The sequence below is a fragment of the Capsella rubella genome, unplaced genomic scaffold (genome assembly GCF_000375325.1).
Source record: "Capsella rubella cultivar Monte Gargano unplaced genomic scaffold, Caprub1_0 scaffold_1, whole genome shotgun sequence".
NCBI lineage: Eukaryota > Viridiplantae > Streptophyta > Magnoliopsida > Brassicales > Brassicaceae > Capsella > Capsella rubella.
In genome coordinates, this window is record NW_006238923.1 from 14,430,887 (window position 1) to 14,495,491 (window position 64,605).

Genomic DNA, 64,605 nt, shown 5'->3' on the forward strand with positions numbered 1-64,605 from the left:
AGTAGTTCTGGTTCGGTTTCTGGCATGTAGCTGCGATTTCGAGTTCTTGGTAAAGAGGGTAGAAGACATTGACGAACAAGATTTACCAAGATTTAGCGGACAATATAGAGCAAAGATAGACAGTTATCGTCCATTACAGTTTGTTGGTTGAGCATTTATTGTTGTTGAGCATTTATTGTTGTTCTTGCTGTGTGTGAGAAGGGAAGAACTCACATGTGTGTGATAAAACGACGTGTAGGTGGAAGACATGGACACGACCGTCTGTGTCATTGGGGGTAAATGGACATATTCGGACGAAGGATTTTAGAGATTCAAACTTACTAGTGGACAAATGGGAAAATGCATGTCTATCGGGTGGGGGACGAAGTTTTCCGGGTTGACTGACCGTGTTGCAAATGTTTTGGGTGTTGACCTTGGTGGACAACAACTCGATTTGAGCTTCAAGTACCCAGGCGAAACAGCAGCTTTCACGCAGGGGAGGATGCCACCAATCACGATCACCAGCGATGCCGCGTTTGAGCAGTTTAAAGTGAAGGATGCAGAGTACGGCGGTTTGTATTTGTACGCAACTGCGACAGACTGCGTAGGTGATAGGGTTTTGTCTACCGATAGGTCAAACGGCATCGAGGTGGACATAGACAATACAGACTTGTCTGCCAAAAACGTGGACAACACCGTGTTGACTTCCAAAGACGTGGACAATACAGTGTCGGCGAAAGAGAAACAAAAAAATCCAGATAGAAGCAAAGGAGAATCTGAGCCCGACGACTGTGTGGTAGGTGACGATATAGCTACATTGGAAGACGAGGTGATGTTAGAGTATTTTGTGGCCATTGAGGGTACAGAGACAGATCATACCGGACCCAGCGAAACGGAAAAGAGGTGTTACATGTGGTGGACATGTTTTTAAGGACAACTAGGTGAACAGCACAGACTTGGTATCCGGCGAGGACGATGACGACCAAGAAGCAGTGGGCACTATGGGGAGATTTTTCGATGAAGCGAATGGACAACCAATGGGTACTTGTGAGGCTTCGAAGGACTATGATTTTGATGAGTAGACAAAACTTATTGAGAAAGAGTACCCGCCTGGCTGGGATCCATTCCGAGATGTGGCATTTCATCCAGGGGACGAGGTAGAGAGTGCGGGGCTGCCACAGAAAGTGATGGAGGTCGGCGAGGCATCTAGTTTTCCGATGGACAACGACGAAGGCAGTCGCAATGTTGGATATGAAGTCGATATACCTAATACTACACAGGGTATGCGCAGTTTTGTTTCAGAGGATCTCCGTAACCATGCGGTGATTAGAGAAGATGATTCATTGTTGTTGGAAGATGCACCGCCTGAGTGTGACAACCTTAGGGGGCGCCAAGATAGGAGAAGAACATGAATTTGAAGCGGTCCTCTGATGGACTATATGTTGGTCGTATCTTTGCAAACAAAGAAGATATGTGTGATACCCTTTCGGTTTATGCGATGAAGAGGTTGTTCAACTATAGGATTAAGAAGTTTGGCAAAGGGAGAGTGTTTGCAAACTGCGTGGACAAGAACAGTGGTTAGCGAATTTATGCGACTACACATAAAGGCTCTGAGAATCTAGAAATTAGAACGGTCGAGTTGAATCATACTTGCGATGTTGCTGCTAGGTCAAATTATGGCGAGAAGGCGACCGCAAAGATCCTGGCGGAGTTGCTGAAAACAAAATTTGCAAACGGTACGACAGTGCCAAGAGCGTGCGAGTTGCCAGACATGGTGCTATCCGAGTTAAATGTGAGAATATCTTACACCAAGGCATGGAACGCAAAAGAACTAGCTATGGCCGCAGCAAGAGGTAATGAAGAGGATAACTACAGGTTCTTGGCAACATACCTGCACCTGCTAAAGACAAGTAATATGGGGACGATAACTGCAATGCATACCGCAATGGACAAAGACAAAAAGAATACGATGTTTAAATATATGTTCTTTCCTTTCTGGGAGTCTATCTCTGTTTATAAGTATTTAAGGAAGGTTATAGTGATTGATGAGACAGCCATGAAGGGGAAATACAAAGGTTGCTTGGTTGCTGCTAGTGGACATGATGGAAATATGCAAATCTATCCGCTAACATTTGCGGTTGTTGATGAGGTGGTTTTATTGTCGGAGGACAAAAGCAGGAAAAGCTAAGACCAGATGTACACCAGAAATTGAGGCCTTGTTGATAGACCATTTGGAGTAGGTCTGGGCATTCGGTTTTGGTTCGGTTGTGTTCGGTTTTGGTTAGTATGGATATAGTAATATAATAACCATTCGGATATTTTAGATATTTCGGTTCGGTTAGTTTTCGGTTCGGTTCGGTTGTTAACCGAATTAACCGATAATTCCTGTGAATTCAAACTCATCTTGCTAACGTTAAAAGTCTAAAATTAAAACACCAAGTGAGTAAAAGGGAAAGAAATGAAACATACAAGTCTAATTACGAACTAAGTTGAGATAAGAGAAGAAGGACATAGTTCTAAGTTTTAAAAACAAAACAAAAGAAAATCTAAGTTTAAGTCGAGATAAGAGTGAGAGAAGAAGTAAAACAAAGTAGATCGGACCAAAGCTTTGCCATTCCCATGAAGTAAAGATTGTTGAGTCCTATTGTGTCCTCCAAAGCAACCAAGTAACCAACAACTTCAAATTCAATATGTGACATACATCTATTCAATTGAACATATAAGGTAAACATATAATCATATATCATATGTATAGATTCGGTTTTGTCGGGTTTATTTCGGTTATCGGTTAGTAACTGAAACCGAACCGAACCCAAATTTTGAGACATATAATAACCAATCGGTTATTTGAAGAATATCGAAACCGAACCGATTCGGTTAATCGGTTATTGGTTATTTTGGCCAGGCCTAATTTGGAGGAAGCAGTTAAATGCACGGTCTTGTCAGTTAGCGATTGGGTGTATCAGGTAAACGATGTTGCAGGGTGCGTTTTCACGGTTGATCTTAAGAACAAAACTTGCAGCTGTCGCGTGTTCGATGTATTGAAAGTATCGTGCTGTTATGCATTAGCTGCGAGGGGTGTTCGGGGGGTGGACATATATAGTCTTGTAGATGATTCATAATTTGTTGAGCCATGGCAAAAGAAGTACAAGGCGCTCATAATGCCTGTGCCGGATGAGAGGGATACCGACATCCCAGCGGTTGTACAAGAAGTTTCAGTGAACCCACCAAAGGAAAAAAGAGGTGGGGGGGGGGAGGCCACGGAAGAAGAGGATCCCCTCGCAAGGGGAAAAGCGTAGTGTAAGTTTGAAAACCATTTACGTATTCATTAGGATATTGGTCGTGATGTATAACTATTCTGAACTGACTGTTTGCAGGTTAAGAAGCGGGTGAAACCAATCAGATGTGGGAGGTGTAACGGGACTGGTCATAACCGAAAGACATGTTCCAACCTTATATGAAGTAGAAAATTTGTCTGCGGGCCCAGAGCTGTGGTGGTAGACAAGTTATCTAGTTTAGAGGGGTTTTTTGGATATTTAATATTTTTTGGTAAAAGGAAACATTCGGAGGTGTAGTATTCAGCTGACAATTACTTGCATAGTAATTGGTCTGTGTTTTGGTCCACGGTTGCTGACACATTCTGCTGACAATTACTTACATAGTAATTTGGTCTGTGGACCAAAATGGTCTGTGTTTTGGTCCACATTTTTCTGACACATTATGCTGACGATTACTTACTTAGTAATCTGTTCTGTGGACCAAACTGGGATGTTGTTTGGTCCCCATTTTTCTGATAGACAACTGTATGTTTTCTTATTTGTGTAATTCCTATCATATGTCTCATATCATATCATATTGGTTGTGATGCATCAAAAACACAAACGATAATTTAGTTGTCCACTAAACTGTTAAACTGATGTCCATCGTGATAACATATGAGAGTGAGCCATACTAATACAAGCCATTGCGTTAGATACTTATAACATTGCACAATTAAGATGCTTACACTTAAAACATGTAGAGAAAGTCGAGGGATCGCCAGTACGCCAGGCACTCTATGCATCCGGCCTCATGAGTGCATTTGAACCCTACGTCGGCTTCGCCATTCAAGTTATTGGCGCAAAATGGTGTTTTCCTATACCTCCATGACCCACGGTAGCACATTTTCGATATTGGAACTGGACCAATCTCCCGAATAAATTTCATAAACAACGCATCGATGATCTTGGCTCTCTCGTATGAACCAACTTTGTTCTTAAACGAGTCATACACGTCCATAGCTTTGTAATAATGTCCAATGGAAATTAATAATATTGAAAGAACCCAATCCACCTGTAAAGCCATCTCCCAAGACACTGGGTTGATGTTATTCAAAAGGTAAATGCCTTCCGCCATAAGCCCATCTCTTGAAGTTGAATGTAAGCTTTCAAGGTAACAAGCTGTTGGATTTGAGGCCTTGATGCAACGGACAAAGAATAAGATATTTTGTGATGTTTGTTTGCGAGGTCGAGCTGTTGGTAAAACGTTGTCAGCGATGTTTCCTCCAGAACCTCTTCGCCAAAGACAATGTCCATCAGGTACCTGTTAGTAGCAATCAGTGGACCAAGAAACTCAAAACTATCACGGGCTATGTGAAGAACGATTTTGATAAGAAGAGGTTTGGGTATAGAAAAAAGGAAATCAGTTCTGTGTTTCATTTTGTTTGGGGGGCTTTTAGGGTGGGATGGAAATGGATATTGTACGTGTATTGGATAGTTGTGGTGTTGACACTTAAAGAGATGATAGTTGGTTGGGAAGGGGAGAGTATAGTTAATGAGCTTCATTAATGGTGTTAGATGAGAGTTGTTTGGAGATGAGATTTAATGAGGCTGCAGAAACATATGTTGTATCACTTGCATCTAATGAGGGTTTGTGCTTTTAACACATGTCCATTGATTGCTCCTTTGGCACGAGTCCAGATGAAGCCTTGTCTATACCCCATAATGATATCGGAGGTTGTCAATACCCTAAAGATTTACGATTGTTCATACCCTGCTGATGTTCGACAATTGCGATATGTTGCTGATCAATAAATGACAGACAACGTATTTTGTCTACCGAAAGCAAAAATGAGAAGAATTATACATAGGGAAATCAAAAGAGAGCATCGGTTACATAAGTGTCAAATTAAATGGGCTTACTCGTTACATAGCCTAGTCCATACACAAACATGACGCCCAAAAAAAGGAAAGAATGACGCAAACATGTCCGCCGTGGACAAAATTAACCTAATTTAGAGATGGACCAAGTAAGGACCAAGTAACAGTGTGGTATTTGATATTTTTTGGTTAAGAGCCACGTTCGGAGGTGTAGTATTCAGCTGACAAGTACTTACACAGTAATTGGTTCTGTAGACCAAAATGGTATGTGTTTTTGTCCACATTTTTCTGACACATTCTGCCGACGATTACTTCCTTAGTAATTGGTTCTATGGACCAGACTGGGATGTTTTTTGGTCCATATTTTTCTGATTCTGCTGACGATTACTTACTTAGTAATCGGATCTGTGGACCAGACTAGGATATTGTTTGGTCCGCATTTTTTAGATAGACAAATGTATGTTTCCTTATTTGTATCATTGATACCATATGTCTCATATCATATCATATTGGTTGTGGTGCATCTAAAACAAAACGAAAATTTAGTTGTCCACTAAATCTGTTAACTGTTGTCCATCGTAAAACATAAATATGCTTACACTTAAGATGCTTAGGCGAGATGCGCATTACACTTAAAACATGCAGAGAAAGTCGATGGATCGCCAGTACGTCAGACACTCTATGCATCCAGCCTCGTCAGTGCAATTGAAACCTACGTCGGCTTCGCCGTTCGTGTAAAACGCGCAAAACGGTGTTTTCCTGTAACTCCATGAACCACGGTACCACAGTTTCGATATTGGAACTGCCCAATCTCCCGAATAAATTGCAGAAACAGCGCAGCGATGCTCTTGGCTCTCTCGTATGAACCAACATTGTTCTTAAACGCCTCATACACGTCCATAGCTTCGTAATAATGTCCACTGGCAATTAATAATATTGAAAGAGCCCAATCCACCTATAAAGTCATCTCCCAAGACACTGGCTTGATGTTCTTCAAAAAGTAAATGCCTTCCGCCATAAGCCCATCTTTTGAAGTTGTCCGTAAGCTTTCTAGGTAACAAGCTGTTGGATTTGAGGCCTTGACGCAACTGACAAAGAAATGATGATATTTGTGATGTTTGTTTGTGAGGTCGGGCTGTTGATAAAACGTTGTCAGCGATGTTTCCTCCAGAACCTCTTCGTCAAAGACAATGTCCATTAGGTACCTGTTAGTAGCAATCAGTGGACCAAGAAACTCAAAACTATCATGGGTTACGTGAAGAACGATTTTGATAAGAAAAGGTTTGGGTATAGAAAAAAGGAAATCAGTATGGTGTTTCATTTGGTTTTGAGGACTGTTAAGGTGGAAAAAGCGAATGGATGTTGTTTGTGTTTGTATTGGATAGTTGTTCACTTAAAGAGATGATAGTTGGTTAGGAAGCGGAATGCGAAGTTAATTAGCTTCATTAATGGTGTTAGGTGGGGGTTGTTTGAACATGAGATTTAATGAGGGAGTACAAAATTATTGTTGTATATTTTAAACACTTCATCTTGTAGGGGGTTGTGCTTGTAGCGCTTGTCCATTACTTGGTTTTTAACAAATGTCCCAATGAAGCCTTGTCTATACCCCAAAATAATATTTGGGGCTTGTCCATACCCTAAGCTAGACCCAAATTGTTGGGGATGGTGTCCTTCGTAATATGTCATTATGCAAATTGTGTCCTTCGTAAGACGACAAATTTTGTCTATCGAATCAAATTGTTGGGTATTGGTGTCCTTGGTCAAATTGTTGGGGATTGGTGCCCTTCGTAAATTGTCTAGACAACAAATTTTGTCTATGGAACCAATGAATGACAAATAATTATGTCTACGTACCCATTATGATACATCACGAAAAATAAACATCCGATTACAATAGACACATATCCGAAATTAAAAAGGTACTTCCACGTTACATATGCTATTGGGATATTCCATACACAGACATGTTGGCCAAAAAAAGGGAAGAAGGACGCAATCAGTGTTAACATAACCGATGGACAAAAGACCTGAGATCCGTGCATACATACCTCTTTGTTCTCGCATTCATAGAAGAGGCGTCCTATGTTGGGGCCTTCTGTCCTGGGTACAATCCTCAGAGCAGATCCGCAATGGAACAAATCGGGTATCCTTGACACAGACATGTTGGTAGGTCGATAGGTTGATGCCGGTGTCGACGAATAAGACGATGGCTGAGGGTAGGAGTATTGTCCCATTGGGAAGCGGTGGACAAGAATAGAAGGGGAATTAGACCTGGTTGTGTGAAAAAATGAGCCCAAAGCCTACTAACTCTTCTAACCCTTCTAATTTGAAAAATAATTATCGTCCTATCGGAAGTGACGAGGCCATGGTGTTTGCTTTTAGGCTCTTAGTCCTGTCAGGTTCTTAGCCTTTTGTAGGCTGACACATGCTTTTTACAAAACAACAGCTGTAAACAACTTGTAAAAAAATATTAATATCATATTTAAACGTTTTTTGCTGGGGGACGTTGACCCCGGTGGTGGACGTATCTATGTGATGGACGACATGGGCAGAAGCTAAAAAATATGATGGACTAAATTAATGTCCGTAAGTTAGATAATAGACATAATTTATGTGATGGATTTCCAATACAATTTTGGGACAGTTTGGGACGAGACATTGACCTGGTGGTGGACATGAACCGGTGGACATATATTATGTGGATGACATAGTTAATGTGTTGTACTTTCAGTAGGTTTTATGTCCAATAGGTGGATGAGTCATTCGCAGAATGTGATGGACATATTAAATTTGAGTGTTTGTCGTTAACATGGTGGACTTCCTATAACCCATTAATATGTATTGGACAGTATGGGATTGTTTCAACTGTGATGGACATAATAAGTATGCACAACAAATTACTAACTGTTAAAAAGAAGAAATTAGTAAGTAGAGTTTGTAATTCCGGAAATACGGTATCAGAATACATTTTAAAGTTTTAGGAAGGGAAACATTTTAGGAAGGGAAAGAAACCACACAGTATCAGAAAACATTTTAAAGTTTTAGGCGGTCAAAGAAACCACACAGTCTTCAAAGATGTCAACCGCGAATCTCCTCCTTATCAAATCAACAGTGTCCTCGTTTATGGCGTGGTCTGGTTTCTATCCATGAGTGTGTATCTCAATGATGCAGCGAGATATTTGAAATATTTCCAAATATCCCAAATATCTTTAGTTATTATCTTTAGCTAATTATTTATTATTATTCTAGAATATTCTAAGTATTAGGGTTTTGAGGTTTATTATAAATAGAGACTTTTAGGAAAGTTTGTAATTCAGTTTATGATTGATATTGATTTTGATTAATAAATTTGAGAGGTTTCTCCTTTATAAACGAGCTTTCGAGCACGGGGAAAAGTATTCCCAAATTTATCCTTTTTATCGCTTCCACCTCTCTATCATTTGGTATCAGAGCTAAAACGATTCTTTTCATGATGCCTCCAAAGAATTTACAAGGCCAACAAAGCGGACTACCTGATGCTTTACGACAAGCATTACTGGATTTTACACAGAATCTTGGTAGAGCCCTTGAGGTACACTTTCAATCTCAACTTCAATTGATTGATCGACTGCAACAACAACAAGTTTTGCCTCGTGATAACCATCGATTCGATGAAGATGTTGAACCCGGTGTTGAAGACGATGTTGATGATGACGTTGTTGAAGGCGATAACGAAGATGGTGCTGTTGTTGATGATGGAAACGATGGTGATGAAGATGACACAATGGTTTTGGAGTTCGTCTGTGCAAATTTCGGGCAAGATACGGTTCGTGCGAATTTCGGGTCAAATCGAATTCGTGCAAAATTTGTGCAAAATCAAAAGTTGGTGATAAAAATGGATCTGCGAAGATTTTCCTTGCTGAATACCCTGCTGAAGATTCGAGGGCGAATCTTTCTTTGTCGGTGGGAGCTGATGCAGCGTAGATACAAGATTCGAGGACGAACCTTTTCTTGGCCGGCGAGACCTGATGCAGCGAGATATTTAAAATATTTCCAAATATCCCAAATATCTTTAGTTATTATCTTTAACGAACTATTTATTATTATTCTAGAATATTCTAAGTGTTAGGGTTTTGAGGTTTATTATAAATAGAGACTTTTAGGAAAGTTTGTAATTCAGTTTATGATTGATATTGATTTTGATTAATAAAGTTGAGAGGTTTCTCCTTTATAAACGAGCTTTCAAGCACGGGGAAGAGTATTCCCAAATTTATCCTTTTTATCGCTTCCACCTCTCTATCACTCGATAAATTTCACGGCGAGAGGTCCAAAGTCCCCGGTTCTGCCGTTCTGATACACTTTACATAGCCTCTTGAATTGGAAGACAGTTGGAAAAGGCCAATCAATGTCTTTTTTTACGACCAGGTCTTGGAGGATGTGTGGTAGCAGCTCAACCATGGGCTTCATAAGGCTTTTCACCTTAGTGTCGTCGCTGTCAACAATTAGCGAGTCAAGTATAAAGATGACACCGTCCCTAAGATGAAGGGCCAATGCGACCCAATGCGATTTACCCCAATTCATTGGCATGTATATTGTGTCATCATCAGCGAACCAAGCAAGGTTGGACGGACGATTGTCTACAATGCCCCGGACGTAGTTCCTGATAATGTTGTTCCACCGAAATTGTTGACCATTCTTTTTCGCCCTCTACAAGCGCGGAAATTCATCGCAGATCATGTTAGGGAACCATGTGTCCAGCACAGCAGTCCTTCTCTCCCAGAAATGTTCGCCATATCGCCTCCACACCGCGTTGAGCATTGCTTCCATATGCTGCAAAAATAAAGACCTTGACTGTGATACTGGTCACCGAGAGACTTGTCTATAAGAACATGCCTATCAACAAAAGTGTCTGCATAAACTTGTCTACTTAAACAGAAACGTTTATTGAGAATTTGTGTTCCAACTTACAGGAGTCCCGACCCACTTTGATGGGGTGTATAATTCTTCAAAAAAGGAAGGTGGCCATCTATGATGTAATCCCTGTTTTTCAGCCAACTCTTGGTTATCACGCCATGTCAGGTTGTCATGTATTTTGAACTCGTCTACCAAAATTAAAGCTGTTCATTTACTTACTTTTTATTGTGTCCAGCCAGAAACTTATCCCACAACTGTGGTTTAACACCTATTAAAGGGTTGTACAACCCATCGTCAGAGGAGTCAGCTACTACATCCGTCACCTTCTTCTTCTGTGAAGACTGACCATACCTTTTTGGCCCCCTCCTCCGTCTCTTAGGTGGCAGGGGGTTAAGACTTGGTCTACAATTGGGTTTTTCCTTTTTTTTAGAGACCTTTCTCCTCTCTTGAAGTGCTGCGTCCTGTGGACAAAATAAAAAATGATTAAGCGAGGGGACAATATTTTATTCCAGGGGGCCGGGTGGACAATTAAGTTACCTTGGGGTCAGTTAGGTCCACCTCTACTACAACGTCGTCTAGCTCCTCCTCGACGTCCTGTTCATCCCCTGAATTGTCTGAAGAATCTTCGGTAGTAGAGTGCGTGAACTAAAAATAGGGAAAACGTCATTCTTATATGTTGTCCATAAGTTAAATATTGGATTACCGCAGAAACTATACATCGTCTTCAGTGGTCGGGTTGCGTTGTGAACAGTTGACCATATTTTCCTCCCCGCCCTCCTTGGAGTCTTCTTCCGCAACAGACACCTTTCGCAACAGACACCTCGCGAAGAGTTAGTACCTGTTTTATTGTTCAATACAGAAAAAAATTGTGGACAAGAAAGTTGGATTCACCTAAACTAGGCCTTCTCCACTTTGATTTAGGGATGCAAAGCTGTGGACAGAACTGTCGTTCACTAGGTTTCCATCTGAGACAAGTTTTACATTCCTTTCCTCCTTCGATTGTGGACTACCGGCCAAATCGTCGTCTCCCTATAAAAGGTAAAAAACATCGATAAAAGCACCACTCGTTTTTAGGAAAAAAGGACTACCGAAAAGGAAAATGGGACGACCTTCTCAGCTTCTACATTTATGCCCCGGAGAATATCTACAATATCATGACCATACCCTGGCCATGATGATTTGTCCATTTCATGCAGAACATCTGCATGCGTCTTAGGGGGGCTGTATTGGCCGGTCCTTTCCCAGCCAACTCCCTGATAAGATCATCGACAATCTCTTTTTTAAGCGACTTTCTATCCGCAGCCAACAATCGCTCGATTTTGTCTGTATGCTCATTGTTCCTTCGATCTACTTCATCCAGTATCTCCTAAGCCGTGAGAATTTGACCGGGAACACTGTTTGGTGGTTCCTGGTCCACATCTTGGGGGGGCCTTACCCTCTTAGTCTTTCGTTTGGTAACAATAGCTGCAGGCTTCTTGGGATTGGGAACAGTGGTTGCAGTAGGCTCTTCCTTAGACTTGACCATAGACGGGAGATTAGAGAATCCTCCATACCAGTCGTCAACCTTGAAGATGTGGCCGTATTGGATAGCGTCACAAATAATATCCACTCGGTAATCCTCTTCCTCGTCGGCCCATGTAATGGTACCTAGGTCAAGTGTGTCATCCATTCTCAATATGCATTCAACTTGTAGCTGGAAAAAAAAGATAGAGATATCAATGTTGATATGTCAAATATAGACAAAATATATAATTTGTTGTCTACCACGACCAGGTTAAGTCTACTGGACAATATCCAACATCGGGTCTACGTTGTCTATTGTCGTGTCTACATTGTCTATCCTGATAGTAATGGACCACCACAAACAAATACAGTTAAATGACCACTGAAACATACAAAAAAAATACAAGATGCACAACTAACCTTTTCGTCCATCTCCGTCTCAAGGATGTTTGAATTGTGGAACGTCATACACATAGTGAGTTGGTGAACATACCGGAATGCGAATGTTTGAGCATCGTCAGGACCTAGGAGATATGTCTAGAGAAGAGGGACAGCTCTCAGTATAAGCAATTGGATGGCTAGTGTGAAGCCATGGGTAGCAGTGTGGGATTGCATAAGTTTTAAAGCAAGAACAACGGCTGATTCGTTGACTGAACCCAAAGATACAATCGCGATCGTCCTCTCGAAGGATAAACGTCCCCACGGGAAACTGTCGAATGAATGAATGTCCCTAAGCATCTCAGCGACTTTCCTAGTTGCTCTGACGTTGGAGGAATCGCAGACAAGGATACCCTCGACTATGACAATTATCGCAAGGCGTAATCTCTTCTCACCATTTATTCCTTTCGACTTAGGGAGTCGTTTATCGCGCTTCAACCAGACAACAATGTCCCGAATATTCATAGAGCTACAAGGACCAAACAGTTTTGTCCAATATGGATCAGAGTTGCCCCGTGGCGTTTGCATCTTCTTAATCTGCTCTTCCGGCGGGTATGGGTTGCAATTTAGCCCTGTTAGAATTGCAAACTCCCTCAGGGAAAACCGTATGAGATGTCCTCCATATACAAACCACATCTCGTGGCGTTTGTCGGTGATCAACGAGCGACAAAGAACTTGATGTACTAGCTTTCCAGAGAGGGAGCTTCTCCAAATAGGTAGTTGCAAAAGACCGCCAAAAGAGGACTACTTCAGCCACTCAAACTCCGGAGACCTATCCAAAACGTCGACAATGTCAAGTAGATATTCCGGGCTCGAATATGAATTGATACGACCTCTGCAGGATACCGATGGGTTGCAAATAGACGGGGTGGATGAATGGACTCCTCAGACGAGTCGTCTGTTTCTCTATCGATGTCTACGCCTTGAGTATTGTCCACGGGGGGGGGGGGTCTTATTTACCAAAGGGATTGATGTTAACAAAAAAACAAAAAAACAAAAAAAACGACTGAGGAGTCCATCAAGGTAGACACAGTTATATCTGTAAAAACTACCTTGAACGTTTGGAGATGTCCACTGGCCTGGATGCGTTAGGTCGCGGCGCCGCTTTGAGTCCAAGGACAATTTCTCTTGCGTTTTATCTACCACTGGAAAGGACATAAATGACTAGTTAGTACCATAGACGGAAGCAGTGTTCGAAAGTCCATCGATATGTAACGTACCATTGTCTATTGGGATGGACAACAGCCGGAATTCTGTTTGGTGAAACGGACCGAAGAGAAGATCTGCAATGGTTCAAAAATAGGGGACCAAATTTAGCAACAATGGCTACAGACAATAAATAATCGGCCCAAAAAATTGACCGTGTTTTTTTGAAAACCTTCTTCCGGTAGAAGCTCCAACGTTGCCGCCGGTGATAATTTGGGAGATGTCTCTTGGTGGCCGCCGTCTACACCGGCGGGGTCTAGGATTTCGGAAGATTCGCGAGGTCTCTCCTGTACCGCCTCGTCGGTCTCGACGGGGTCGCCGACGCCTCTCTCGTTGGCCTCGCCGGAGTCACCGAGGCCTCTCTCGTTGGCCTTGTCGGAGTCGCCGACCCCTGTATCGTTGGTCTCGCCGGAGTCGTTGACGCTTGTCTCGTTGGCATTGACTGACTCGGCGAGGCCTCTCTCGTTGGCCTCGCCGGAGTCGCCTTCGGCTTGAGGGCTGTTCAATCTAGCCTCTTCGCGCGCGTCTGGTGGTTCGAGAGTCTCGCATGCCTCGCCAGTGCCTCTCCCCTTGGCTGGGATACTGTCTTCTACAACGGTCTGTGGGATTACGGCCTGCTGGACCAACGCATCGGCGTTGGCGGTGGTTTCTCTGTCATTATCGGCGGGGACTGTTGTAACCGGAGAGTCGTCAGTAGCCATTGGAACAGGTCCGGTTTCAGAAGGTGCCCTAGGGTTTCTGGATTTCCTAGGGAAAAAATTAGAAAGCGTTAATTGTTTGTCCATCGGGTTTTGATTTGTTTGAAAACTGGGGAAAAAAATTCTAGCAGCATAGAAGGCGCAGCGAACCGGCGTCTAGGGAAGTGAAGCACCTTTCTTTCCAATCGCCGAACAGTTGCGAGACTTCGTTTCCATTTCGTCAGAGAGGGCGTTTGGTCTTTTTACATGTCCCTTGTGGCAGGCGGGAGAAAAAGTTTTCGTAAATGGCATTCTTAAAGAGATTTTACACTGTACATGGCATAAACAACAATTTTCTCATTGCATAAATTTAAATCTACAGTATAGTTGAAGGCAGAAAAGGAGAGCAACATTTACGGAACTGTTGCATTTGTTGCTTTTGACCAATTCTAAATAGTAAAGGGTCCTAAACACACATTATTTTTGAATAAACTGTCGAAACCGTATATTATGCCAAATTTAAACTAGCTAAAGCTTTCTTTTTTTAATATATAACAATTGACATGTAACTGTCTACTAAACTATATGTCCATCACATTAACTTTCAAGAATTTATTATTATCAAGATGACGAATTGAATTGACATGTAGCCTTTTTTGGTTACAAATTTTTTTAATATATAGTTAACATGTAGCCTTTTTTTTGGCTTTTTCATTATGAGAAATTGGAATCAATAGACCTTTCTAGTAGCTGTTTTTAGTTTCGGTTAAAAACGGAGGCGTGGCGTTGGAATGATAAGATCTTGTGAGTGATGACCATCATTACTTTGAGTGGGTCGTTGAATGCTTGGTTTATTTAAAACTGTACATGTCTATGTGTTTAACACTTTCTCCTTTTTTAGCACTGGTGTGTGTTTTGGCATCTGTTAGTACAATTTATAAAGGGGCTTCGTATTAAAGAAAAATAAGTACTAGACCTAAAAAAAACAAACAAAAAACTTAACATCTAAAAGATCTTGAATTGGGACAGTCTACTACACAAGCTACGACCATGACAAATAATGTCTATTTTATCGTGACACTATCTCTAAGTGTTCCCACGTAGTAAAAGAGGACAAAGCAACCGAGATGGTATGAGACCTTGTGGGTGATGACCGAAGACTTTAACTATGATATTAGAGTTCACACTTCGTCAGTTTACACCTCCAAACCCAAACCATGTTAGTCATTTTCAAATATAAGTATTATTTCATCTCCAATAGGGGAAGACCGAGAGAGTAACAAAAAATGAAAATCATGAAACACACTATGAATTATGTAAGGATACTCTTTTCTTTAGTCGTGGATCACCACAAAATACCGTACAAAAACTATCATCCAATAAAATCTTCGACTAATTTGTCTAGTGGTAATATATGATATGGACGTGTTCGCGACGGACCATTTAATGTTTACTAATTTCTATTTAGATTTTGGTTTCAGTTTTTTTAAATATCTAATTTGTTGTCATTCAAGATTTTCACAAAATTGGTTTTCCTAAAAATTAGGGAACCTATTTTTTCAAAAAAAAAATCCCATTTTCAAAGAAAAACCAAAAACCCGTTTTAATGGTTTCTCTCAACGTAAGTGTATTTTTTTCATTTTTCAAATTTTTTTCTTTTTAACTTTGTTAGCAAAAACAAAAAAAAACCAAGTATTTAGAAACTAAAAACTAAAATCTAAAAACTAAAACCTAAAATCCAGTTTAAAAACTCATTTAATTCATAGCTTAGTCATCCGTTGAAGTTTGTATATAATCTTGCTTGGATCAATATGGCATATATCACAAAGTAATGGATGATTATCATTAATCTTGCTTGTTTCGGAGATCGTTCGAACATTTTTAGAGAAAAAAAACATAGAATTTTGTTTGGTTTATATAGTTTTGTAGGATCTTGATTTTCTTGATTCGTCGTTTAGCACTTCCATATAAATCAAGAATGGTCCTAGCTGTAGTTATTACATAAATTGAATGAGAAAACAAAAACTCAATAAGTTTGGTTCTCGGCATCAACTAGAGATGGATGGTATGTGCTAGAAGTTCGAACAAAGTTGACGTAGCAAAAATATTGCAATAAGTGTTGGAAATGACCACCAACAACAATCTTTATCTTGTATTGAATTAGACAATAAATACTTAAATGCTAGTTAATGCTCACAGATCCAATTTGTAGTTTTTTGGTTAGTTTTGGGAATAATATAATGCATATTTTCAGTTTAAATGTGACTTAAATGGTTGTCGTAACGTTGCATAATCGTATATTGGCATAAGTTGCATAATAAAAATGTGTAGAAAGAAAGCTTATAGAATGATAATTGGCATAATAATAAATATGTTGATTGACTAAATTTTTGCAAAATGATAAAATATAATCTTATTTTATTAACAGATATTTATTTTTACTAGGAAATATTGTTAGTTATGCCATTTTTATAACTCAAAATTATGTTTATATCACTTTTCCCAGAACTTTTTAAAAAATGCAAGTTTGCCCATATGTGGTAGTGTAACAAATAACAAAATTGCTCTCACTGGAAAAACCAAAAAAGAACGATGGACGAAGCCAAAATTTAAAAAGTATGGTCCATAAGATCTGGTGGACCAGATCTACTCCGCCAGAACTGGTTCGAATCTAGTCCACCAAAATTGGTTCGCTGAATCTTGTCCATCTAAAGAAAAATGTATAGTCCATTGTGTAAATCTAGTTGGATCGTAGATAACAACTTCCACATACACATCATTTATTTCATCATCTAGTCAATCACTAGTGGTTTCAAAATATTTGCATAATGGACAAGATTAGTTAGTCAAAATATTCGAAACTGGTCTGTCGGGATCTGGTTTATCCGAATTTTTCCATTGGAGATGTAACACATAATTCCGCCGATCGGAGCAGACCCAGGTGGAAAAAATCTCAGATCCAAATATTTCCTAAATGTTTAAAATTTTTGTTTGTTGTTAGAAAAATAAAAAAAAATGAGAGAAGAAGAGAGAGAGATGTAAGAGGGGCAAAAATGTCTTTTTCATTATTCTTTATGGCAAGCGGGAAAAGATTACAAGGAAAATGTCAAAGGAGAAATGTTTGCCTCTGTTCATGGCACTAATTATAATTCTCTTTTTACTGTATAAATAATTTTACTGATAAAATTTTAATATATTTTAAGAAGTATATAAAAAATAAAAAATAGGTTTACTAAAGTATATCTATGGTTGTTAAAAAGTGAATTTTTAATATTATTCAAAGAAAACAATATAACTTAAAAGTATACTTACTTATTTGTATGTTAAGATTTTATTTTATATTTATTAAGTGAAAATATAAATCCTATGTTTTGTGTTTGTTTAATGTCATTAAATAAATTTCTTAATTAATTCTTTTTACATAATCACACTAAAAATGCAATTCATTATGTATATGCATATATCATTTTTGTTTTATTTTGTGCAGAATTGGAATTGTGTGTATTAAATGTAGTCGATGTGGACCTGAAGTTATCACACACTGTCATCATTAGCCGCACTTACTACCAACTCCTTAAACAATCCTCCTGTCTCAATGTCACCATCTTTATTTATGTTCTTTTTCCAGAAAAAAAAAACACAAATTATACCTTAGATATTAGACTGGATCGTACATTGCATATTAAATAGGCTCTGGACAGAATTGAGTGTAACAAGACAATTTATTCGTGCAAAATAATACATGGCAAACAAACCATTCATAATGAGAGGAAAGACTAATTCAACGTTTACAAAAAAAAAAAGAAAAAAAAAGAGACTAATTCAACAAGTATGGTGTGGAAAAAATAGCAAAAAGCAACCAAAACAATTTGTTGGCGGTATTTTTATATGCAAACTATGTTATCCGGCAAATAGCAAACTAAACTCTCAAAAAATTCAAATTTCCAACCTAAACTATATGAAATCAGCAAAATCAACATATCTTCATATTAAAACCAAAATAAAGTATGGTTCATATATATTTAAAATTTTTAAAAGAAGATATATTACTCGATTAATAATGAAAAAGTATGCGTTCAACATTTGACTACTAAAAAATTTAGGCAATGGTTATATGTCAGAGTGAAGAAAAGAAAAAATATTGAATGAATAGGACGCCTATTTTTCAAACGTCCAAAATGTTTTTGAAAAATATTCGATTTAATCTAATTTTTTTAGATGAACTAAAAATTTAGCCGGATAAAAAATAAGAAAAATTCTTATATTTTAATTGAGAAGTATTTTTAATTTTTAAAAACTCACTCTTATTTGTTAAATAACTTATAAAATCTGGTTTTAATTTTTAACTGTGGTGCATCTTAGTATCTTCTAATCTAGTATGTTAAGTATTTGTACTTTTAGAAAATCTAGTATGGTTTTTTCGGTTCTTTTAAGTTTCAAAAATCTTGCCAAAATTAACTGAAATGATTTTAAGTTGGTTTTAAAACAAATTTCTTTTAAAAAATTCCATTTCCCAGTTTTTTTTTAAAATAATTTCAGTTAGCTTATGATAGTTCGGTTAATTCGATTATTATGGTCTAATTTGTGTAAAACCGATATAATCCAGTTATTAAAAATAACATAAATAAAATTTAAAAAGTTAACCAAGAACCAAACCAAACTAACCAAAGTTTTTGGTTAACCAAACTAAATTTCCCATATTGTCGATCGATAATAACCAATTTCCAAAACCAAATGGAACAACCACAATCTCGGATTGATTAGATTAATTTGGTTTGGTGTATTATCCAAACTCTAATTAATTTTATACAGCCAAAAATAATAATTTAAAAATAAACATCTATATTAACATTTTTGCAGCACTATTTGAAAAAACCTTAAAATTGGAAGTTGTTTAGAAGGCTATGCCATTGTCATTCATTATTTAGTCAAAATTCTAAAAACTTCTAAAAACTAATAATAATTATTTTTAAAAAAATCCCTAAAATCGCTCCCTAATAAATATAATATCATTTCTTATTTTCCATATTTTCTCAAACATTTCTCCAAGTCTTTATATGATCTCAAACATTTTTCCAAGTCTTTGTAAAGTTTGATATTATGCAATCTTGATAATTATTAAATAAATTCCAACAAAACCTATCAATTTTTAAAAACATGAATTACAAAGAAAATGTTATACAAATTGTAACATCAAATATCAACAGTAATACTTATCAAACACTAATAAACGAGATAAATAGCATCATCAAAATAAATGAAAATTCAGCTTATTATACTATTTCTGACAAATTGGAAAATCACCGATTCGAAGATGTTTTTCTAATTTGTGTAATCAACTAACCTAAAACCATAAAGAAAAATAAAAGTTTAGCTAATCTTATTTGTGGATATCACAAAAAATTAACTTTAACCGAGTTTCCTTTGTGGCATGGTCTAATGATAAAAAGAAATAAAAATTTATGTAACATGGATTCGAGTAGAATTGGCAACCGTAATATTTCGAGAAATTTTGAACCTAAAACTTTTATTGATCCCAATAATTAATTTTTATAATTGATCCCAATAATTAATTCTTATTGATCCCAATAATTAATTTTGAACCTAAAACTTTTTGATGACTTTGAGTTATTAAAAAAAAAATATAGCTATATTGAAAAGAGTTGGATGCACAATGTTTACGTGAAGCAATTGTGCGGCAGAATCAAGGATGTATGAGTTTCTTTTGGCCATCCCATTTCTTCTATTTCATCACCTTTTGTTTTCTCCTTAACTATTTTATTTACATCTTAACATTTTCTAAACAAATCAGTGGAAGAAATTAGCTAATACACTTAATTAAGAAATCCAAATTTAAATCTCTATCTATAGATTAGATAAGAAATTATCCCAAGAGGTCTGGGAATATTAATATTTCATATTATATTATCAGGTGAATTTTGGGATAATTTTAAAAATTTGTTGTTGTACCAAATTCTGTGGTTAATTATAATATAAATTATGTAAAAAATAAATCGTGGGTGATGTATGATAGTGATGATGGAAGAAGATGCAAAGATGTGTTCACATGACACATATGCATACCCACTCACACATTGTTTTATTTCCCACAATCGATGGGTTGGTGTTGCAGACGATTTTAGATTTCCAAAAGTTAAACTATAATCCAACTCTATAGGTTGTATTTGTTTTTTTCATACCTAATACCACAAACTCACTATATATTCATACTTGAAAACCATGTAGGTCTACTCTTAGTCATAGGTAGGTCATCCTTGCACATGAAGATGATAAAATGATTAGTTTGCTTTATTTATACAGTTTAGGGTGGCTTTTTGGTTTTTCTTTCTTTTTTATTTTTGAGTTTTGACAAGTCATTAAGCTTAAACATTTAAAATTAATATCCTATAAACGAGGAAATTGTTATTTTAAATCCGAATTTTCAAATGTAGATAATTCAAAACATGAAATTTAAAATAAGTTATTTAAAATTTTTAGTTGTTTATGTTAGTTATTTAGACATTTTTTTAATAACTAAAAAGTTCTGGGGAAGTCCATACATTTCCTCAAGCTCAAGGCCATAACATATTATATAGTTTCGTCCCAAGTGATACTCGAATCAGCGGCCAAAAGACTTTTGCAAAGGATCTTTACTAAATGAATTATTATCACTTTGTAAGTTATTTAGACATTAAATTTCATTGATTCAAGCAAAAATAGATATAATGTTAACTATGCTAACAGAGCTACTAATATACATTACTTTGTCGTCAATGATTATATGTGAACGATAAAATGACGTCGTTTCCAAATGAATTTTAATATCGTTTAAAACATAGATCTTAGCTATTTAAAAAAAATCAATTTTGTTAACTTAAAAAAAAAAAGTATTTCCTCTCATGTGTATCTTAGCAATAAAGTAATAATATTCTGAATGAATTTTGGGGGTTTTTATTATATTTTTGCTTGTTAAACAAAAATGATTGAATGACATATGTAAAATGAGTATATTAGTTAGAATTCATGGGTTCTTGTTTGGGACATGCCATCTGTTTTAAGATTTTCTTAATTAGATAGGATATTCAATAATTGAATTTAGAAGAAATTGAGTGTAATAGAAAACTAATAGAATTTAAAGTAATAAATGATTATATCCACATGAGATCAGAAAAGGTTGGAATTGGTTCTTCGATTTTCTATTCAATTTCTTTCGAATGGCATTATTACCAAAACTACCATAATATTAAATAGCATAACACTGACATTTCATAGAATTTTAAAATTAATAAATTAGATACTTAAAAAAAAATTTGTCATAAAAAGAACAACACTGAAACGATACAATATATATATATATATATATATATATATATATATGTATATATTCTTTTATATTCTATCAAATTCTCATGCTCAATAATCCCCTAAAAAATAAAATTAAATGCATGCTTCCCACTGAGGTCCTAATACAGAAAAATACATAATTTACATTTTTTATAATAAAGATGTAGCAAAATTTTTGTATTTTGAAACGTTCTACTCTTTATTGTTACATTTTGTGTCACATATGGTTGTCGTATTTATCTACTATTTGTTATTTTTGAAAAAGATTTCCATCTCTACTAATTAATTTGGTTTTTTTATACCTACTAATTAAAAATCAATCTCTAATAATTACATTAAACTACAAATAATTTCTTACCAAAAATAACATACTAGTTAAAATTTACTTCTAATAATAATAACACTAAACTACAAAAACATTTCGAAAAAAATATTAACATTAAACAACAATTAATTCATTAACAAAATTTAATTCCAAAAATAATAAATAATCTCTGCATAAGTATATATTTACAAAACAAAAAACAAAAATATAATTTCAACACCTAAAACTCTAATTTATTTTTGCTCCAAGAGGGATAGAAACAAAAATCAGTTTCCGGAGGAACCGCGTAAAATCCTTTCTCCCCAGTATTACGGAAAACCCCCTCGGCGACAAAACCACGTCAGATATAAAAACAAACCGAAAGCGAGGGTAAATTCGTCAAATCACAAATACCCTCTCTCACCACATCCCTAGGACCTGAAAATGGCAGCAGAGCTTTCATGAAGCGCACACACAACACAACACAACACAACACTGTTGTAATATTTATAAAAACCTCTTTCACACACAACCTTTGACTCTCTCTCTCTCTCTCTTTCTTGTCTCTCTGATGAGATTCTTCTATTAGAAATTTAGAACCAAAAAAAAAAGAAAAAAACTTGGTATCGATTTGTCGGTGAACGGAGGAGAAACAAAGCTAATATCGCCGGCGAAGTCATGATGAGGATTGCTTCGTCTCTTCTTCTCCTGGAAAGTCCATTTTTTTTTTTTTAAATTGAGATGTATTTGTTTTCCATTTGCTTCTCCTCTCTTCTGGCAAATTTGTTTCTGCGATTAATTTTTTATTTTTTTACTAAGATTTTATTCTGATTGTAGTACTGATTTTGAAATTTAATTATTCTATTATGTGAAATCGCTTAATTAGTTATATACACAGATTGTGATTTTTATCAAGGAAAAAAAAAAGATTATTCAAATTTTTGTGAATTTTATTTGTTTTGTTAAATCCATTTTTTTATGTGGTTTTATAATTTGGATTGTGATTTTATGAAGGAAGAAAAAAAGAGTATTCAAATTTTGGGATTTTTATATTTTGTTAAATTCAAATTTTGTATTTGGTTTGTATAATTCAGATTGTGATTTTTTCAAGGAATAAAGAAAGGGTTTTTCAAATTTTGTGCTTTTTTTATTTTTTTTGTTAAATCCAATTTTTGTATTTGGTTCAATAATTTTGATTGTTATTTATCAAGGAAGAAAAAAAAAATATAGTCAAATTTTTGGATTTTTATGTTTGTTAAATGACATTTTGTATTTGGTTCTATAATTCGGATTGTTGTTATTTTATCAAGGAAGAAAAAAAAAGATTATTCAAATTTTGTGATTTTAATTTTTTGGTTAAATCCAACTTTTGTATTTCGTTTGTATAATTCGGATTGTGATGATTAGCATTGATGTATTAACTTTTACACCCTTTTTTGTGTAATTAAAAAAAATAGAAAAAGTTTGCTATTTTTTAAAATTTAATTATACAGTTTTTTTTTGTTTTTTTTTAATGGAATTCTATGAATTTGATGTTTTTGTTGTGTTTTTATATTTTTAAAACCAATGCAGATTCTGTTTGTTGGTTATGGAGTAGAAGCAAAAAAATCAGCAGGATATTGTGCTATGTATGATATCTGTGGAGCAAGAAGTGATGGGAAAGTACTAAATTGCCCTTTTAACATTCCTGCTATAAAGGTCAGTTCTTTTTTAAAAAAATTTATTGCTCAACCCAAAACATGAATTAAGCAAAATGTGTGTTTTTTTTGTTTGTTTGTCTCTCTACTGATTGATCCTTTCTCTTATTTTTTGTAGCCTGATGATTTGTTATCTTCCAAGATTCAAAGCTTGTGTCCAACAATCACTGGCAATGTTTGTTGCACAGAGACTCAATTTGATACATTACGTTCACAAGTTCAACAGGTACTAATACTATTGTTAAAATCAAACCACTCTTTGGAATCTTTGATTCAAGATTCACTGAAATTTGAAGTTTTTTTTTTTGGTTGTCAGGCTATTCCATTTGTTGTAGGTTGTCCAGCTTGTTTAAGGAACTTTCTGAATCTTTTCTGTGAACTTACTTGTTCTCCTGATCAGAGTTTGTTTATTAATGTTACTTCTACTACAAAGGTAACAACTTTTTTGAATGATGCACCTGTCTAATTGTTGAAACAACTTAGTTCTAATTTTAAGTGTAATTGGTGTGTAGGTCAAGAATAATTCGACTGTAGATGGGATTCAGTACTATATAACTGATGAGTTTGGAGCAGGAATGTATGAATCCTGTAAAGATGTGAAGTTTGGTAGCTCGAATACCCGTGCTTTAGACTTTCTTGGAGCCGGTGCAAAGAATTTTAAGGGTAGATATCTTGTTATATGTCTCCAGACTAGTTTTGAATTGAGTTTACTTTATTTTATCTTGGAATAACTGAGAGGTTTTGTTGTGTCATCAGAATGGTTTACATTTATTGGCCAGAAAGCGGGTGTCAATGTGCCAGGGTCGCCATATGGGATGGAGTTTTTACCAACACCACCTGTGTCATCTGGAATGAGGCCTATGAATGTGTCTAGTTATTCATGTGGTGATGATACTCTTGGCTGTTCTTGTGGTGATTGTCCTTCTGCAGCTACTTGCTCTAGCAAAGAAGAGATTCCTAGTCAGAAAAAGCATTCTTGTTCGATTAAAATGGGATCACTTGAGGTATATATGGATTATATATTTATTTACTAATATTTATGATAATGAAGTCTTTGCTCAACATGGTCATATGGTTGCTGAATCATGCAGGTGAAATGTGTTGATTTTATACTAGCCATTTTGTATATTGTATTGGTTTCACTGTTTCTCGGAGGAGGTGTACTTCACCGTGTAAGGGGTAAGAAAATGACTTCTCAGATGAGACCATTGTCAGAAGCTGGTGGAGAACGAAATGCTGTTAATCATCAAAAACCGGACACTATTCATGCACAGGTATTTGTGCTTAGCCTGGCAGTACTACAACATTTGAAGTTTGAGCTGCTGGTTAGTAATTGGGATGCTCATTTTTTTTGTTATGGTTCCCTCAGATGTTACAAAATACTCCACAGAGAAACTGGTCTCAGCTGTCCACAGTACAAGGATACTTGGCCAACTTTTACAGGTTATTGAAAATTCATACATTGCGCTAGGCTAGCTTCAAACTAGTGTTGTTGACATTTTCGTGTATTCTGTTTCCAGAAAGTATGGAATTTGGGTAGCAAGACACCCGTCTCTTGTTTTGTGTTTGTCAGTCTCTATAGTTCTTCTACTTTGTGTGGGTTTGATCCGATTCAAAGTGGAGACACGGCCTGATAAGGTAGCTATCTATTTCAGAACATGTTATATGCAATCTGATTGCCCTTTTCAGTACATGTTTATATAAATTCTTTTCTTACTGAACATTGCAGCTATGGGTAGGACCAGGGAGCAGAGCTGCTGAAGAGAAAGAATTCTTTGACACCCATCTTGCTCCTTTCTATAGAATTGAACAGGTTTCTCTTTTCTTTCAACTTGTCTCTGTCACTAAAAGTTATTGAGCCTCTGAGTTGTGTAGCATTTGTTTTATCAGCTTTCTTTTTACATTGTTATGAAAATTTTGTGTGCAGCTAATATTAGCAACAGTTCCAAAATCTCCTCATGAAAAGGCGCCAGAGATTTTGACAGACGACAATATTAAGTTACTTTTCGACATACAAAAGAAGGTATTGCTTTCTCGTTTTCCACCGTTTTCAAATCCATCTGACCACCCACATAATGTTTTTCTGTACTGGACATGTAAAAAGTTGTTTAATATGGTAGGTTGATGGACTTCGAGCAAATCACTCAGGTTCAATGGTTTCTCTGACAGACATATGCATGAAACCCCTTGGAGAGGATTGTGCCACACAGAGTGTTCTGCAGGTTGCACTCCTTCCTTTTTATAGGACTAGACTTTAGCTATTTCTCAATAGGCCAGTAGTCCCTAACGTGTTAGGTGGATTTTCTTGCTTCTCGAGACAGTATTTCAAAATGAAACTAGAAAATTATGAGGACTTTGGAGGCATTGATCATGTTAAATATTGCTTTGAGGTAACTTGTTTTCTCATTGTTTCGTTTCTTCATGTGTTTGTCACAATTTTTTCTAGATATCTAACCATTATATAATATACTTACTACTTTTCTTCAGCATTTCACCTCGACAGATTCATGTTTGAGTGCATTTAAGGGCCCCCTTGATCCAGCTACTGCAATGGGAGGTTTCTCAGGGAACAATTTTAGTGAGGTAGTATTCTTCAGTTTGTTAGAGTAACTTGCATAGAGTAAGTCCATTCATATGAGTATCTAATACCACTTTAATCGAAATGCTTAGTACAGGCTTCTGCATTTCTAATAACTTATCCTGTGGACAATGCGGTTAACAATAAGGGCAACAAAACTGACAAAGCAGTGGCATGGGAGAAAGCCTTTATCCAACTGGCCAAGGTATGAAATGTCGATAAAATAATGAGTCACTATGTATTGGTTTGATGCTCTATCATTCTTGTTCCTTCTTTTATGTTTTGTACTCATTATGTGACAGGATGAATTGTTGCCAATGGTTAAAGCAAAAAATTTAACACTTTCCTTCTCCTCGGAAAGTTCTATTGAAGAAGAATTGAAAAGAGAAAGCACCGCAGATGTCATAACTATAGCGGTGAGTTTCCTTATTTTGTACCTTCAAGATTCTATGGTTCTTAAAGATGGCATACAAATTTGCTTCTTATTTTTGTTTTTTGGTTCCTACTTTGTTTGGCTTCTAATATGTCTTTCATGTCGTCTATTTCTCCTGTTTTGTCCTTCAGATAAGTTACCTTGTTATGTTTGCCTATATATCGCTCACACTTGGGGATGCACCTCGCTTAAATTCCTTTTACATTACCTCAAAGGTATGATAATGATTAATGGTTAGAATTTCTAACTTAGAAATATCTGAATTATAGTGTGTCTCTGATACTCTTAATGAAGTTTTAAAATTTAAAGGTCATATTTTCTTATACTTTATTCTGAAATGAAACCTTCTTAATTTCAGGTCTTGCTTGGTCTATCTGGTGTTATTCTTGTCATGCTTTCTGTCCTTGGTTCTGTAGGATTTTTCAGTGCTGTTGGGATGAAATCGACTCTAATCATAATGGAAGTCATACCTTTTCTTGTTTTAGCTGTAAGTCATGTCTGGCTCTAATATTGCTTGCAACTTATATATGTAACTGATGTTTTTGCCGACAATCTACATCGTGTTCTTAATTTTTTTTTCTGTCTACATGAAATATTTATTAACAGGTCGGTGTTGATAATATGTGCATACTGGTTCATGCTGTCAAGAGGCAAGAGCAAGAGCTGCCTTTGGAAAGACGAATAAGCAACGCCCTTATGGAAGTTGGACCATCGATCACTCTTGCAAGTTTGGCCGAGATTTTAGCTTTTGCTGTTGGTGCTTTTATAAAAATGCCAGCTGTTCGAGTATTCTCCATGTTTGCTGGTCAGTAAAACTTTTCAGTATTTCAGTTTGAATGCTCACATTATCTACGTTCTGACTTTATAACGTTTCTATGCATCATGTTTGCAGCATTGGCTGTCCTTTTGGACTTTCTTCTGCAGGTTACTGCTTTTGTTGCGTTGATAGTTTTTGACCTCCAACGGACAGAAGCTAAGCGGGTTGATTGCTTTCCGTGTATTAAGACATCACAATCATCAAACAGTGCTGACAAAGGTAATCACTTTTACGTTTTGATATATCACTGTATCCTTTTTTTATTTTGTGAAATCAAAGTTTCATTGGAGTTGCATTGTATCACTATCAGGGATTGGTCAGAGAAAAGCTGGCCTTTTGACTCGATATATGAAGGTACTTTATTTATTACGGAAAGAACATATGTTTCAATACATGAAAGTTTTTTAGTTTTCTTAAATTTTTAATGCTTCATTTTACATTTTCAGGAAATTCATGCACCAATTCTCAGCAATTGGGCAGTCAAAATATTTGTTATTGCCTTCTTCTTTGGCTTAGCAATGGCTGGAATTGTAAGTTGATATATTTTCTGACCCATAAGAGAATGGTGTATTCTTCAGTTAGCTGTTGAAACTAGCATCTCTTATTTACCGTGTTCGTGGACTATGTAGGCATTGTCCACTCGGATTGAGCCTGGTTTGGAGCAACAGATTGTTCTTCCACAGGACTCATATCTTCAGGTTTGCATTGATCTTTACTAATGTAAATTATCAAATCTAGGATATCTAACAAGTGCCCCTCTTTTCCTTTTAGGGTTACTTCAACAATGTTTCTACATATCTTCGTATTGGTCCACCTTTATACTTTGTTCTGAAAAATTATAACTACAGGTATCTCACGTTCTGTATCTCCTAGCTAGAAGTGTTTAGCTGAAATAATTCGGTCAAACTTATGATTAAAACTCGATTTGCATCATGTCTCAGCTCAGAATCAAGACATACAAATCAACTTTGTTCCATTAACAAGTGTGATCCTAACTCTCTTTTAAACGAGGTATGTAGCTTGTCTGTATTTATTTTCATTTCTCCTCTTAATATAATTTGGATAGCTATCATTGATATGTATAGAGTTTTTTACAAATCAAATTACTAGTTTAGTAAGTTAAGTCTGTATATAACCTGGAATTATCTCTAGTACTTTCTGAAAGAAGTAATATTTTTTCTATGTTCTCACAAGATTTTAAGACATGGTACTATTAGTTGCTACAAATTCTTTGTCTGTTGGCATTAATTGTGTTTCAGTAATCAAATAGGCACTGTTTTAGCAGAGTGTTCGTATTGTTTTTGAGTATCTTACTCAAATTTCATTCTTGGCCATAGATTGCAAGGGCTTCTTTGACTCCAGAACTAAGCTACATAGCTAAGCCAGCTGCTTCATGGCTTGATGACTTTCTTGTGTGGTTATCTCCTGAGGCATTTGGCTGTTGCCGGAAGTTTACAAATGGTACCTTTTGCCCCCCTGATGACCAGGTAGGTATATGTTTTTTTTATTTCAGTGCCATGGTTTAGAGTCAAGATACTGTAAATTTAGTGGTCCTATATACTATGTTCAAAATATTATGGTCAACATGTGTAGATCAATTTATAACTTACTGAAGGCTAATGTTCTTGTACTTGTGTTGCATTTCCAGCCTCCTTGTTGCGCTCCTGATCAAGGCAGCTGTGGCCTAAGTGAAGTATGCAAAGATTGTACCACGGTAATTTGGCTCATGATGATCTAATCGAAGTGTGCTGTATTTCTTACTCTCTGCAACATCTGTAATGATGAGTTATATAATTATTTTTTTCTGGTTGTCTAGTGCTTCCGTCATGCAGATTTAAGTAGTGACCGTCCATCCACAACCCAATTCAAAGAGAAACTTCCTTGGTTCCTCAACGCGCTTCCTTCCGCTGATTGTGCTAAAGGTGGTCATGGTGCTTATTCTACTGGTGTTGATTTGAAAGGTTTCCACACTGTCTCCTTTTTCTTTTTAAGTCCATTTAACTGTCATCAATTCTCTGTAAATATGCATGTTCTCCTTTCTAACCAGGCTATGAAAATGGTATCATTCAAGCTTCATCGTTCCGAACTTATCACACACCCCTTAACAAACAGGTACTTTCCCATCTTATAATATGTAGATAAACTTTTCAAGTTTAATGTAAGTCTCTATTCTTGTGTTAGTTTATACTGAAAGTTTGTTTTCAGGTTGATTATGTCAATTCAATGAGAGCTGCTCAAGATTTTAGTGAAAAAGTTTCACGTTCCTTAAAGGTGAAAATAATAAACTACCGTATACTGATCGATGCAAGTTCCATGATTTCATATTTTGGCATCTTCTTGATAAAAAATGACTAATATCTAGCTGGATGGTTTTACTAATATCACTATGGTCTCTGATAAAGTTCCATAATGTCTAACTTAGAGTTTGTTCTCGTTCAGATGGAGATATATCCTTATTCAGTATTTTATATGTTCTTTGAGCAATATCTTGACATTTGGAAAACTGCATTAATCAACCTCTCCATAGCCATCGGTTAGTAAATTTTCTATTCGCAGATCGTAGCTTTGAGTTTCTAGTTGGTAGGTCTTGATTCTAACTTTGGACATTGAGCTAACTATGAAAGTTTTATTTTTCACAGCTGCCGTGTTTGTCGTGTGTTTAATCATCACATGCAGGTATCACTCTAAAGCTCATTCCCACTGAAATTTACTCCAACCTCTGTATTAACCATAGCCTTTTGCTAGATATAGTTAAACCTGATTCTACATTTTTTTTTCCCTCTGTCTGGTTTCTAACTCAGCTTTTGGAGTTCCGCAATTATTTTGCTGGTGATCGCAATGATTATTATTGATCTCCTGGTAATTTACTCTCTCACTGTTATTTGAAAACCGATCTGTTTTCATACACTCGGGTTACTAATGTTATACTCTACCAACCCTTTTAAAACATTCTAGGGAGTTATGGCAGTCTTTCATATCCAGCTAAATGCACTATCGGTTGTAAATCTAATCATGTCCGTGGGCATAGCGGTTGAGTTTTGTGTACACATAACTCACGCTTTCTCGGTCAGTCCCACTCTATCTGTATTAACAATATTAACATACCAAAATGCTATTTTCATCCTGACCGAGACTTTCCTAAATGCTCAGATAAGCTCTGGTGACAGAAACCAACGGATGAAAGAAGCGCTCGGTGGAATGGGAGCTTCAGTCTTCAGGTAATTGTCTCTCTTCAACTCGATTCATGAACATAGAACACCGATATGAAAAACCTGTTTCCCTGAGTATAAGCTGATAAACACTTAGCAAACCCCATAACTTAGTATTCTTATATTTGTTTCATGTACCTTGGCAGTGGAATCACATTGACAAAGCTAGTTGGTGTGATTGTGCTCGGTTTCTCAAGATCAGAAGTCTTTGTGGTATGTGCTTGCCATCTCTTGAAGCCTTTTTTTTTTTCTCCTTTCTTTTTCCTATTTGGCTTCTGAATTTGATTTTGTTTTTCTTCCCCGGACAGGTCTACTACTTCAAGATGTATCTAGCACTAGTCCTACTCGGGTTCTTACACGGTCTTGTATTTTTACCGGTAAGCCATGATCATTCAAACGTTCACTCATGTTAGACTTTTTGTTTCCATTTTTGTAACACATTGGTTTAAATGGTGAAGGTGTTCTTGAGCATGTTTGGTCCAGCTCCAAGACACGTCGAAGGAGAAAGGCAAGATCATCGGCCTTCGGTTTCATCGTTGCCATAGATGGATTAAGTTTTTTTTAGGTTTTCTTTTAATTATAGCATCCATTTGTAAATGGTTATAATTGTTACCTACAGCCACAGGGAAAGATAAGTTCAGGGCAATAGCCAATAGCAGAAAAAAAAAATCACATCAAATGTTCTTTCTTTTGGCCGGTGTTACTATTTCCATTATTACCAATTCATGATTTACCACCCATAAAATGAACTTCTCTCTATGAATGAAATGTGACATGATAGAACGTTGCGGTACAGGGTAATTGTGATTATCATATTTTGTAGACATATTTACACATTTTGTGCGATAATGGTTGATGGTTTAGAGATAGGCACATACATAGTATCTTGCAATTTCAGGATACAATACTTGAATGAGAATTTGAGACGCAACAAACAACACCAACCAAAATTTTTACTCGGACAACTTGAAATGACAAAAATAACACGCAAAATAAAAAGCCGGTTTCAGTTTTGATTGTTGCATAGCCAAAAAGCCGTACCGAGTTATATTCGGTTTGATTCAGACTTTTTTCTTGTCGTCGAATATTCCAAAATAATTTCGGACATAACTTTTTGAATTTACCATACGCCTAATTCTATCGAGATGATACAATGGTTGTCTAATTTACTGTGCCGTGCTCTATTTGTCAAGTTCTTCGATTATAGTATAGGAACCTAGATAATTCGAAATTCGAATTGTATAATCCAAATCTACATAAAAAATTAAAACTGCAATGTAACATATAATTTGGATTTCAACTTAAATTTAACTTTATTTTATCGTCTTTTATATAAATTCGGGAACTATGAAAAATCCGAGCCAAATCGACCCGAAAGCCGATCTGGTAAATCTAGTGGCTACAAAAAAAAATGAAAAGTCCTCCAAAACTCCCAAGACTACCAAAAAACAGCTTTATCCGACGTGGCTAAATTATTTTCTAGAGAAGTATCTGACGTGGCTAAAACATTCGATTTCATTGGTTCATAGCAACGTAACAAATTGATGACGTGTCTTTTTACATATTCAAAAATCTCCTTTGCCCAGAAAAAGAGAGAGAGAGAGACAGATCGGGAAATAAGAATGGGGAAGCTGATGCTCTTCACCGCCGTGATTATCGCGATTGTTTCACTCGGAGCCTCCGTCGATGACAAATGCGCCGCCTGTAACGCCGTCGCGGTACGTCGGAACCCCTGTCTTTGAATTCGTATTATACAACGATTTCAACCTAAAGGACTGATTTTTTAATGTAATAGTGAATCGATTTCATGGTAATGTTAGTGAGATCTTCGATGAAAATGTTGTAAACCAAATGTGTCATTGGAATTTGCAATAGGGAAACTTGGTTCTGTCTAAAAAATGTCAAGTCTTTGATTCTAGGGGATTTGCTATATGATAAAAAGACTTAGTGATTTTGAGAATGAGTTAAGATCTTCCTTAATACTAAAATGGGTGCTTGATGTTTTACAGGAGGAGTTAGAGTTACAGCTTTTAAAGGTATTAGAACATCTTTGATATTTGTAATTTTTGTATTATAGCATTAACAAAGCTTTCTTGCTTATGTTTCAATGCTTTAAGTTAACATTTATCTTCTCGTTCTTGCTGTCGCGATGAGTACAAGAAAGTATTTAAGTAACTTGATATTGTTATCTTTTGAATAGGAAAAACCAAGAAACCATCTTGATATGAGAAACCGGCTAAACTCTAAAGGTCAGCGTGAAGGGAAGGTTATTGATTACAGGTACTACATTGTAGCCTCATTGTGGTTTATCTAGAAAAGAACCTATGCCAGCTTTGATCAGTGTATTCTTTGTTTCTATGTGTAAATCCTGAAAATGAGTATGGTGGACTGGACACATGGATAGGGTGAGCTGAACTAATTGAGTTCATTTTATCTGCGTTTGCATGATTACGTGATTTGTAATAGTGATCTTTATTACAAGTAGAAGTTTGAGTTGTATTTAGGAGCTGTGACGAAAGGCAAACAATCTAATAGTTGGACACTTATAAGACTGTCTTTAAATTGATGTTAAATGACAATTGATACAGATTCACTATGATTTCCTCAACAATTGTATTATGTTGCTGTTTTAGGCATTTTTGTCACGGTGAATGATCCTGTAATTTCTCTTCTTTCTTTTGAATTCAAATAGAATAAGCGACCTGAGAGTGGTAGATTTGTTGGATGGGCTTTGTGATAGAATGCAGGATTATACTCTACAAAAGGTAAGCTAAGTTTTCGTAGCAACATCCTTGTGAATTTTAAGGTGTAACATCTCTTGATCATTGTACATAGACCAATAAGATTCTTATTGCCACACTTGTGCAGGTGGAATCTAAGAACAGTCAATGGGTGAAAGTGGGAAATTTTGACAGTCTAACAAGTAATGTTTACTTTCCTTTCAAAATTTGAGCTCTGTGACATATTTGCAATTGTTGATCACTTATCTAGCTGTAGGCCTGTTCTAGCTGCCTCACTACTTTATGTAATTTGATAAAGTAAGCTTAGACGACTCTTATAGGTAACAATGTTGTCATGTAGTCTATCCAGTTTTCTACTAGAAGACACTGTCATTGGATCTGCTGTCCGCTTTATCTGTTCAAAACTTCTATTGAGCAACAGTGAGAACGCTTTCGTGATGATTGAAATTTAGGAATAAGTATCATAGCTGTGAAATCCTCATCTCTTGTTAAAATTTCCGTGTTTGTTATGTTGTCATATAGATAAACAGGAAGCTAAAGCGCATGCCAATGACATTTCAACTTATTGTGGAAGGTAAGACAAACAAGAACCTCCTCAGGTCCACTATATGGGTCGTCTAAGTATCGTGTTTCAGCTTAAGATTCATCAAACTCGTTCTAAAATCTATACATGTGATTTCTTATCACAGATTGCTGGAAGAAACTGAAGATGAGGTAAACTTGCGGGTAGCCTTTCTCTTAACTGGTAGTTACGAGGTTGATCATATATACTTGATGTTGATGAGAAATTGCAGCTCGGTGAGGTAATAAAGAATGGCTCCCTAAAGGCTGGAGAAGTCCGCAAGGTTCTGTGTCAAAATTTAAGTAACCACTGCAGCAAATCGAGGTTAGCACAATGATGTTTCTTCTTACATTGTTCTGCCTCAAAACCATGATGAGAGATCTGATATGGTTCTGCATTTTGGTTTTCTGAATTCAGTGAAACAGACTCAGAGGATGAGGAGGACGACGATGCAGACGAATTATAGCTGAATCCAGTGAAAAGCTCAACCACTTACTTCCCATCAAGCGAAGGTCTCATTTTGATAGCCATGTTTTAGACACATCTATGTACAACTCATACGTACCTCAAAACACCTTTTCATATCTTATGTTCGGTCGATAATTGGGTCTCTGTGTCTTTTGTCGTCCCCATGTTTTCTGACCATTGTAGTGTTGCGATCTCATTCGAATTCTTGTAGTCGAACCCGCTTACTAGATCAACTCAACTAGATAAAACTTGTCAAAAAGACTAATTTTCTCATTACTTAATTTGGTGACTTTACAATGGTTTATATAGAGCTTAACTTAACAAAGTATTTACCACTTCGAAGTGACATAATTATCTGTGTTGACCAGGCTCGTCAGATGAACAAACATAAATTATACATAAAGCCAAGTGTTCAGATTTGGACCAATTAAAACCAGTGTAAATACACACTCCGTTTTTTTTAGTTGTTTGTTCTAATTTTGTTTCATAACAGTTGTCGTTTGATAAAAAAATACCAATTTTACCCTTGCTGTTTTAATTTCTTGACCAATTAAAAAACTAGAAAATATATTAAGAAAGGATAAAATAAAAAAATTTAGTTGTTTTTTTTTTTTTAACGCTGAATGATTTGATTAAAAAGAAGAAATAGTTCAATACAACAATGAGATATGATAAAACAAGGCAAAGAATTAAAAACTTAAATTAAAAACCACGACTTCTATCCCGATCGATGCGGTCGTGTAACCAAGATGGTCCTTCCATAGCCATATATGACGTCAACCTTCCGTCACGAGTAACACTACAAGCAATCTCCCTAGCCAATAGATGGCTTTCGGTGAAAAAAGGTGAAAGGAGAACTAATTTAAAACTGAAACGAGAACTAATTTAAAACTGAAAAATACTCTTTATGTAAATATTGATCATGTTATATATACTATTCATACCACCAAAGATAATACATCAGTTGATGTCTAACCATCAATTTTCTACCACTTTTCATAAATTTTATAACATAAATCTTATAAGAGCATCTCCATCGGTTGTTTCTCAATAAAAAATTCAACAATATTAAAAAATAATATTTCTTCTGTTTCATAAAATGTCTCATTTTAGAATTTTATTTTTGTTTCATAAAAAGTATAATTTATATTTCCAATATATGTTTACACTAAATTTTCTAATTTTAACCTTAGTTTTAAAACTAATTAAACCATTAAATACTTATTAAATAGGGATATATATATATATATATATATATGATATTTTCTTTTTTTTTTGTAAAATATATGATATTTTCTTAAATTGTATGAAATGTGTCAAAGTGACAATTCTTTGTGAAACAAGAAGGAATAATAGACAAAGAGGAAAGAGTGAGCATGATATCTTCATCCCAGATGAATCGTAAAAAGCACTTTTTTTAACACACACAATTTTAACCTTTTCAAAATTTTAAATTTTACAACCAAAATACTATAGCAATAAACATCTACAACCAAACACCTATAACTTAAAATCTACAGCTAAATTTAAGAATCTACCGCTAAAACCAATCATGCCCTAAACCACAAAATTATACATTTAAGTTTTCTGAATTACCATAAATAGAATATACTCTTTATCATACTCAAAAACTCTAAATATTAGTGCTCAATCCTAATCATTAGGGAAATACATATATACTCACAATGGACCACATTTAGTTAACAACTCCTCCTTGTCAACCAACAATTTTAAAGAAAAAAACAAAAAACTCATTTATCATGAGTCTAAATGTTCTTACTATATTATTATTATTTTCTCCTACCCCCAAGAAAATAAAGTGTAAAAAAGATTGAAAGGTTTCTCTTTTCAATCCAAAACAAAGTGAAGAAAAAATACAAAAAAAAATACAAAAAAAAAACACAGAAGCAAAAGAGAAGAGACACGTGAGAATGTGTCATCCTCTTTCCTCACTTGTCTGAGAGAAGAATATGAGGTTAGGATTAATCTCAATTCATCAGCGAATCTGATTCCTTCACTTTGTTCTTTCCTCTTTCTTCTCCAATCCTTCTCTCTCTCTCTCTTCCTCAATATTCATATCTGTTTCTTCTTCTTTTCATTGGGTAGTTGCAGAAGCAGCTTCATAAGCCACAAAAATATACATAAAGGTACAAACTTTAACTCTTACCATTTCTGGGTTTTTTATGTATTGCTTTGGTCCTACTGAAATCAACACTAATCAATCATCTGATTGGTCCAATTTTTATTAAAACCCTTTTTTTGATAACTTATAAAGGTACAAACTTTAAATTCTTACCATGTCTTTGTCAGCAGAGATGAAGCAGCAAGAACAACAACTATGGGTTTTGTTGTTGTTGTTGTTCTTGTCTTTGCTTTTAGGAAAAGGGTATTCTGGGAAACCAGAAGTTGTCAAAATCGGTTCTATCTTCAGTTTCAATTCAGCGATTGGCAAAGTTGCTAAGATTGCTATTGAGGAAGCAGTCAAAGATGTCAACTCAAATCCTAACATTCTTACAGGAACTAAGTTCTCTGTCTCGATGCAGAACTCTAACTGCAGTGGTTTCATGGGCATGGTTGAAGGTAATAACACCATTGACACTACTTTGGTTAATGTTTTTGGATGTTGTCAAATTTTGAGTTTGTTTGTTTGTTTGTTGTTTGTAGCATTGAGGTTTATGGAGAAAGATATAGTTGGGATTATAGGACCACAATGTTCTGTTGTTGCTCATATGATATCTCACATGGCTAATGAACTTCGTGTACCTCTTCTATCGTTTGCTGTAACGGATCCTGTAATGTCGCCGTTACAGTTTCCGTATTTTATCAGGACAACTCAGAGTGATTTGTATCAAATGGACGCTATTGCTTCAATTGTTGATTTTTATGGTTGGAAAGAAGTGATTGCTGTGTTTGTGGACGATGATTTCGGAAGGAACGGTGTCGCTGCGCTTAACGATAAGCTTGCGAGTAGGCGGTTAAGAATCACTTATAAAGCTGGTTTGCATCCGGATACGGCTGTGAATAAGAATGAGATTATGAACATGCTTATCAAGATTATGTTGCTTCAGCCTAGGATCATTGTGATACATGTGTATTCGGAATTGGGTTTCGCGGTTTTTAAAGAGGCTAAGTATCTTGGAATGATGGGAAATGGGTATGTTTGGATTGCTACGGATTGGTTATCTACGACGCTTGATTCTTCGTCTCCGCTGCCTTCTGAACGGCTGGATACTATTCAAGGTGTTCTTGTTTTGCGTCCGCATACGCCTGATTCGAGTTTAAAACGCGAGTTTTTTAAGAGGTGGCGTAAAGATTCTGGTTCATCTTTGGCTCTTAATACGTATGCTCTTTATGCTTATGATTCGGTTATGTTGTTAGCGCGTGCTTTAGATAAGTTCTTTAAAGACGGTGGGAATATATCGTTTTCTAATCACTCGATGCTTAATACCTTGGGAAAAAGCGGAAATCTCAACCTTGAGGCCATGACTGTCTTTGATAGTGGAGAAACTCTGCTTAAAGCAATCCTTACAACGCATATGGTTGGTTTATCAGGACAGCTTCAGTTCACTCAAGAAAGGTCTCGGACACGTCCAGCTTATGATATTATCAATGTAGCGGGAACCGGTGTTCGTCAAATAGGCTACTGGTCAAATCATTCTGGTTTATCAACAGTATCACCTGAGTCATTCTACACAAAGGGTCGACCAAATATGTCTGTTGGTGGTACATCAAGTCCGAAACTAAGGCATGTGATTTGGCCAGGAGAAACATTTACAAAACCTCGCGGATGGGTTTTCTCTAACAATGGGAAAGAGCTCAGGATAGGCGTGCCTCGTCGCGTTAGTTACAAGGAGTTTGTCTCACAGATTCGTGGAACGGAGAATTTGTTCAAAGGGTTCTGCATTGATGTCTTCACAGCTGCTGTGAACCTCTTACCATACGCAGTCCCTTTCAAGTTTGTTCCTTATGGAGACGGAAAGGAGAATCCGAGCTACACGCATATGATTGAGATGATAACATCTGGTGTGAGTACCTATTATATAAATTCTTTCTAATGAAAGTTGTTTTAAATTCATGATTTTTTTTTTCTTATTATTATTTCTCCTTACTACAGAATTTTGATGGAGTAGTTGGTGATATTGCCATTGTAACAAACCGGACAAAGATTGTAGATTTTACACAACCGTATGCAGCATCTGGACTAGTTGTTGTTGCTCCCTTTAAGAAACTGAATTCAGGAGCTTGGGCTTTTCTTAGACCTTTCAATCGACTTATGTGGGCGGTCACGGGTTGCTGCTTTCTCTTTGTCGGCATTGTTGTTTGGATCTTGGAGCATAGGACTAACGATGAATTCAGAGGCCCGCCGAAGAGACAATGCGTCACAATTCTTTGGTCAGTTTACTATATTTCCAAGGAGTAGCATAGAAAGAACAACTCCTACTTAACTTGTTAGAGGTCGAATAATTTATCGTTTGTTTGATATATGCAGGTTTAGCTTCTCGACCATGTTTTTCGCGCATAGTACGTGAAAAGAAACATGAAAAGTAAACTTATTGTGGCACTGGGTCACTGGTGATTGCTGGCTTTTGGCTAACACGAGTCTTTCCCTTGTTTTTGGCAGGAGAGAACACAGTTAGTACACTTGGACGGTTGGTTCTGATCATATGGCTATTCGTTGTACTTATAATCAACTCGAGCTACACGGCTAGTCTCACGTCGATTCTAACAGTTCAGCAGCTCTCTTCACCCATCAAGGGTATTGAAAGCCTTAGAGAAAGGGATGATAAAATCGGGTTTCAGGTGGGTTCATTTGCAGAGAGTTATTTGCGGAATGAACTCAACATATCAGAGTCACGGCTTGTTCCACTTGGAACACCTGATGCCTATGCCAAGGCTTTAAAAGATGGACCAAACAAAGGAGGCGTTGCCGCTATTGTTGATGAGCGTCCTTATGTCGAACTCTTCCTCTCCAGCAACTGCGCCTATAGGATCGTCGGTCAAGAGTTCACTAAAAGCGGCTGGGGTTTTGTAAGTACAAAGATATACTTTACCATTTGGTCTGAAATGTTTTTTTGTTTCTTATGCTCATTTCATGTAACATAGGCATTTCCAAGAGACTCTCCTTTAGCGATAGATCTATCAACAGCGATCTTGGAGCTGGCAGAGAACGGAGATTTGCAGAGGATCCACGACAAATGGTTAATGAAGAACGCATGCACTCTAGAGAACGCGGAGCTCGAATCAGACAGACTTCATCTAAAAAGCTTCTGGGGACTGTTTCTCATATGTGGAGTTGCGTGCATCTTCGCTCTCCTCCTCTACTTTATTCAAATCTTACGCCAGCTCTATAAAAAGCCAAACGACGATGCCATCGCGAGAGACCAGCAGCAAAGTCATGACTCTTCCTCTATACGCTCCACTCGTCTACAACGATTCTTGTCCCTCATGGATGAGAAAGAAGACGTTTCCAAATCCGTAAGCAAGAAAAGAAAGATCGACGGATCAGTAAACGATACTTCAGGATCGACACGATCACGAGGCTTCGACAGAGAACGAAGCTTCAATTCAGTAAACCCACTAGATTAAAAAATGTAGTTACACTCTTATAGAGACATCTACAATATTCTTTTTAAAACTGATTATAGTTTCAAACTGTATCTAAATCTTGATCTTAGACAAGAAGTGTCTACATGAAAAAATTTAATGTTTGGTGACATTTATTATAGTATATAGTATTTACATGTCACAAACTCTTAACAACCACACAACTAGCTTAAAGAGTTAGCTAAGACTAACGATTCAGAAACGTTGAACGAAACCTTACCGTGACATTAAATATATTGGGACCATAAGGTTGTTGTCTCTTTCAGATTTGAGAGAAGGCCACGACATTCTAAATCCTCATCCAATCCCTTACACCAAATAATAAATATATTTTTCCATTTCAGACAAAACAGTGAAACCTATCAATAATTATAACCACACAAACCTCAACTAAACCCTCATCTTCCTTATCTTTCTTCTGGGGACCGAGAAAACAAACAGCTTCTCTTCTTCTTCTTCTTCTTGATGGCAGGAGAATATTCCGGTAGCCGGAGTTCGAACACGCAGCTTCTCGCGGAACTTGAAGCGTTAAGTGAAAACCTTTACCAGAAACCTCAGGTTTCAGTTGGTAACAGGAGAACCAACTCTCTTGCTTTACCACGCAGTTCTGTTCCTTCTCTTGTTACCTCTGCTGATGATGTGAGTACAGCAAGAGTTGAGGATCTCACGGTATCGAAGCCCCGGGCTCGGCGTTTGTCGCTGTCTCCGTGGAGGTCTAGACCGAAGCTTGAGGTAGAAGAGGAAGAGAATGTGATTAACAACAATAAGAGTGTTAAGAAAACAGAGGAGTCGTCATCAGGGTTTAGTACAAAGGAAGAGAAGAAAGGGATATGGAATTGGAAGCCGATTCGAGGGCTGGTTCGGATTGGTATGCAAAAGTTGAGTTGTTTGTTGTCAGTAGAGGTCGTAGCGGCGCAGAATCTTCCAGCATCGATGAACGGTCTTCGGTTAGGGGTTTGCGTGAGGAAGAAGGAAACAAAAGATGGTGCTGTTCAGACTATGCCGTGTAGGGTTTCTCAAGGTTCTGCTGATTTTGAAGAGACGTTGTTCATCAAGTGCCATGTTTACTACTCGCCAGCGAATGGGAAAGGTGGTCCGGCGAAGTTTGAGGCTCGTCCGTTTTTGATTTATCTCTTTGCCGTGGATGCCAAGGAACTTGAGTTTGGAAGACACGTTGTGGATTTGAGTGAGTTGATTCAAGAGTCGGTGGAGAAGATGAGTTACGAAGGAGCTAGGGTTAGGCAATGGGATATGTGTTGGGGGCTTTCAGGGAAAGCTAAGGGAGGTGAATTGGTACTTAAGTTAGGGTTTCAGATTATGGAGAAAGATGGTGGAGCTGGGATTTATAGTAAACAAGGTGAATTTGGGATAAAACCTAGCAGTAAACCTAAGAATTTTTCTGGTTCCTTCGGGCGGAAGCAATCGAAGACTTCGTTTAGTGTTCCCAGCCCGAAGATGACAAGCCGGAGCGAGGCTTGGACACCCGTGAGTGGCGTGGAGCCAGGATCTGATGTTCAAGGGATGGAGCATTTGAATCTTGATGAGCCTGAGGAGAAACCCGAGGAGAAGCCGGTTAAGAAAACAGAGGAACCTGAACAGAGAGCTGAAGATGAGCAGGAGGAACCTGATTTTGAAGTTGTGGACAAAGGAGTTGAGTTTGATGATGACATGGAAACTGAGAAATCTGATGGAACTATTGGTGAAAGATCTGTGGAGACGAAGGAACAACATGTTAATGTTGATGATCCTCGGCATATAATGCGACTAACCGAGCTTGATTCGATTGCGAAACAGATCAAAGCGCTTGAGTCAATGATGAAAGACGAGAGTGATGGAGGGGATGGTGAAACAGAGTCACAAAGGCTAGATGAAGAGGAACAAACTGTGACAAAAGAGTTTCTTCAGTTGCTTGAGGATGAAGAAAGCGAAAAGCTTAAATTCTACCAGCACAAAATGGACATATCCGAACTGCGGTCTGGCGAATCCGTAGAAGATGAATCTGAGAATTATCTCTCGGATCTTGGGAAAGGTATTGGTTGTGTTGTTCAAACAAGAGATGGTGGTTACTTGGTTTCTATGAACCCTTTCGACACGGTCGTCATGAAGAAAGACACTCCTAAGCTTGTTATGCAAATCTCTAAACAGATTGTGGTAAGGACATGGATTAATATTTTCATAAAATAGAAACCTACAGAACAAGAATCTGAAATCTCTATAACAGGTTCTACCAGAAGCTGGATCAGCGACTGGATTCGAACTCTTTCACCGAATGGCCGGTTTGGGTGAGGAACTAGAGTCGAAAATATCTTCGCTTATGGCGATAGACGAGCTAATGGGGAAAACAGGTGAGCAAGTGGCTTTTGAAGGAATAGCATCAGCGATTATACAAGGAAGGAACAAAGAGAGAGCGAACACGAGCGCAGCGCGGACTGTTGCAGCCGTTAAAACGCTAGCTAATGCAATGAGCAGCGGAAGAAGGGAGAGAATATTAACCGGAATTTGGAACGTGGAGGAGAATCCATTGGCGTCGGCAGAGGAGGTTTTAGCAGCCTCTTTACAGAAACTAGAGGAAATGGTAATTGAAGGACTAAAAATCCAAGCTGACATGGTGGAGGATGATGCTCCTTTCGAAGTATCAGCTGCCAAAGGTCAGAAGAATCCACTCGAATCGACCATTCCGCTCGACGAGTGGCAAAAGGAGAACCGGAAGCAGAAATCGCTAACGGTTTTGGCGACAGTACAGCTCCGAGACCCGACAAGGAGATACGAGGCGGTAGGAGGGACAGTGGTGGTAGTAGTGCAAGCGGAAGAGGAGGAAGAGAAAGGGTTAAAAGTGGGAAGTTTGCACATTGGAGGAGTAAAGAGAGATGCAACGGAGAAGCGGAGGCTCACCGCGGCGCAATGGCTTGTGGAACACGGAATGGGGAAGAAAGGGAAGAAGAAGACTGATGTAAAGAAGAAGGAGAAGGAGGAAATGTTGTGGAGCTTGTCATCTAGAGTTATGGCAGATATGTGGCTCAAATCCATAAGGAACCCGGATGTGAAATTGCATAGCTGATCTTGGAGATATTCATATTATACAAAAGATGCATTTTGTTTAATTATCTATGTTTTGTATATTATTTAAGAGTTTCGAATTGTACCTGCAACAAACAATAGTAAAATGTGTTTTACCAAAATTTTTGAATTTAATATAAGAATTTTTTTTTTCCTTCATTCAAAACCAGGTATCAAAAGAACATGAATCAAAGTACTTAACCGGAATTAAATTAAAAAAGAGGAACCGAACCAAACCCGAATGGGCAACATATCCGAATGTATTCTGGACTCATATACTCGAAAAACCGGAACCGAACCAAAAAACCAAATGGATATCCAAATTTTTCAATATATAATTATATATTTAGAATTGATTAACCCAGTTACCAAAAATTACAATTATAAACACGAAAATATCAATTATTTTAATATAAAATAACCAAAATATAGTACTCAAAATAACAAAAAAAAATATCCCAAAATTCTTAAATATTTTTGTCAAATGCAATCAATTTTTTTTTTGTTGCAAATTTTACCTATTTAAAAAACATTTCCAATATTTTGGGTATCCGGAACATAATTAAAAATATTCAGAACCGAACCAAAATTCTTATACCCGAAATAACCGAACCGAACCTCTCCCAAACGCCAAGATATTAAACCATGTAAGGATTACAAATGCATAAAAAATTCTACCTTACTAAAACTAGTTTGTACAAATTTATCAAAATATAGGACATGGTCAAAACATAGAAAACTAAACCATGTAAGTATTAAACAAATGATTACATAGCTAAAGCCTATGTTTCCAAAAAAAAAAAAAAAACAAGTGTATAGATTCTCACTTTTCATTCTTTTTCCTCGCCTTCTTATGCCATTGTTCTAATGCTTTTGATGTTTGTTCATCAAATACTGATCGCTTCATTATAGTTCCCATCTATAAATAAAGTGTATGCATGATGAGAAAACTATTCTATGGAGGATATAGAATTTGAAAGAAAAAAAAAAAAAAGGAATGTTGCATATATACTTGAGTGACAAGGGCATAAAGAGGCAATGTGATATAGCTGCATAGAAATTGCACTCCCACCCTAAAATTCAATACCATTAGTTCAATTGTCACAAACTCAAAAAAATTTAAAGGATTTTTTTTTTTTTTATGAACATATATATATATATATATATATTACTCACCCTAGACACACACGGATGATGATAAGGCCAAAATGGTGATGAAAACATGACCTTAACCCAAACTCGTACTGCAAAAACAATCATTAACTCATTATTTTAAAAAAAGTTTCTATAATTTAAATAAAGAGAAATTTCCTTAGATAGCATGTTTTAAGTTTTTTTTCCAAAAATACTACAAAATTTTTATTTTCCAAAAATACTATAAACATAAAAATTTGAATTTTGAAGATGTAGAATTATTGTTTTTTATGTTTGGGTTGACTATTTATATTATTTACATTTAGGGTATAGTTTTTAGGGGTAGGGTGTAGTGTTCAGGATTTAGAAATTAGTTTTGAATGTTAAAAATTTAAGTTTTAGTTTTGTGATATTTTTGGAAAAAATATAATTTAGTGGTATTTTTGGTAAATAAAATTTATAATGGTAGTTTTGGAAAAATACCCATTTTTGTGGTATTTAAGAGAATTTCCTTAAATAAATAGCAACATAATGTAAAACTAGAAGAAAAGTTTACCCAAATCCAAATGAAGTAAGTAATCTCAAAAGCATTCTGAAAAATTTAATAAACAAATAAAGAATTAGTATCCATACTAAAACATCATATATATCAACATTCAATTATATACCAAAATTTACCTGAAACAGAACAAAGTGGATCATATGAAGGACTAAAGCTGGTTTGCCAAACCAAAAATGTTGGTCGGAGACATTAACTACTGGCATCCCTTGAATTACTGCATGTCTCTCTTGAATCTCTAGTGCCATGTACGATATAATGGCTTGAAGCTTTGTTCCTATGGCTAGTGTTAACTTCAAACCAACCACAATTAGTTTGCTCTTCTTGTTTTGAAGTATAAGAACGAGCGTCTTATATATATATATAGTAGTTAAACTAATCACTTACTAGAGGAGGAATCATGGTGATTACAGCAGTGATATACCATCCTATTAAGTTTCATAAGAAGAGAAAAAAATGTATTAGTTTCTGGGCGATTGGTACGTGACTTTTAAGGCTGTAGAAATATTTAAGCCCTTTACAGTATTTTATTTGCCAATTAAATATTTTTGGATTTTTTTTTTAAGTATTAAAAGCCACTTCTATTTTTTCTTCTTTGTTTTTCTATTTTCTGAAGTGTCAAAAACACGGCTTTTATTTTTTCTGAAGTCTCAAAGCCACTACCCAAATCTAAAAACTTTATTTTTCCCCTTTTTATATTTAAAATTTCTACACAAATTTATATAAATATTTTATATATTTTATTTTTATCAATTAATAAATTTTATAAATTTTGTTTTTATGAATTGATAATTCACATTTTTTTATTTTTCTTTTAAGATCCATTTCAATAATAAATATTTTCTATATTTTAATTTTAGGAATTAATATATAAGAATAATAATAATAACTACAATTTTTTGAAGTTATTTGTTACCAATCAAATTTTAACAGTTAAAGTTTATACAGTCAAAGTTTATATAGCCAAATTCTCTGCAACTAAAATTTTAAACTCAAAGTTTTTACAGCTAAAAGTAACAGTGGTTACCAATCGATCCCTCTATGTTAGAAACGAAAGATAAGATATTTGTATAATGTACGAAAACGATATAGGAAAAACTAACCGTGAACATCGAAGAGTAAGAAGAACATTACAAAGGCCCATAGCTCGGGTCTGTCATATTGAATGGTAGATTGCATTAGATAATATAGACATAAAATGTATAAAACGATACTAGTAAAAACAATCCCTATGCTATTTGAATATTCGTTGTGCCTAAATATTCGTGGCTATAGCGTCATAGTTTAAATAATGCATGGTTTTCTTTTAATAAATCACCTTATAACCACGAAATTTCGCGACTGCCAAGTAGCTATAAGTTTTTTTTTTACTAGTATAATGAGTTACCTTATTCCTACAACCACCTTGAAGTCGTCTTCTAACGATCTTTTGATGTACTTTTGAAAGTCAAACTTCATACCAGGTGCCAGATGAACCTAAACACATAGATTTTTGGAAATTAGAACAATAAGAATTTGATAGCTATGGAGAAGTAATGTATATAATATCAATGCACTCACACTTATGAATCCATGTCGCATTGTCAAGTAATCAGACTTTCTCACTGATCTAAGTATTTGACGGAAGAAACACATCTGAAAAAAATAAAAGTATGAGAATAGCTAGAGAGAATATATCCTATTTATCAAGAATAACAACACTTAAAATTCAAGAAAATCGTACAACGTAGAAAAAGAATTTATTGCTAGCCCAAGAATTGACATGTTCTCGGACAAATGATGTCTCATGTGTGAGTCTAAATCTTGATGGATCTGTATAAAAAGTCATCAATAAAACCAAGTAAAAACTTCGACTTAGGTTTTGTTTTGTGTGGATGTATATATCATCTAATAATCAAGTTTAATCTAGTACCATTCATCATTTCTTGTTCATGGATGATCTCTTGCTCCCATACTTTCCAACCACGAATCTGTGTTTACGGAAAAAGAATTGTTTTAGTTAAATGCAAGGCAATCCTACCAAGTCAAAAGAAACACATATCAAATTGACACCTTCATGACGAGAAGTTCAAATCTACAGTTAAAAATTTCAAAAGTAAATGTATTTAACCATAAAAACATGTAAAAAATATGTGTAAGGGTTGTAATGCACGTTATTCTTGACTTAGTATGATTGTTTTGTATTTTTTGGATATGGAGGGTAGAGTTGCAAAATGGAACGACTTGAATTGTTTATTTGCACAAAACCTTAAAATTAATGATCATCAAGAGATACAATGTAAAAACTTTAGACATATACCTTTGCCCTTCCAAGCATCATGGTTATAGCACTATATATCACATGAAACACGGCCAAGAAGAATATGAATATATGCACTTGATGTAATGCATTTAGCGATATAAGCGCGACATATCCCTGTAACAATGAAAAACAAATAATTTTAGATTAAAACTACATCAAATTTATGCTGAAAAATTGTAGTTATAATTATTACTTTCTTGCAATTCACTGGTGGAGCATCGGCCAAAGAACGACGTTGAACGGAGAGAATACGCATTGCGTGATCCGTTTTTTTGAGCTTTTTATCATTATCATCACTAGGTCCATCATATGGACCACAAAATGACATGGCATGGCCGTAGCTTGATGGAACACATATGCTCGCAATGTAGTTTTGACCAAACGTTAGAAGCAGAGAAATAAATCCCAATACCATAAGCTCTACAATAAGTGACATGATTTTGAGTTAGATAGGAACCAAACAATATTCCTTCAAAAAAAAGACTAATTTCTATTCGATACCATTTTTTATCTTCTCAAGAGCTTCAAACAAAGCTTTCTTCTTCCTTCGTTCGAATACCTACAAGATGGAATTAAGGCCTTAATTAGCAAGTTCTTTAGAAACTTTACAAAGTAAAAAGAAATTCCTAAGGATATAAATGGATCAAATCAAGCTTTAGATGTTTTGGATTATTTTTTTTTTTTCTCACAGCCAAAATACTTCCTTAATTTAGTTTTTTGGCCGTAGAAAGTTCATTTTTCTAAAGACAATAATTTACAACTTTCCAAAAAAAATTTCTACAGCAAAAAAGAACTACATCAATAAAATCTACAGCGACAGCTCAAAATTCTACAGCTCAAAATCTACAACAAAAAATCCAAAGCCACAGTCGTAACCAATCAGAGCCTGAGTGTTATAAAAAAAAGTAATAACGACAAAAAAAAAACCATATACGTAAGGTATTAGTTGTGTAGGAAATGACCTCGCCCACTTTGTGAATTATGAGTTCCAAAATAATGGAGATCAAGATGATCACACCACAAACTGTAGAAACGGCCCAAGTCGGGGTCTGATCTAGTTGTCTTGGACCTTCACCTCCTCCACCACCACCTCCTCCAGCCATATCTTAAAACTGTGATGATGAACTTTTTTTGATATTTTTTTTTTGTTACTATGATTTTACTAACATAAATCCAATGTCATTAGAGATGAGACAATGAAAATGAAGTCAAAAGGGATAGAGAAAATGAAAAGGAAGAGGATGATATTGCCATTGACGTGCATGCGAAAATAGTAGAAAAAGTGTAGATAAATCCGGTGAGTTTCTGTTTTTTCTAATAAATTTTTATTTTTATAAATTAAGTTTATGCTTTTTTTTTCTTTTGTTTTCTTTCCTATTTTAGAGGCTTCCACATTATTTAAATGGGAATGTATGTATGGAGAGGAACTGAGTACGGAATACTTGGTGGAGGAAATTTAGAGCAAAAACAAATGGAATGTTAGCAAACTGATTATATATCACTAAAAGATTTTCCGCGCTAAGCGCGGTCTGTTTCAAATTTGACATAAAAGAAATAGTGAATTTCAAGTTTAAGATGAATTTTGTAAATGATTATATAATATGTACATTTCCAATAGATTCTATTTTAAAAATATAGTGTTATTTTAAAAATATAAAGAGTATAAAGAACAAATACCTAGTAGATTTAAAGAGTATAAGTTATTTGATTTTTAAAGGGAAACTATAATGCAGGGGTTCAGATAATAAAAAACTCAATATCCATTCCTAATAATATCTTATTTAGCTCTTTTTTTACTGATATTTCTCTCCCAATACCTATGCTATAGAGTAGTTCATTGATTCATTATTTGTACAGAGAAAAAATTTCTTCTGATTTTGTTCTCCAGAAGTAAATATAGATGATGATAATTAGTTTTCAATCGTCGCAACAACAACTCTCCTCATTTACAGGCGTGTCTCTTCGTTTTCCATTAAAATTCTGAGTGCTTCTCACTATTCATCTTTTTTTTCTATGTATTGTATCCTCACTCACCACCGTTTGGGTTTTATCTCTTTTCCTCTGCGCCATTACTGTAGCTTCGATCTCTTTTCCGGTGGTGTTGGGTGTGGAAAGGTGTTGATTGAGGGTTGTGGAGGCCAAAAGTCCCATGGTGTCTTAAACTTTCTCCGTTGCGGTTCTGGAGCTGCTTGAAGACTGTGGCAAGATCTGCCGGAGATTATGGAGCAAGACGAAGGTTCTTCAGAACCGCAATATTTGATAAATTGAAATTTATCGAATATTGAATAAGTTAGCATATGAACTTATCTTGTTAATATAAAACTTATTTGTATAACAACTATCTTACCATGTGCATACGGTATTAGCATTAATTTAACATATAATATGTAATTTATCACGATAACAGTTTATTTAACATGTTTAAAGAGAAATCAGAGCAAATTAAAAAAGCCTACTTTCTCTCTACAAGGCGACGATGACGGCGGCGGTACTCTAGGGATCTCCCGACGATGAGTTCGGTTCCTCTATAGTCCTCACAACTTTAACGCATATCTTTCTTTTCCTCTTCTGGTTTTATATCTTGGGTTTGGCTTTCAATTTCGGCTGCTTATCATGTCGCAGAGTTCGTTGGTGAAGACCGGTGCCTCGGGGAAGAAGGTGGAGATGGGCCAGAAGCGGAAGGTGAAGGTTCCTTTTTTCGACAATGCTGCTCTGATCGCTGGTTACGACAAAACCGTCATCGGGCGATGCATGAACCCACGCAAACAAGACATGAAGACTCTGCTCTTTATGCTCCCTCGCATCTGGCAGATTGAGGATAAGGTCGTGGGGGTTGATCTCGGTCTTGGGAGGTTCCAATTCGATTTCGAGAGAGATGAAGACATTGAGGAGGTGTTCAAGATGGAGCCGTTTCACTTCGATCATTGGATGCTGTCGATGGTTCGTTGGCAACCATCAGTGGATCCAGCATATCCCTCGGAGATTACTTTCTGGGTACGAGTATTGGGCGTGCCTCTCCAATGTTGGGCAGATCCGACGTTTCGGTGTGTCGGAGAAGATTTGGGGAAGGTCCATGCTATTGATATTGACGCGGGGCGTGTTCGAGTGACGATCGACGGCTTCAAGCCTCTGTGCTTCGAGACCGATGTGGAGATTGAGTCGGGTATCGAGTTTTCGGTCACGCTCCGGTACGAAAGACTCTTCGGATATTGTCGCCTCTGTTCCAGCCTGTGCCATGATGAGGATCACTACGGATTGGTTGTTAATGAGGTTTCTGTGCGCCCTCCGCCATACTCTCGGGATGACGGGGATAGAAGGAGTCAAAGTTATAGAGGTGCGGTCGGAGCTGACAAGAGACGTGGAGCGGATCAAGACGGCAAACTGCGGGATTCTAATAGGAGTAGAGAGGGAGGTGAGGAGACCCGAGGTGATGGTGGTCAGAGAAATGCCGGTAACCGTCAGGAGCATCGTAACCGGTCTGGTTTTTACCAAGGAGAGACATCATACAGACCACGGAGGTACACCAGTTATGCGGCTCTCAATGGTCACAGGAGAACTGCGATTGATGAGGAAACGGGAGAGATCGGCATTGTGGAACCACATGAGAGGAAGGGGATGGATCCTCAAGCTAAGAAAGTGCGGAAGGCTCTATTCCAAGAAACGGTGACAAGTGTGGTTGATACGGTTGCGGAGGAGGAGCAAGAGGTGGCTGGGTTAGCTGCCGTGGTGGCAGTGGAAGCAGGCGAGGCTCAATTAGTTGGAGCTGGAGAGGTGCAGCACCCAGAAGAGGCCATTTCCACGGTGCAAGAAGAACAAATGATGGTGGAGACTGATGCGGTTTCGTCCCTTTCTCTGGGAACTATGGAGAATCCGGCTGTAGTGCACGGGTCTATGAATGAGGCTGGCCAGTTAGGAGATACGGTGGGTGAGGTAATGGACTTGGAGAGTTTGGAAATGACAAGTGGGGAAGCTTTTGTGACGTCTCTAGAAGAGTTGGTTCTTGTGGAGGACAACAAAGAGGACGATGCGAGGAAGGTTCCATGAGCTGATAAAGGAAGGCGAGGGAAGGGTGTTCCGCTGGCTGGAGTTAGCTCAAAGAAGAGAATCGCCAATATGGTTACAACGCCGAGGAAGAGGTCTGCCCCAAAGGTCACCACACAAACCGACGAAGCCGATAACCCACCAAACCGGGAGATGGATAAGGAGGATAACGGTGGTAAACCACCAAAACCGAAGGGTAACAAATGAGAGTACTATCTTGGAATTGTCAAGGGCTGGGAAATAAGGCGACTATCGGTTATCTCCAGGACTTATGGAAGCAACATCGGCCGGATTTTTTATTTTTATCGGAAACTAAGCAATCTTTTCTCTTTTTAGAACAATTTCGTTGTCATTTTGGTTATAATAATGTAGTGACGGTTGATCCTATTGGTTGTAGTGGGGGTTTGGCTCTTTTCTATAATAATAATACTTTTAATGTTTCATTTTTATTCAAATCTAATCGGTTAATTGATATTGAAGCGACTTTTAATAATCGTGTGGTTCACTTGACCTTTGTTTATGGCGATCCGGTTCCAAAAAATAGAGATTTGGTTTGGGAGCGTTTATTAAGGTTTAGTTTAAATCGCTCCTCCCCTTGGTTTCTTATTGGTGATTTCAATGAAATAACGGGTAATCATGAAAAAACCGGTGGAAAATTGAGGCATGCTTCCTCTTTTGTTGATTTTAATGGGATGATTATAAATTGTGGTTTATTGGAATTTCCCTATATAGGGGATTGGTTATCTTGGCGGGGTTGGCGGGATAAGAATCCAATTAGATGTAGGTTGGATAGGGCTCTAGGTAATGCGGATTGGCAGAACATCTTTTTGGATACGGTTTTAGAATATTTGCCCATGGTGGGTTCGGATCACAAACCAATATTGGCTGTTGTGGCTCAACAAAAAGTACGTAGGAGGCGGTGTTTTATGTTTGATAAACGGTGGGTGGGGAAGGAAGGCCTTAGTGAGGCTATTGAACATGGGTGGAATGGTCTCTCTGATACCCGATCGGCAGGTTTTATGGATAAATTAGTTAACTGTAGGCACAAAATTTCACAGTGGCGGAAAATGCAGGTTCCTTATGGTCGGGAGTCTATCGAAGAGTTGAAGAAGAAACTTGCCGAGGCCCAAGAATCGGATAGCTGTACACCGGAAGAGGTTTACGATTTGACAGTTCGGGTACGTAATGCTTATAAAGATGAAGAGATTTATTGGCAGCAGAAAAGTAGGAACAAGTGGATGCGGGTTGGTGATAAAAATTCAAAATTTTTCCACGCACAAACAAAAATGCGTCGGGCTAGAAACAGGTTAGTTGGGTTATTTGATAAAAATAATATTTGGTCATCGGATGAGAAGGAGGTGTGTAAATTAGCGGAGGAGTACTTTACGAATCAATTTACTACAAGTAAGCCCACAGATTTTGAGGAAGTTTTGGAAGACATCCCGATGATGATTACAGAGGAAGTAAATGGTTATCTTACGGCGCCAGCTACGGAGGAAGAGGTGCATAGTGCTTTATTTATGATGCACCCAGACAAGGCACCGGACCCGGACGGAATGACTGCATTATTTTTCCAAAAGGCATGGTCGGTGGTTAAAAAAGATTTGACCACCTTGGTTAACTCCTTTTTTCGGGATGGCATCTTTGATAAACGGTTAAATAAAACGAATCTATGTTTGATTCCAAAAGTGGAACGTCCTACGAGAATGACGGAGTTACGACCTATTAGTCTCTGTAATGTGGGGTACAAGGTAATCTCTAAAGTTTTATGTCAACGATTGAAAACGGTTCTTCCCCTGCTCATTTCGGAAACCCAGTCTGCTTTTGTGGCCGGACGACTAATATCGGATAATATATTAAAGCCCAGGAAATGTTTCACGGTCTTCGTACTAATGCCTCTTGTAAGAGTAGTTTTCTGGCCATTAAAACGGATATGAGCAAGGCCTATGATAGAGTTGAATGGGCTTTCCTCGATAGGCTTTTGCGGAAATTCGGTTTTACGGATAAATGGATTGCATGGATAATGTTTTGTGTAACTTCTGTTGAATATAGTATACTTATTAACGGTCATTCGCAAGGTTTTATACGGCCAGGGAGAGGATTACGACAGGGAGATCCTCTATCCCCGTATCTGTTTATTCTATGCACTGAGGCATTAATTGTTAACATTCGAAAAGCGGAAAGGAATAAGTTGATAACTGGAATTAAGGTCGCAAATAAGTGCCCGCCTATCACTCACCTCCTCTTTGCGGATGATAGTCTATTTTTTTGTAAGGCAAATAAGGATCAATGTGCGGTTATATTGGCGATCCTAAAGCGGTATGAACGAGTTTCTGGCCAACAGATTAATTTGCAGAAATCTTCGATTCAGTTTGGGCATAAAGTAGATGAGACTATTAGAGTAGAACTGCAGGCACTATTGGGAATAAATACTTTGGGTGGAATGGGGTCCTATCTGGGTCTACCGGAGAGTCTAGGTGGCGCAAAAACAAAAATTTTCTCATTTGTTCAAGAGAAACTAGACAAACATATTAATGGTTGGTCGGCAAAACTGCTATCAAAGGGTGGTAAGGAGGTGATGATTAAATCGGTGGCATCGGCGCTACCGACATATGTTATGTCGTGTTTTCGAATCCCGAAAACTGTCACAGCAAAACTAACAAGTGCAATAGCAAAGTACTGGTGGAGTACAAACGGTACGACAGGCGGTATGCATTGGCGTTCGTGGGATAAGTTATGTTCTAGTAAGAGGATGGGCGGTTTAGGCTTTCGGGATATCAATGATTTCAACACAGCCTTGCTAGCTAAGCAATTATGGCGCTTGATGGAGGTACCAGACTCCCTGTTCGGAAAGGTTTTTAAAAGCAGATATTATCGAAACTCAAATCCGATGGAACAACTACGGTCATACTCACCTTCTTATGGATGGCGGAGTATTATGTCAGCTAGATCTCTGGTTAAAAAAGGACTTATTAAAAGAGTTGGAGAGGGCCACACAATTTCGGTGTGGACTGATCCTTGGATCCCAGCTCAATTCCCGAGACCAGCTCTGAGTAATGGATCCTTGATGGATCCTTCGCTACAAATTCAACATTTACTGGATCGTTCGTCTAACTCTTGGAAGATAGATGTGCTCCAGGATAATTTTGCCCAAACTGACGTGGAACTGATAAGTGCTATCCGTGTAGGTAATTACCCAACTTCGGATTCCATTGGTTGGCATTTTACAAAAAATGGAAAATATACGGTTAAATCAGGTTATCATACATCGCGGTTACCTGATCCTGGTATTATAATTCCCCAGGTGAGTGGACCGGATATAGTCCCTTTAATTGCAAATATATGGAAAGTTCGATGCCCGCCAAAAATTCAACACTTTATGTGGCAAGTGCTGACAGGGTGTATTTCGGTCTCGGCTAATTTAAACAATCGTGGTATTTTATGTGATCAAATGTGCATGCGTTGTGGTGATCAATCGGAACCGGTAAACCATGTTATGTTTGAATGCTCGCCTGCTCGGCAATCTTGGGCTTTGGCTCATATCCATGTGGGCAACATCCAATTCCCTATTGGATCATTATATGTTAATATTGATTATCTCCTAAGGTTGTCCTCAAGAGATGGGCACGGTAGCTTATTTCCTTGGCTATTATGGTACATTTGGAAGGCACGAAATGCGAAGGTTTTTGAAAATCAGGACCAATGTCCTCAAGAGGTGACTCGGATTGCAAAAGTGGAAGCGGACGCTTGGATGGCGGCCCAGATTGAAGATTCGGAGACCATCCCGGTGAACTCGGTGACACGAACTCCGGTAAAACGGAGACATATTAACTTATCCACTGCTTTTTCAGGATACCCCTGTTTTATTGATGTATCATGGAAAGACACAGATAAGAATGCAGGTTTAGGATGGTTCTGTCAATACTCGCAAGATGGCTCCATCTCGATGGGAGCTTCAAATCCCCGTAGAAGCCTTTCTCCTCTCCATGTAGAGGTAGAAGCACTGATGTGGGCAATGCGATGTATGATAGGGAATGATTTCAGAGATGTAGAGTTCTTAACAGACTGCTCCGATCTGGTGAAGATGGTGTCTTCCCCTTCTGAGTGGCCAGCTTTCTCTGTATACCTGAAGGATATCGATAGTGATAGGGAAGAATTTTCTACCGTTTCTTTATCTCTTATTCCTAGAAGTGCGAATGTAAAAGCGGATAGTCTGGCACGCAATGTGCGTGCTCTACCGCATTCGGTTAAGCTTGTTAACAATTGTCCCCCTAATTGGCTCTTTTGAGCTAATCTATATGAGTTTGGTGTTGACAAAAAAAAATAAAAAAAAATAACATGTTTAAAAATAAATTATCGAATGCTAGAAATAAGTTTATTTAACACACATGTCACTATCGAATGCTATGAGTATTGTCAGAACAAGTCAGAAGGTTGGCGACAAAAAAAAAAAAAAAAAAAGAACAAGTCAGAAGGTTATTTATAAAATCTAACCTGACACTACACCCTTTTATAGGATACGTCAGAACTTATATATTTATTGTTTAGTCAGCTAAGGGTTAGTTGTGTAACTTGGTTATGGGAGAATAGGGAAAACTAATTTTTCAGTTATCGATCCTCTTTTTTTCGTTTTTTGATTATTACAGCACCTATTTTTAACAAGCCCATTTTTAAAACTATTGTAAGAAGTTAGGTATCAATTATAATATATGTTTAGTTTTTTTAGCAGATGTTTTTTCATAAAACAATATTGAACTAAATAAATAAGGAGGACGCAAAAATAATACTGATGAATGTTAGTACTTTTAAATCTTAAATAGATTTGTTAGATGTCATAAAGTTATTTAAAAAAAAAATTAACTTACAATTCTAGTGTTCCAATTTTTCAAAATACATATTATATGATTGTAAGTTTGTAACACTTGTTGTATCATTTATTATTTTTATTTTTTGACAAAGATTTTCTTGTATCATTTATAACATACATCTTCGCGTGAAAACTCACGTCATATGCAAACAAACACGTTATTCCTGACTATACACATATACACGATTCAATCTTTTTTTGGTTTCATAGCCAAGATGCTGAGAGATGCAATAAATAACGTAAAAAAAAGTGTAGAAGTTTAAGATAGAAAGAATTACTTAGATGGACCATAAAAGTAGGTTTATTCACTAAACAGCCACATTTGTTAAGATATCTCAAATTTCTGTTCCGGTCCAAGTGTTCATGTGTGTTTTAACTTTTAATCAAGAACATTGTTTTATAACAACAAATATGAGTATGAGTCAAAGTAATGGGGACTCTGGTGAAGTAGATATGCTTGAGTTTCAAAAGCAACGAAGCTTTGACCTCCTCAGTTGTAACTTCATATCTCTAAGAAAAATGTGTGTTACCCCTAACTTTTACCAAATTATAAAAATCACAAATAAGATTTCAGCAAAATAAAAAAAATAAAAAAATTAATTCGGATTTAAACCTGTTTTCTTTTCTTGTTCTCTCATGCTGATAACAACCATGTAACTGAGACTCCAGTTTTGTTTTATTCACAGAGATACATCAGTTCTCTAACCATGAAATTGGGATTTCATCAGTTGCAATCTGTTCTTGAATGCCATTTTTCTTCCTCGTTAACACAATCTCTCCATCAAATTGTTGTCTATCATGTCAGTAACTTTCATTTCTCTGATTGTTGTGCTCACAAAACTACAAATGAAAATCAAGCCAGATTACCTTCATAGCAAGAAACGATATAAACCTAAAGGGTTCTTCGGATTGAGAAAGTGTTGGGATGGTGGCGATGTTAAGAAACTTTGGAGCTAAGAACAACTACTCAATTACTAAACTCTCATTTCTAATTTTCTAGTCAAATTCGCATTATCGAATTTGTTCATTTAGTTCACAAAGCATTCTAACATCAACTCTTGCAGGCTAGAAACATAATGCTCAAATTACATTCATTCAGACATTTTTATTGAACATCTCTGAAATATAGAAAAGCGTAAGTTCTAAAACAGATAGATCAATCCTATTTCAGCATTGAGAACATGTAAACTGAAGCACCATAAAATAAGAATCTACTAGGTTTTAACCCGCGGGACGTTTGTTTTGACTAAATAATATATATATAAAGTTAACTTTGCTCTCTTCTCCTTCAGCCACATCATCTGCCACGTCATCCGCCACATCATCATTTATCTTTTTTTTTTAGTTATAATGTAAAATAATTAAAATTAAAATTAAGATTTTACAAAAAGAAAACCTACAAGAAAATAATCAAAAAAAAAAACAAAAAAAAGCTACTGTATAATTAAAAAAAAAAAGCATGAGCTTGTGCTAACGTTTCCTTAGTGTCCTTGACGATATGATACTGCAAATTTTGTGGTCAATCAACTTGAAAAAGACAAACGCTCAGAGTTATACAAGACGTTGTTGCGCTGCCGTCAAATGATGTAGACTTTTTTTTGAGATGTTAGCTTCTGGAGGAGAGCAAAGATTATTGAAGAAGAGAGTCGAGTTCAAGGAGAGTAATTTTGATGACGAGGCGAAAAGTCACTGTCAAAGGCAGAGCCTAGAAAATACCAACATCCAAAGCTCGACAGAAAAATCAGAAAAAGGAAGAGATGATCTAGACAACACTCGAAAGACTGAATCTATCCCAAGGAAACAAGTATTTGCCACGTGAGCTATCTATCAAAGTGACTTACCCACATATGGAAAGTTATATTTGGGACAACCCCTTTGAACGAAACATAATATGTCCAATCCTTTTCTGCTTCCCGAAGTCTCAGTGCTTCTGAAGTCTTTGCTGAGGAAATCCCATGACATCATTCATCACATGCACACCGTGAGGACAAATCATCAACAAATATGAAAAAATAGAATAACAAAAAATGACAACAATAAAGAACAATAAAACAAACGTTGCAAAACAAAAAAAAATATATAACAAAAAATAAATAAATAAAATTACAAATTTCCCGCGCGTAGCGCGGGTCAACAACTAGTAATATATATATTTAAGTTATATTTGTTAATTTTATTACCTTTTCAGTGTTTAAAGATTCTGTAGTTGTATTTTTGATTGTTATTTTTATTACTTAACTCGCGGGATATTGTTTTGTAACTGGCGGGACTAAAAAAATTATGTTTAAGTTATATTTGTTATTTTTTTTTGTTATGTTAACCCGTAAGATAACCCGTAAGAAAAACATAAAACTCAAACCCGTTAAATCATATTTATGTAAAATATAAACCTTGAATGTTTTATAGATTTCGAAAGAGATTTTGGTTTTTGTTTTCCAAAAACTCATTTTTAACCATTCAAGATTTTAAAATTTTGGATTCCCTAAAATTTAGTAAAACTTTTTTTGTTGTAATCTTTCATTTAAGATTTTGGATATTTAAGTTTCATATTAGTCATATTTATAATAGTTCCGAACCATTGTCTAAAATTTTCTACCCGATGTGGGACGTTATACATATATGTTTTTTCTTTTATCGATTGAGTAGTATACGTCCATTTTAAAAAATTCAAATTGCTACATATGCGAAAAAAATTTGTATTTTTATTATACTTATGTTTTATGTAATAATTTAAATTTTAAAACAAATAAGATCATATAAAGATATTGGAGAGATATTCAATTTATTAGGGAGACATTTTAGGAAATTTTGTTAAATGTATTAAATATTAGTTTCTAATTTTGCGATTCTGGTGTAATTTAATTACAAATTTTATCTTAAAAGTTTGTTATTTATTTAAATGGCAAGGATTTATTATGCAAATAATACAAAATAAAAGGTTATTTCCAAAAGGTACTTCAGAAATGTTAATATAGATTAAAGCAATGAATCCTCTAATTCATTGAATCTTCTACTTAGAGCCCTAAATCCCAATTGAAAAACTACTCACACATAGTAATTGAAGCAAAACAAACAGACATGAAAGAAAACATGATTCAATAGATTAAAATGAGAATAAAGTTTAGAAATCTTCTCCAAATTGTCAAAAGGACAAATCTCCAATCCCCAAATTGTTACTTACAAATTAAAAATCAGAAACTACTAAAATAGAAAGCGTAGAATGGAAAATAGGTCTCTTGGGTTTTTATACCCATTACAGAAAATAACATTAAGTCCGGTTTAAAAAACCAAATTTGGTAATCGGGCGGGTGGACCGGTCTGATGTTAGACCGATCAATTGTTTGGTCTTTGGTCTGGTACGTGCGCGTCGATCGATCGATCCAAGGTGGGGATCGATCGATCTGTTTGCTTCTGGTATGGTCTAGATGCGTCGATCGATCGATCCAAGGTTTGGATAGGGTTGGGGGACCGATCGATCGAGGGATAGGACCAATCGGTCCTTCGTCTCTGGAATGTGTCGTCGGTTTGCATGCTGGGATCGATCGGTCTGAAGTTGGACCAATCGGTCTTTGCTCTGCATCAGCTAATCTTGCACTTCCTTGCCCGAAACGGGTCCTAAATGCGCCAATTCCACTCCAACTGCCTAGCACATGCACATGACTCGAAATACAACTCGAAAGACACAAAAAACGGACAAGAACACGACAATCGACTCTAATGGACATAAAAGAGAAGGTGAAAGACTCTAAAAACACCATATATCAATAAGTAATTAAACAATTAAATTAGAGATATATAATTGTTGCAAAAGACCCCTTTTCCATAATCTATTCTATCACGTATAATTGCATAGGCAGGAAATGACTATTTTCTCGATAAATTATTATTCATAATTTTTTATCTGTTTATAAATTTACCTCAAATTTTTCTAGTCATTTATATTATTAATCATTTCATTCTATGATCATATTTTCAAATATATTACTACTAATCTTATTTATTCATTATTATTCTTTTTGGTATCCATATTCATTAAAAATGAAAAGTACATTTATGGACACAAACCAGTAAAAATAAAAATAATACAAATGATTGTCTAAACTTAAACAAGGGAGACATAAGCCTAAATGTTCCAAACCTCTCTGGTCAAATACCAACAAGCAAACAATTACATACACACTAGATTAGGCCAGCGTAAATACACGGGTTATATTAAAATTAAATAGTTTTTTTGGAATATTAATTTTGTATTTTATTTGATAATCTTTATGAAAATTTTTCAGTACATTTTTAAAGACAAACAATTGTTTTGGTAAATATTTACTTAGAATGAAGCTGGGAAGAAGAAGAGGGCAACAACAGGGAAATCAAGCTGTGATGTTCCACCAGAAACAAGGATAATACCTCCTCGTAGATCAGCTGTATGGGCACATTTCGTTGAGAATGTAGATTCCGAAGAACCAGTTAGCAATTGTCGCTATTGTGGGCAGGAAATTGGATGTGACAGCAATAAAACAGGAACAACTCCCATGAAGAATCACTTGGAAAGATGTAAGTTGTTCATGGCTTATAAAGAGAGTGGTTCTGAGTCTGTTTTGGTGCCTGATTCTAGTGGTGTAGTCACAGCCATGAAGCATGATAAAGATTTGTTCAGAAGGTCAGTGAATGAGCTGATTGTTCTTATTTTTTTTTTTTTTTTTTTATTTTTGTCGGCAAGAGCTGATTGTTCTTAATGAGCTGCCATTTTCATTTGTGGAATCAGAAGGGTTTAGAAGCATGTCTCTAGGCTAAGCACCTCCTCTCAAAGTGGATCTAGAAGTGATATTGGAGATTCAGAACAAGCAAGTGAAGTGCTTTTTGATTTGTCAGATGAGGATGGGTATGTCAGGGAGTCTTTGTATGATGAGATGGATAATGAAATTGCTAATGAGGAAGCTAGTAGTATGTTCGACATATACTTGATGGAGAAAGCTGTGAAGCGAAATAAAAATCTCTTGGGAATGGATTACGACGTGCTAGCATGGTGGAGGCGTAATAGTGTGAAGTTTCCTGTATTATCTAAGCTTGCTAGGGATGTTCTTGCCATTCAAGTCTTCAGTTGCTTCTGAGTCAGCATTCAGTACAACTGGGAGAATTTTAGACTCTTACAGAATTTGCTTAACACCCAATATGATTGAAGCTTTGCTTTGTTTACAACAATGGATGAGAAACACTATGGATGCAGAAAATATTGAAAACTTGGTTCAAATGCTTGATGAAGTGGAGTTCCATGACTCATTAGGTAAACATTGGACCCTTTTGTATCTGTTTTTACCTTATCTCATTTTATTTATGTAGGTTTAAGATAATCAAGCTTATGACTGTTTCATATTTGTTGTCTTGTGTAATCACGATCCTATGTTTCTCTGATCTCTCTTTCACTCTTTCTAGTTTATTACTTGAACTTATTATGTGCCTCTTGAACTTGAACTTTCTTTTATGTTTGTCTTTATGACTTTGAACTTCTTGTTGAAATGTTGGAACTTATTTGTCGTTAAAAACAGGTTATGTGTGTTAAATGTTATGTTTTGCTTCAATTTTATTAAATTTTGGTGTTAACTCGGGTTGGTTCGTAGCCAAAAAATTAGTTCCAAAACAACTGGTAACCGAACCGAACCGGTCCGTAATTTAATTTGTTTCGTTTCGGAACAATTCAAAAATACAGTATTTACCCGATAACCGGAATACCCGACCCGAACCAACCCAAACTACCTGAATTCCCAGGGCTATGAACAATGTTGTTAGGTTTATATATAAATAGTTTATTAAATAAAATTTCTAGAAAGCAATTGGTCAATTCTACAAAGGAAAAGGTCTGTGGTTTAGTTTCACAATGATATATATATGCATAATTCTTGTGCAAATTTTTAAAAAATTATTGGAGAAAGTCGTCGAACATAGTAGTGTTGTTTGGTGAAGTTAACGTGTAAGGGTTATCATACAGTATATTTGCTACGCTATAGAGTACGTTATAATGTAACGTGTAAGGCTTATAAAATAGTAGAATTTATTGGAGAAAGTCTCCGGTTACTTTACGAATCCTACATATCGTAATAAGTTTAGTAAACTTTTATGAAAAAATTATTTTGCAGAGTTGTCTCCTAAGTTTATTAATAAAGTTATTGTTATAAGGTTGTTTCGTAGATTAATTTCATAGAGTTTTATAGTAAAGTTTTCGGGTTGTAAAGTTATTTTGTAAAAGTCTTGTAAATTTAGTTTGGTACAGTTTTAAGATAAAATTATTTTATAAAGTATATTAATAAAGTTATTACATTAACTTTGTAGAAAAAGTTTAGAGAAAATTATATCCTATGCCCTCTACAGTAGCCAAATTTGTAAGCATGGCCACTTTGTCCAATGTCTTCTCCCACCTGCCATAAGGACCAAACGAAAAGACAATTTTATCCTCATTGTATTAATTCTTGTGCAGAGTAAAAAGTTGAGTTGGGTTATTTTTCCTGCGACAGTTTCAGAGTTCTCTTTCCCAGATTTGACTGTTCACATTCTACAGACATACAATTTTTTCTAATAGACAACCAACGCATACTAAACAATTTTTTTCGTTCACAAATTCTCCCACCATGTTTTACTTTCGATCTAATTCAATATTTTGATATGGAAGGCGGTGAACACGGAGATGATCATTCCAGATCCGGCGGAGATCCTCTCGGCCCGATATCCAAACAAAATTTGTTCTCAGAACTTCTCAATGTAAGTTTCAATGGACCAGATCTACTACACCTAACATGTCCATCAACAAAGTTGTCCATATAGTTTACTACTTATCTTTTTGTGTTTATCCTTCACCAGTTTAAGAAAGCTTATGCAATCCTTGCCAGAGTACCACAACGTTGCCTCCAAATACCAAAATTGTCCATTACTTCTCAATGTAAGTTTTGACAGACGAGATCTACTGCACCTAATATGGCCATCAACACAATTGTCCATATCTTCTTCTAACTCATCTTTTTGTGTTTTTCCTTCACCGGTTTAAGAAAGCCTAGACAAACGTTGTCGGAGTACAAATCTTACTGACCACATGTCAGAGGACACGCATAGGAGTTGTCTCTTGGAATCTGTCAAAGTGAGTTTTCGATGGACCAGATCTACTTTATATATTTTGTCCATCATATATTACTTACTCATCTATTATTTTTTACATCATTTTATAGATTGTCTATCGACTATACACACATCGATAGGCAAGTGGACATCACTACACATTCTTGATTATCTTGTCTTGTCCACCGTAATTAAGCTGCTAAAATCGGAAATCGCTGCTCCTTCTTCACCACCCACACCTTCCACAAAATTTCTCCTATACTTGTCCTCCATTAATACTATTTCAGATCTGATTTTGCAATTTTTTATTTTTTGTTTTGCTTCTAAACACTCACTAAAGCATTTGTCCTCTGGATATTAGCATATATTGTAGCATTTAATGCCACTGTTACTAGCCCCAAAAACATCCCATCACGTTCCAACTTTCGAACACAATTGGCAACTGAGTTGTGAGTTGGTGAGGGCATAGTTGTCTTTTCGTGCTATATTAAAAATCCTATTATGGCATTCAATAAAATACTTATAAAAAAGTGGCAGATTGACAAGTTTGAGTTTAGGAAAGGGTATAGAATATAATATTCCCAAAAGTTTATCGTCAAAGTTTATTTAATTAATATATTTTTGTTTCTTATAACTTTTTGTTACAGAAAATGGTACATTCAATTGCATGTGTGTGACACTTCTATGTTAATCAAATCGAGATCCTAATAATTCTATAAAAAATAAATTTTAATTCTATGCAAATTATAGTTTAAAAAATCAAGATCCTAATAATTCTATAACAAAATACGGCATTTAATTCTATACAAATTAAAAAACTTATACAACATATTATTAGCATATTCTTTAACTACTTTCTAAATTCTACTAGAAACAAAATCACAATCTTAATATTTTTAAAAACTTGTTCACCATGATTATCTCTACTCATGCACATTATATATTGGAATCTCCTCAAAACACTATAAATACTTCTCATTCACAACACCTAATCACACCAATTCGATAAATACAAACAAAAAAATATTCAAAATATAGTATTAGCGTAGCAATTTTACTTTTCTTTATCATCATAAATGTTTTTTTATTTATTGTTTAGAGTTTTTATTCTAATATTTTATTGTTTGATTTTTTTAATTAGTTTTAAAAATTGTCCAGTTTGTATAAAATATGTTCATCTTTAGTTTGTATGAACAATGTCAAGTTTGTATATACATTGATCAAGATGTATTTTTATTCACAGTCGTAGCTCTAAAATTATTAACATAATTTTCCCATTAACTCCATCTCTCCCTATAAATAAATGCATTTATGATTAAATACACAAAGTCTCATCAGTCACATTTTCAGAAATTGTTTTAAAAAAAAAATATCGAACCTATTTTATTTTTGCTTATCAAATTTTGAATATATGTGAAACTGAAACTATAAATATTACATTTTATAATATTTATCAGAAATATATTCTGAAAAAGTACAATAATATCAAAATTCACAATTTATATTCGTAAAATTCTTTATTTTATTGTGAAAATAGTAAAAATTACTACAAAAACAAAAAAGTTTCTCACGGGTTTACGTTAACCAAATTTAGTTAAATATTTTTTTTTGACAAATAATAAAAACGTTATAATTTCTAAAAATAATTGAAATTCTATATTTTACTTCCAATTCATATAGATTTTGTAAGGGAAAAATGCCATAAAAATCCTGGAGAGTACGATTTCGTTGATTTAAATCCCGAACTCTCCAACTGTTGATTTAAATCACAAACTTTATGTTGACTCTCTCTTTAATATGAAACTTTAGTTGACTTTGCCAATTTAGGCACATCTTTAAAACGCCAAACGGAGCAATTAGACGAGGTTAGATGTCGTTAACGAAATCCATCAAATATGAAATGAAACCGTTTTTAACATAACCCAAACACTTAATCGATTCAACTTTCTGTTA

General features: G+C 36.0%; 6 protein-coding genes across 7 annotated transcripts; 5 read left to right on the forward strand and 1 right to left on the reverse strand.

The window, feature by feature from the left end:
• The first annotated feature begins 21,990 nt into the window (after positions 1 to 21,990).
• LOC17898415 (Niemann-Pick C1 protein) lies at positions 21,991 to 30,938 on the forward strand. Its single transcript, XM_006306540.2, has 38 exons — positions 21,991 to 22,193; positions 23,055 to 23,180; positions 23,298 to 23,405; positions 23,496 to 23,612; positions 23,692 to 23,842; positions 23,936 to 24,183; positions 24,271 to 24,453; positions 24,549 to 24,622; positions 24,700 to 24,817; positions 24,909 to 24,992; positions 25,107 to 25,202; positions 25,300 to 25,401; positions 25,501 to 25,569; positions 25,667 to 25,762; positions 25,855 to 25,962; positions 26,060 to 26,173; positions 26,322 to 26,405; positions 26,549 to 26,677; positions 26,797 to 26,995; positions 27,083 to 27,226; positions 27,318 to 27,361; positions 27,454 to 27,537; positions 27,637 to 27,705; positions 27,779 to 27,855; positions 27,949 to 28,018; positions 28,345 to 28,494; positions 28,656 to 28,721; positions 28,824 to 28,968; positions 29,055 to 29,119; positions 29,213 to 29,278; positions 29,447 to 29,540; positions 29,647 to 29,683; positions 29,809 to 29,866; positions 29,963 to 30,073; positions 30,158 to 30,225; positions 30,363 to 30,429; positions 30,525 to 30,593; positions 30,675 to 30,938. The coding sequence occupies exons 1-38, from the start codon at positions 22,161 to 22,163 to the stop codon at positions 30,759 to 30,761; spliced, it is 3,810 nt and encodes a 1,269-aa protein (XP_006306602.2). The 5' UTR covers positions 21,991 to 22,160; the 3' UTR covers positions 30,762 to 30,938.
• An 868-nt stretch (positions 30,939 to 31,806) lies between these two features.
• LOC17897066 (protein canopy homolog 3) lies at positions 31,807 to 34,263 on the forward strand. The gene is made up of 9 exons (XM_006304161.2): positions 31,807 to 31,934; positions 32,226 to 32,252; positions 32,417 to 32,496; positions 32,909 to 32,981; positions 33,085 to 33,139; positions 33,480 to 33,531; positions 33,647 to 33,671; positions 33,752 to 33,843; positions 33,937 to 34,263. Exons 1-9 carry the CDS (start codon positions 31,839 to 31,841, stop codon positions 33,983 to 33,985), a joined length of 549 nt encoding a protein of 182 aa, XP_006304223.2. The 5' UTR covers positions 31,807 to 31,838; the 3' UTR covers positions 33,986 to 34,263.
• A 1,599-nt stretch (positions 34,264 to 35,862) lies between these two features.
• LOC17898529 (glutamate receptor 3.3) lies at positions 35,863 to 39,703 on the forward strand. Of its 2 annotated transcripts, none has more exons than XM_023789554.1 (8): positions 35,863 to 35,962; positions 36,094 to 36,134; positions 36,298 to 36,567; positions 36,652 to 38,012; positions 38,102 to 38,379; positions 38,477 to 38,508; positions 38,609 to 39,015; positions 39,091 to 39,703. In XM_023789554.1, exons 1-8 carry the CDS (start codon positions 35,958 to 35,960, stop codon positions 39,571 to 39,573), a joined length of 2,877 nt encoding a protein of 958 aa, XP_023645322.1. In that variant the 5' UTR covers positions 35,863 to 35,957; the 3' UTR covers positions 39,574 to 39,703. The 2 variants fall into 2 exon arrangements, with proteins under 2 accessions (XP_023645322.1, XP_006306244.2); XM_006306182.2 differs by having other exon boundaries at positions 36,301 to 36,567.
• A 253-nt stretch (positions 39,704 to 39,956) lies between these two features.
• LOC17898582 (protein PLASTID MOVEMENT IMPAIRED 1) lies at positions 39,957 to 42,770 on the forward strand. Its single transcript, XM_006304595.2, has 2 exons — positions 39,957 to 41,742; positions 41,813 to 42,770. Exons 1-2 carry the CDS (start codon positions 40,057 to 40,059, stop codon positions 42,647 to 42,649), a joined length of 2,523 nt encoding a protein of 840 aa, XP_006304657.1. The 5' UTR covers positions 39,957 to 40,056; the 3' UTR covers positions 42,650 to 42,770.
• Positions 42,771 to 43,471: 701 nt separating this feature from the next.
• Positions 43,472 to 47,746, reverse strand: LOC17897699 (MLO-like protein 9). Its single transcript, XM_006303750.1, has 15 exons — positions 47,606 to 47,746; positions 47,145 to 47,202; positions 46,837 to 47,063; positions 46,641 to 46,757; positions 46,254 to 46,311; positions 46,065 to 46,153; positions 45,902 to 45,976; positions 45,729 to 45,817; positions 45,445 to 45,494; positions 44,729 to 44,769; positions 44,461 to 44,634; positions 44,339 to 44,374; positions 43,825 to 43,892; positions 43,661 to 43,721; positions 43,472 to 43,567 (listed from the first exon to the last, which is right to left on the reverse strand). The coding sequence occupies exons 1-15, from the start codon at positions 47,744 to 47,746 to the stop codon at positions 43,472 to 43,474; spliced, it is 1,380 nt and encodes a 459-aa protein (XP_006303812.1).
• Positions 47,747 to 50,756: 3,010 nt separating this feature from the next.
• On the forward strand, positions 50,757 to 60,659 carry LOC111832406. The gene is made up of 5 exons (XM_023788715.1): positions 50,757 to 50,880; positions 51,417 to 52,435; positions 52,552 to 54,909; positions 59,880 to 60,208; positions 60,338 to 60,659. The coding sequence occupies exons 1-5, from the start codon at positions 50,757 to 50,759 to the stop codon at positions 60,657 to 60,659; spliced, it is 4,152 nt and encodes a 1,383-aa protein (XP_023644483.1).
• The last annotated feature ends 3,946 nt before the right edge of the window (positions 60,660 to 64,605 follow it).

Coding starts and splice junctions, on each gene's coding strand:
- LOC111832406 (XM_023788715.1), top strand. CDS start 50,757: ATGGTTACAACGCCGAGGAAGAGGTCTGCCCCAAAGGTCACCACACAA. Junction 52,436..52,551: donor TCTGTAATGTGGGGTACAAG/GTAATCTCTAAA, acceptor ATTAAAGCCCAG/GAAATGTTTCACGGTCTTCG. Junction 54,910..59,879: donor CGGATAGTCTGGCACGCAAT/GTGCGTGCTCTA, acceptor ATATTTACTTAG/AATGAAGCTGGGAAGAAGAA.
- LOC17897066 (XM_006304161.2), top strand. CDS start 31,839: ATGGGGAAGCTGATGCTCTTCACCGCCGTGATTATCGCGATTGTTTCA. Junction 32,982..33,084: donor AGGATTATACTCTACAAAAG/GTAAGCTAAGTT, acceptor ACACTTGTGCAG/GTGGAATCTAAGAACAGTCA. Junction 33,672..33,751: donor TGGAAGAAACTGAAGATGAG/GTAAACTTGCGG, acceptor GAGAAATTGCAG/CTCGGTGAGGTAATAAAGAA.
- LOC17898529 (XM_023789554.1), top strand. Junction 36,135..36,297: donor CCACAAAAATATACATAAAG/GTACAAACTTTA, acceptor TGTCTTTGTCAG/CAGAGATGAAGCAGCAAGAA. Junction 39,016..39,090: donor CTAAAAGCGGCTGGGGTTTT/GTAAGTACAAAG, acceptor CATGTAACATAG/GCATTTCCAAGAGACTCTCC.
- LOC17898582 (XM_006304595.2), top strand. CDS start 40,057: ATGGCAGGAGAATATTCCGGTAGCCGGAGTTCGAACACGCAGCTTCTC. Junction 41,743..41,812: donor AAATCTCTAAACAGATTGTG/GTAAGGACATGG, acceptor TCTCTATAACAG/GTTCTACCAGAAGCTGGATC.
- LOC17897699 (XM_006303750.1), bottom strand. CDS start 47,746: ATGGCTGGAGGAGGTGGTGGTGGAGGAGGTGAAGGTCCAAGACAACTA. Junction 45,977..46,064: donor ATAAATTCTTTTTCTACGTT/GTACGATTTTCT, acceptor TATTTTTTTCAG/ATGTGTTTCTTCCGTCAAAT. Junction 45,495..45,728: donor AAGGTGGTTGTAGGAATAAG/GTAACTCATTAT, acceptor TCAATATGACAG/ACCCGAGCTATGGGCCTTTG.
- LOC17898415 (XM_006306540.2), top strand. CDS start 22,161: ATGATGAGGATTGCTTCGTCTCTTCTTCTCCTG. Junction 22,194..23,054: donor CTTCGTCTCTTCTTCTCCTG/GAAAGTCCATTT, acceptor AAACCAATGCAG/ATTCTGTTTGTTGGTTATGG. Junction 26,996..27,082: donor AGTATTCTCCATGTTTGCTG/GTCAGTAAAACT, acceptor TCATGTTTGCAG/CATTGGCTGTCCTTTTGGAC.